We start from the raw sequence: 72,089 nt of genomic DNA, 5'->3' as shown, positions 1-72,089 counted from the left end.
TTGTTCCAAGAACATTGCTCCCGAAGGTTTCATTCCGTTTGGACTCCGTTTGATATTCCTTTCCTTCAATATACTGAAATGGGCAAAAAATAGGAATTTGGGCTGGGCCTCCGGTTAGTAGGTTAGTCCCAAAAAATGATAAAAAAAGTGTAAAGTAAAGCCTATAAACATCCAAAACAGGTAATATAATAGCATGGAACAATCAAAAATTATAGATACGTTGGAGACGTATGAAGGGTTGAGCACAGACTCCAGGAAATTTATTCTATGTAACCAGCACCTCGATATTTGTGTGTGGTTGTTTCTAGAATAAAAAAAGGAGGTACCCCTACTTATGTTACTCTCACTACGCCTAGCCTAAGGTTAGTAGGTGACCTTGCACTTGGCTCTTCGCCTCTTCCGGAAGTCGATGGTTCTACAGTAGTACTTCTGGCAATCTGACACCAAATGAACGGTTGCACGTCCACTGCTTGAAGCAAAAGTTTCTCCTCGTGCTGCGAGCCACCGCGCGTGCGTTGGCAAGGGAGAAGGCGTAATCAAGATTCTCGTCGTTCTGTGAGTTGACGGGGCACATCAAAGTTATTTAGTATGTACTCTGTCCAAAAAAGGGCTCACCATGTCATGGCTACCATCCCGTGCTCCGTTGTTGACTACGTGCACTATTCACGTGCCATCGTGGAGAAAAAAATATTGCATAGTAGGTGCCATCGAAGTGCACGACTCACTTACGCACTGCTTATCTTGTTATCTCCATTTTCTTGCATGACACGTGCACCTTGATGCTAGATGTCTCGCTGTTGGCAAAAGGATGAACAAAGCTCTCGTAAAAGGAAAGAATTGAAGAACATAGATTCCCGACAACCGAGAAGGAGCAAGGAACCTCGCGGTGGAGCGTCTGCAAGGAACCTTCCGCGTATTCCCCTGTTTTTTGCCGCCTGCCCACCTATAAACAAATAAAAGAACATGAAGTCTTCGCTAACCACTAGAAACGATACATCAGGATGCTAAGTTGAAGATGTTTTATAGTTTATATTGATAACCACACAACAAGCCACGCATGTATAGGACACATGCAGCCATGTATGTACACACGCCAACGCACTAACTCCATCCGATCCAACTCATGCACATACGCGCACAGCATGGAGCACACAACGCGTGTAGGAGTACACATCACATGCATGCACACACACTTGGCCATAGAATGCACGTGAATAACACATGCATGCGCACACACTTCGCTGCATGGAGGCGTGCGCCATCTGCGGCGACATCCAGTTCGTCGTTCTACAGCAAAGCTTGCACACAACGACGCTTACGCATCTCTTGCAGCACCTCTTTGTTGTCGTTGCTCAACGACTAGTCGGAGACGAAGACGACCGCAGCCTCGGCCTTAGAGCTAGCACCGATGGAAAAACACGCACATGAGCACATACGGAGTGCCCATGACGTGGTGCGTCCCCAGTCGCCTCTACTCCTTCTTAGCCCAACATCTCTATAAACCGGAAAGGAGGGAGTAGTAACATAGACTAGTGTCATATGCAGAGTATGGGAGTACATGATATTTCCCCGTCCGGACTGATCCCAAGTTGGCTTCTCGCCTTCTTGGCCCAACAAAAACCCCTCCCCCCTCCCGCGCGCGCTTCCCGCCCGGCGCCAGCTGAGCCCGCCGCTCCACATTGATGGCAAGTCAGGGCCACGCGACCTCTCACTGCTTCCGCCATTGAAGCGGCGCGCCGACCGAGGGCACCTCCTGCTGCATGCCCGGCATTTCAGACTACATGGTGGAGAGTAACTTTAGAGAAAGTACTACAATTAGATGACATAAGGAGGCTATAAGGATTTAAATATAGTATTTGTGCTTAGTTGTCAAAACCGGCGGATCTCGGATAGGGGGTCCCGAACTGTGCGTCTAAGGCTAATGGTAACAGGAGGCGGGGGACACAATGTTTACCCAGGTTCAGGCCCTCTCTATGGAGCTAATACCCTACTTCCTGCTTGATTGATCTTGATGATATGAGTATTACAAGAGTTGATCTACCACGAGATCGTAGAGGCTAAACCCTAGAAGCTAGCCTATGAGTATGATTGTTGTTGTCCTACAGACTAAACCCTCCGGTTTATATAGACATCGGAGGGGGCTAGAGTTACACAGAGTCGGTTACGGAGAAGGAAATCTACATATCCGAATCGCCAATCTTGCCTTCCACGCAAAGGAGTCCCACCCGGACACGGGACGAAGTCTTCAATCTTGTATCTTCATAGTCCAACAGTCTGGCATAAGCATATAGTCCGGCTGTCCGAGGACCCCCTAATCCAGGACTCCCTCAGTAGCCCCTGACCCAGGCTTCAATGACAATGAGTCTGGCGTGCAGATTGTCTTTGGCATTGCAAGCCGGGTTCCTTCTCCGAATACTCCAAGGTAGATTTTGAACACATGAATCATGTCCGGCTCTGCAAAACAAATTCCACATACCCCTGTAGAGAGCACAATTTTCACAAATCTAATCTACTGACAATTTTTCATAGCGTGACATCACACCATGGCCCGGTCATTATGCAAACCGTTTTTCTCAACCTGCTACTACACATATTATGAGGCATTTCTATTGGCACGTCTTGTCGAAGCAGAGATCGTGTCCCCTTATCACGGGATTCTCATCAATACGGGCGTGGATAACCCAACCGCACCATCAACATGGCGCTTGGGAAATAAGCGAGTTTATAGGGCAAGTGGGGAGGCGCATAGTTTCTACCGCCTTTATAAGGAGATAAGGATTCCCCTTTTTCACCCACACCTTCTTCTTCCTCTGCTCATCCATTCTCTTGCTCGAGCTCTAGTGCCCAAGTTCTCACCCTTTCCGCAAACTCATTCAAGCATGTCCGGAGTGGGAGGCAAGTGGATGGCCTCCTCCGTCATAGTGGAGGACATAACAAAGCTTCGAGGGGCCGGATACCTGTCCGCAAACATCGCGCACCGGCTTCCAGCCGAAGGGCGGATCGTCCCCACCCTGAAACCTCGGGAGAGGGTAGTTTTCCTCTCTCACTTCATCCGCGGACTGGGATTTCCCCTCCACCCATTCATCTGTGGACTCATGTTTTACTATGAGCTGGATTTTCATGATCTGGCCCCCAACTTCGTCCTCAACATCTTGGCGTTCATCGTCGTGTGTGAGGCCTTCGTTCGCATCATGCCCCACTTCGGCCTATGGCTGAAGACCTTCAACATGAAGCCAAAGGTGGTGGGTGTCCAGCAAGCGGAGTGCGGGGGCGCCATGGTGGGCAAGATGCCCAATGTCACCTGGCTCGAGGGCTCTTTTGTGGAGACCGTAAAGGGGTGGCAGTCGGGGTGGTTCTACATCACCGAGCCGCGCAACACAAACTAGGCGGCGGCCCCCGAATTTCGATCTAGAGTCCCCATGCGGCTTACCTCCTGGAAAGAGAAGGGCTTAGCCTGGGGCTCCGCGGTAGAGCTGAGCGGACTTCAAACCTACGTACGGAATATGATAAGCAAGAAAATCAAGCTCGTTAACATAGTACAGGTTATGATCCTCCGTCTGATCCTTCCATGCCAGAGATGGGTTTGTAATCTGTGGGAGTTCGACCCAGCCGAACACCAGACGCTGCGAGAGCTCTTCAGCACAATGCACGAAGACGTCTGGAAGGTGCTGTTCAAGGCCACCGAGGTGCCGCCGCCCATAACCGAAGATCGTGGGCTCAGCGCAAAGCGCCCAGCCAATCTGGTAAGCTTTTATGTTTCACAAGACGCGCTTTTTATCGGCACATCCGCGGGAGGATCCTAAGCCTCCATGCTGTTTTTGCAGGACTAGGTAGCGAGAGCGGAGCGGATCGAGTGCCAAGCTCTGTTACCGGAAAATCCAGAATCGGAGCTTCTAACGAGGATGTTGTTTCTGGCGCCCTACGAGGTGCCGGAGAAGAAGGCCAAGAAAATGCCGCGGGGACTAGAAAAGGTCTCTGGCGCAAGGTTGTATCAGACTCATCGTCTTAAGACACCGAGGCACACTCCTCCCACGAAGACGAGGAGGAGGAAGAGGAAATTCCCCCCCCCCCCAACCGGGGGGAGAAGAAGAGAAAGGCCGCCCCACAGGGGGAGGCCGGACCATCTAAGAAGGAAAAGACCTTCCTTCAGGACCACTCCACCACGGCCACCTACAGTGACGAGGAGTGGTTGCCCAGGGACAAGCCCTTGGCTAGGTCATAAGTATCCTGGACACTATAATACTTCCAGTGTGTTTTGCTTTATTGCTTTTTTACAATGCCGAACATGCATATGCAGTCCAGCCAAACCCCACATCGAGGTATCCTCTTCGAAGGAGTCCCTGGACCTGTCAGCGATGAACAGCGAGTCACGCCCAACGGCTTCCTCCCCCAGGCCTGCGGACGACATTGAAGTGTTGTCCCAGAGGATGCAGGACCAGGGGGAGACTGTTCTAGAGATGCCCCCAGGCAAGATCCCAACCGTTGGGCACACGGGGGAGACCCCCATGGACTTTGATGACGGGGGCCGCAGCAAGTTTGGCCCCCAGCCGAATATGGCTCCGGAACCCCAGGTGGTCCCGAACTCAGGCAGGCCGCCCCTCGCTAAGGAGGGCCAGCTGCCTGTACCGATGACCTCTATCCATCCAGAGGCATCAGATAACTTGCTGGAAGCGCTTCGCGGTGCTTCCATTGATGATGAACACTATACTCTTATGAGTGCGGTGATTGAGAAGGTGCGGTCCGTGAGAAGCGGTTTGACCGAAGCCTGCGCCAGCCTCCTAACAGGCTTTGAGGTAAGTAACAAAATTATAAGAAAATATCACAGTATAGACAGTAGCCCCTGATGCTCTGTTTGGTGTTCGTAAAGAAAGGCCGAACAGACCGATGACCGCCTGCTGCACCAGAAGAAGAAGATACTCTCCGATATTCTCTCGAGACCTTGTGCCTGTCGCGTTTGCAATTCCCTACCACCGAAACATCCTTATGGATAACTACTTACACTTGCCATTCATACGATCATCCCCCATTGATCTGGTTAGTACAAGATACCCCGAAGTTTTCTCTATTATTCCGAGAATACTTTGTGCCTACTGCCTAGCAGTTCCTTGCCACCGAAATACCCCTATGATTAATTTCTCGCCCTTATTGAGTATCCGTTCAACCCCACTTGTTCATGTGTTTCACATTGGTCTTTGAGATACTATCAAATCCTCCGAAAATCCTTGCAGCCTTATTGCTCTACAAATACTTGTCTGCTTGCATTATGGATGCTTTCCATATGTCTGGCAAAATTCGTTAGTATCCTTAGGCGCCGTCATTTTGATCCCTTTGATTCAACATGAGTGCGAATGCACGCAATCATCAGTTGATCCTTTTAAATTATCTTTCCGGCTCAGACGTCATTTTAAACATGAGCTGGTTCTCAACAAATCCAAATGCCATCGCTTGTACCCCTAAGGCTATTCTACTTATCCATCCCTAATCAGAACATTGCTTCTGATCCCTTGATTTGAAAATCATAAATTCCTTTGCATTTGAGCTCTGGGTTAGTTAGTTGTTTCCATAATCCAATGCCTCCGCATTGTTACTTCCTCTGGTTGTGTGCCGATGCTCACATCAGCTCTGTTATGGACCGGCAGATCCTTTGTTGGATTTTATCTGATAGCGTCCTTCATATTCAATTCCTTTGGAAGTTCTTTCTCCATTGGTAAATCCTATCCTCTGATTGACCAACCATGCTCTGATTTCGAGCTTGTGGTATTTACTATTGAAGCTTGTGGTATATGTTTCCACGATACCCTGACGGGTTGAACCTATGCCTTCCTTAATATGTGTGAACTCGAAAGTTTTCACAAGTCATACTCTTCTGTTGTTTTGCCAGGTAAAATTTCTACACTATAGCTTCATCAAAAACGAGAAGTAAAATGAAAGGTTATGCATTGAATAAGTGGGAGTCGACTTTGAACTTTGTGTTCATGCCCATGGACACGATGTAGATCTTGTCATGTAAGCTTCTCGTAAACAATAATTATCCCCTTGATATAATTTCATCTTATATCTGGGATTTGGTCTTTTGCAATCGTGGTTTCCGACCATATTGTTCTTCCTTGATCCAATTTCTCGGACAAGTTCAAGCACTTGTCTTCTGTAGAGCAATACCCCAGTCCAACCTCTACTTTGATCTGACGTCGAGTATTACCCCCTGGTATCTCGAGATTATAATGGAACTGCATAACTTCTTATGAGTTCTTCATCAAGTGCTACATTCTCACTGATTCCAATTTTTCACGGGCTCTGAGTTATTAAACACTCAAAGACACCGATAACTGAACCGAGTCCGCACTACGGTTCAACAACTTTTAGTAATCTTCTTTACTTACGAGTTTGTACCAGATCACGCCATTCCTAGCCTGATCGGCTATATCATTACCGTGCTAAATTTTAACTGTGCTACCTGGTCCTAATTCCCGGAGCACAACTTCCGACGATAGCTAAGCTTACGACGATCGTCCTCGGCATATCATTTCGCCTTGAACAACAATCTTTGATTTCAAGTTTGTATTGTACTAGTGGTTTCAATAACCTTTCGCTTCATCATTCCTTTGACTTGTTGTCATCGCCGATCTATTACACCTTCATGAAATCTCTCGACAATTGTGTCGGATCACCTTCAACACTTTGACTTCTTCCGAGATGTTAACTGTGTTGATGATGAGAAGTACCCTCCTTGCCCTCGATGATTTTTATTATCATCGACAACACCCTTGACTTCCTTTCATCGCGAGCTTGTCCACATTATGAATACAACCTGCTCTCCAGCTAATGTTGTGTTCTGCCTTGAAGTATTACTGTCCTTTCTATCAAGAATGTTGTGAGGATTGCTCCACCTCTTAAGAATTCTTGAAATAGTGATACTTCTCTCCATCACCTTCTTTCTTGGTCCCCGTGTTATTTCTAACCGGAATACCGACAATTGAACTATGATGTGCATATTCAAAATTCCTAGCAACCCTATTGCTTTGAAGTGAATGGTCAATAACTCCATTCTAAGTCTTTTGGTTATTGAATCGCCATTCTAACATTGATCATGCTACCTAAGCCCATATTTCGGGTGCCCCTTTCAACCAATGTTTAATTGTGTATGTTTCCCTCGAGCATACATCATTATATCATCAGATCTGACAAATGTTATCTCCTTGTCCGCATAATTGTGGGAACCCATCTTTATGGAAATCTCAATGAATTTTTGCTGAGTCCATCAGCCACCTCCTCTTCCTCTCCTTGGTTTAATGATGAACTCTTGTTTTGGAACTCTCTTCCATAGTTCGTTCCCCGAGAATCTTACGATGTCACCTCATTACTTTGTGTCGCACCTTTTCTTCTCAGGCATCCTGAGCCTGAGGTATCCAAACACCAATCAGATCTGACTCTCGGTCAGATATGCTGGTTGGGACACCTTTCCAAGAGTTATGATGTTGATCCTTTGATGACCCGCTAACATGATGTCATGCCTAGCACCCCCCCCCGGCTGGAGGACCTATCAATATAGATTCCTTTTCAGCAAGGTTATCCATTCATCCATGAGGAAATTGTAAGACTTATTCTACAAGTTATTCCAAATGGATCCTTCGTGATTCCAAGTCTGATCTTCACCTGAAGGCCATGTCAATGCTATCTCGAAGCATGTCTGCGATACTCTGATTTTCAACAAGAACATCCGAAGCCCAATGCTAAATGTTTCTTGCTCAATTATCCGAACACCGTTGTATGGATAATGTCATGAAAATTTCTCTCCCCTCACCTAGAGGCTTTTCTACTTAATATCATGTCATGGTTATCATGTTCTGCTTGTCCTTGGGAAGGATATACCCCTGAAATAGGTGTATAAACATTTTCCATTCCATTGTTCTATTTGATCTGATGATCACCTTTTCCTTTCCATTGTTTTGTTTAACCTTTCTTGTGATCTATATGATCTAAGCAGTAATGTTCTCCTGCTTATGTAAACCCCTCGGTGTACAACTCTGTCAGTAAGACCCTATTACTATTGTTGATGACATTCCGGTAACCACCGATGGACGAGAACCTTGCCTATTGGTCCGCCTCGTTCAACGAGCAGGAAAACGGTTCTCTTCGTCCCTCGCCCTTGGTATCGATGTTGTTGCTGACATATCTGACAGGCTACCCTTTGACACACCTTACTATCATGACCGTGCAAAATGTCGGCCCCCTTCCTACTTTCAACCACATGGTGGGCCCATAACCCACAGTTCCACAGGATCGAAACCTGACTCTCCTGCACCCCTATTACTAAAGTTAATCCTCACGCTTGGTTTCGTATGAAAGATCACGAGCCACCTTCCTAGTGATCTATTCTGGTATCAGACGCAATGCGTATCCCCGTTGCTCTGAACCCCCATTCACACTCTGTTTCAGGCAATGAACGACTGCCTATTCGCTTGAAACTTCTTATTGCACCGTCTTACTTTGCTCTCGATGTGTTTCATTTGTTCAACTCGAGAGATACTCATATGTTCATACTTGGGAAACCCCCAGAAGATTTTCCCTTGTAACATCCTATCGTCGTAGAGCTGCCCCTTACCTATTCGTAAGTACGATGGAGATCCCGAAGAAAGGATGACAAATTGATCATGGTGACTTGAAGCAGTGAAATGAAGACATCAACGAAAGGGATCAACCTCTTCGAAAGATCAACCAAAGATGAGAAGATCTGTTAGACTTCATAACCAGAACTTCCCCCCCCCCTTACACCCCTCTTAAATCTCGGGACGAGATTTCTTGTAGTGGAGGAGAATTGTGACGCCCGGATAGTTACGCTACAGTAATCCTCCACTAATGATGCCACGTCACCTCGATTACTATGGTTAATCTCGCATTAGTTCGAAACCGATTTGATTTCAATTTAAAATCAGGCAGACAACAAAAGTTTTCAAAAATTAAAACTAAAATGTTTGGGTTGTATCAAATAAATCGTAAGTAATTATGGTGGAGAAACCAAACTTTGATAAAATGTTTAAAGGCTCTAAAACAATTAAAACAGTAGTGAAAACAATTAAAAAAATGCCTATTGAAATTATAAAATGCTAAAACTATTTTATTATGGGTTAATAATTAATCTCACAGTAGTTTGTTGATAAATACAAATTTAGGCACTAGTGGTAATTTTTATAAAACTAAAGATCAATGAAACTACAAATAAAAATAAAAGGAAAGAAAATATAAAAACAGAAAACAAAACTAACAAAGAACAAAAAAGGAAAAAGAGAGAAACCCCCCGGGCTTCGGCCCAGCTGACCACAGGCCCAACTGGGCCACCACCAGGCCCCGGCCGGCCCACCCCACACCCCACTCCCTTAAACCCCCACTCCCCCTCGGTCCAACCCACCGCCACCGACACTCCCCCCCCCCCCGAAAATATCTCACCCCTCCCCTCTCTCCCCCGATTGGATCGGGATCGAGAGGAGGAGGCCACCGACGCCATCGCCCACCGCCGCCAGGAGCACGCGCCGCCTCGCCGGACTTCCCCACCGGCCTGCCTCCTCGACGCCGTCGTCTCCGCCCTCCTCCTCAACCCCCCACTACCTAGACCCTATGCGCCCCTCCCAGTGAGCACCTCTCCTCCTCCTCCCCTGCTCACAACGGTCCCACGCCCGATGCCGCCTCTGCCGGCGCGCGCAACCGTCTGCCAGCGCCGCGCCTGGCCTCGGCCTCGCACAGGCGTGCCCCTGCCGTGGCTCTGCATCGCCCCGTCGCCGACCCCGCGCTGCACCGCCATGGCCTAGTGCGCCTCGGCCTTCCTCCCTCGTCACGACGCACGCGCCCGCACTGCCTCGCGGTCGCGCTCACCGCGTCTGGCCTCCGTGCTCGCTGCGACCAGGACGCGCTCCCGCATCCCCCGTCCGCCCCTGCTCACCCCCGCCGCTTGCCTCTGCTCCGGCCGGCCGCGTCCCCTTGGCCGCGCGCGCCGGCGCTGCGCGTGCCCGCCCCTCGCCGTGCTGCTCCGGCGAGCCCCGCCGTGGCCACGGCCCCATCCCGCGTCCTGGCGGGCAGCGCCCCGCCCGCGCCCGTCGGGTTCGTCCGGCCGCACCTGAGCGTGTGCCCGCTCGGGCCGCGCCCTTCGCCCGCTAGCGCCCGATCCACTAGGCCCCCTGGGGTCAATGACAGGAGGGCCCCGCCTCCAGAACGTTTTAATAAAAAAAAGGAAAACAAAATAAAAATAAATTATTAATTAATTAATTAATTAATTAGTGGATTAATTAAGTTAATTAATCTTGTTTAATTAATCTAATTAACTAGTTAGTTTAATTAAACAGTAATTAGATTAGTTAAAACCTAATTAGACTAAACAGTCAATGACGAACGGGACCCACACGTCAGCTTGACCAGTCAACACCTCTGTTGACTGATGATGTCATGCTGACGTCATGCTGATGCAATAATACTATTTTCGAATTTAATTAATAATTAATAAGTTAGAAAATGATTTAAAAACTTTAAAAATTAATATAAAATAAACCGTAGCTCGGATGGAAAAACTTTGTACATGAAAGATGCTCAGAACGACGAGACGAATCCGGATACGCGGTCCGTTCGTCCGCCACACCCCCCTAACCTATCGAACTCGCAACTTTCCCCCTCCGGCTCCTCTGCCCGAAAACACAAAACACCGGGACTACTTTCCCGGATGTTTTCCCCCCTTCTCCGGTATCACCTACTACCGCGTTAGGGCACACCGAACACCGCGTATTGCCTTGTTATAATTTGTGATGCTTTGTTTGCTCTGTATTCATTATTTCTTCCCCCTCTTCTCTCCGGTAGACTACGAGACCGACGCTGCTGCTGACCAGTTCGACTACGGAGTTGACGACCCCTCTCTCTTGCCAGAGCAACCAGGCAAGCCCCCCCCTTTGATCACCAGATATCGCCTATTCTCCTCTATACTGCTTGCATTAGAGTAGTGTAGCATGTTACTGCTTTCGTTAATCCTATTCTGATGCATAGCCTGACATTGTCGCTACATCTGTTGATACCTTACCTGCAATCCTAAATGCTTAGTATAGGATGCTAGTTTAACATCATTGGCCCTACATTCTTGTCAGTCTGCCTTGCTATACTATTGGGCCGTGATCACTCGGGAGGTGATCACGGGTATATACTATACTTACATACATACTATACAGATGGTGACTAAAGTCGGGTCAGCTCATTGAGTACCCGCAAGTGATTCTGACGAGGGGGCTGAAAGGACAGGTGGCTCCATCCCGGTAGAGGTGGGCCTGGGTTCCCGACGGCCCTCGACTGTTACTTTGTGGCGGAGCGACAGGGCAGGTTGAGACCACCTAGGAGATAGGTGGGCCTGGCCCTGTTCGGCATTCGCGGATACTTAACACGCTTAACGAGATCTTGGTATTTGATCTGAGTCTGGCTACGAGCCTATACGCACTAACCATCTACGTGGGAGTAGTTATGGGTATCCCGACGTCGTGGTATCAGCCGAAGCACTTCAGACGTCAGCGACTGAGCGGCGCGCGCCGGGTTGGACTGCGTTAACGCAACTTCCTTTGTAATGGAGGTTGCTAGGTCTGCTCACCGGCCGCGTACGCAACGTGCAGGTGTGCTCAGGGCGATGGGCCCAGACCCCTGCGCGCTTAGGTTTAGACCGGCGTGCTGGCCTCTCTGTTGAGCCTAGGTGGGGCTGCGACGTGTTGATCTTCCGAGGCCGGGCATGACCCAGGAAAGTGTGTCCGGCCAAATGGGATCGAGCGTGTTGGGTTATGTGGTGCACCCCTGCAGGGAAGTTAATCTATTCGAATAGCCGTGATCTTCGGTAACAGGACGACTTGGAGTTGTACCTTGACCTTATGACAACTAGAACCGGATACTTAATAAAACACACCCTTCCAAGTTCCACAGACAACCCGGTGATCGCTTTTCCGCAGGGCGACGAGGAGAGGATCGCCGGGTAGGAATATGCTATGCGATGCTACTGGAGATGCTACCTGGATATGCTACTTGGAGATGCTACTTGGAGGACTACAATCTACTCTCTTCTATATGCTGCAAGACGGAGGCTACCAGAAGCGTAGTCTTCGACAGGATTAGCTATCCCCCTCTTCTTCTGGCATTCTGCAGTTCAGTCCACCGATATGGCCTCCTTACACATATACCCATGCATATGTAGTGTAGCTCCTTGCTTGCGAGTACTTTGGATGAGTACTCACGGTTGCTTTTCTCCCTCTTTTCCCTTTTCCCTTCTACCTGGTTGTCGCAACCAGATGCTGGAGTCCAGGAGCCAGACGCCACCGTCGACGACGACCCCTACTACACCGGAGGTGCCTACTACTACGTGCAGCCCGCTTTCGATGTCCAGGAGTAGTTAGGAGGATCCCAGGCAGGAGGCCTGCGCCTCTTTCGATCTGTATCCCAGTTTGTGCTAGCCTTCTTAAGGCAAACTTGTTTAACTTATGTCTGTACTCAGATATTGTTGCTTCCGCTGACTCGTCTATGATCGAGCACTTGTATTCGAGCCCTCGAGGCCCCTGGCTTGTATTATGATGCTTGTATGACTTATTTTATTTGTAGAGTTGTGTTGTGATATCTTCCCGTGAGTCCCTGATCTTGATCGTACACATTTGCGTGCATGATTAGTGTACGATTGAATCGGGGGCGTCACATGCCTGTACCGATGACCTCTATCCATCCAGAGGCATCAGATAACTTGCTGGAAGCGCTTCGCGGTGCTTCCATTGATGATGAACACTATACTCTTATGAGTGCGGTGATTGAGAAGGTGCGGTCCGTGAGAAGCGGTTTGACCGAAGCCTGCGCCAGCCTCCTAACAGGCTTTGAGGTAAGTAACAAAATTATAAGAAAATATCACAGTATAGACAGTAGCCCCTGATGCTCTGTTTGGTGTTCGTAAAGAAAGGCCGAACAGAGGATCAAATAATATCCGCAGGAGTCTAACAAAAAATGCCTATGTGAATAAGCAGGCCTCGTTGCTGGCCGCTGCCGCTCATACTGCGGAGGTCCAGACTGAAGCGGGACCTGGAGCGAGCCGAAGGAGAGCTCAGCCTCGTGAAGAGGCAGCTCGAGGAGAACAAAGGTACACAATTCCCCATCTGCATATTTAAAAAGGAAGAATGATTTTTGCTAATGAAAGTGTCATGAATTTTACTAGGGGCTACGACTGAAGTGGCGGCCCTTAAGACGGTGCTGGCCGAGGCCGAGGACAAAGCGGCCAAGGAGCGCTCCGAGCGTGAGAAGCAAGAGGCTCGGGTCAGCGATGTCCAGCAAGGGCTCCGGGATTTCATCCAAAATTACGAGTCCTTGGAGCGTGACTCTAAGACGCAAGAGTTCGAGCTTGCTAAGGCCCTCTAGAGCGTGCGAGACGCCAAGGACGAAGCCCAAAAGGCCCTCCAGGAGATTCAGGCAGCCAAGAAGATTGCGGCATGTAAGGCATTCATTATGCAAAGCCAACATGTGAAGGAGACTTTCCTTTTACTTACCCGAATTTGGAGCTCTCTAGGAGCATTCGCAGATCTGTCGCACAGCATATCTGATGCCGCAGACTTCTATCAAGCCGAAGAAGGGAGATCGATGGAGAAGTTGTTCTAGTCTCAGTACATTCGGACCGAACATCCAATGCCCTTGAGCGACCAGCTGAAGCAACTGGTCGAACTGCACAAGGCGGCCGAGCTGGCCATGAAGGACCTCATAGTCCAGCTGTGGCCTACCAAGCCTCTGCCCAGCAGCTACTTCAGACTCGTAAAGCGGCTTGTGAGTGCCTGCCCACGGCTGGACGTCATAAAGCGGTCAGTTTGCATTGAAGGTGCGCGAATGGCCTTCACCCGCACAAAAGTGCACTGGGCCAAGATGGATGCCGAGAAGCTGATGATCGAACGACTGCCAAGGGCAAGGAGCATCGCCACCCCGAGAAGTATTATGATAATGTCCTGAAGGGCTCTCGCCTTGAGCCGGAGCAATGTGCGAAGGATGTAATCTTTGAGTGAATGTACTCGTTGTATCATGTAATATGACACAAGTTCTTTTGCACAATATAACGCTTGCTGATTTAAAAATTTACCTTCTATGCGGCCGCTTATAAAATCTGAGAGTTGGCTAGTCGTCAGCTTCTGCCCCCATGTAACTAGTACCGGGGTGTTCGGGATAAATCTAAACACTCTTTATCCAATTGTTTGGTCCTTCAAGGAGGTGTTTAGCGCAACGAACAAGGCAATCGGACAATACAGCTTTATCACTCTCACTTAGCCATAGAAGTTCTATAATTTTAAATTTTGGCGTAGCCCCTGGTATTCGGAAGGCCAAACTTGGGGCGCTATACACGCCTAAATCGGACAAAGACCGATTCCTCGCCTGAAGCGGAAAAATCTTTTAAGGGCTTGAGACCTCTCGAACAGCGACCAGCTCTCACCGCATCATGACAGTCAGTTTTCGGCTTTCTCTACTGAGGTGCTCGTCTGGAAGAACCGGGACACAATCGCAGTAGTTCTCCCTGTGCCACCTTAGCCGATATAGCGGAACGTAAGGCGGCAAAACATGGGAGCCGGGCAAACCCAACTATTGACCCAAGACATGATTCGGAGTTGATGCATATAATGCTATAAGTTCGGGGTGCCGCACTGTCAAAAGTGTTCGGACTTTTCTTGCCATGTTATGGGGTACACTGAAGCCCCTGGCGAACTGAGTCGTACCAACATGTACGTGTGCAATTTGTAATACATAAATAGTCAAGGAAAAAGATAAAGAAATGTAATAATAATCTGACGCTGTTGAGTAGTACGTCAAGACGTACATATACAAGTAGTGCGATAAGCAAAATAGGACTATTTAACATGTCCGAACCAAGGGTGAGCTGCGTATAGGTGTGAAAAAAGGTATAGCGATTGTTATCAGAGACCACCTGGGGATTCCCTTGTACCTCAAAGCTCCTTGCCTCCTTGGTGTCTCCGTCCCATGATGGGTCCGATAATCGGACTATCGGAAGAGCTTCCAGAAAATAGGGACCTGAAAGAAACAAAAGGGGTGAAGGTATACGGATCCTGGGGTGGTTGAGCTGCATTGTGGACCGCTTGGTCGTCGTGCCTCCGCCTGTGCCCATGGTATTTTAAGTGTGTAGGTATGTACGCGCGGCACACATTTTGCCGCTTGACTGGGATCAGGACGGAGGCCGGATTGCTAGGCGAGCTCTGGTCGTGCCGAACAATCTTGTTGCAGAGTACTTCGGACTCACTTGGCGGTGTCTAGGGGCTTTATTGTCGAATTGGAGGTCTGCCTAAGAAGATTGCTCTGTGCTTCTGCTGCGAGGGCCGCAGTGTGCTCCTCCATACGGAGGGAGCACTCTGTGTTTCCATTGACTGTTATAACCCCGCGGGGTCCTGGCATCTTGAGCTTGAGGTAGGCGTAATGCGGCACCACATTGAATCTGGTGAATGTGGTTCATCCAAGCAGTGCATGATAGCCACTGCAGAAGGGGACAATATCGAAGATTAACTCCTCGCTTTGAAAGTTGTCTGGAGATCCGAAGACTATGTCCAGTGTGATTGAGCCAGTGCAACAGGCCTCTACACATGGTATTACACCTTTAAAGGTGGTTTTTGTGGGTTTGATCCTTGAGGGATCGATGCCCATTTTGCGCACTGTATCCTGATAGAGCAGGTTCAGGCTGCTGCCACCGTCCATAAGGACTCTTGTAAGGTGGAATCCGTCGATGAAGGGGTCGAGGACCAACGCGGCCGAACCGCCATGATGGATACTGGTCGGATGGTCCATGCGATCAAAGGTGATCGGGCAAGAAGACCATGGGTTGAACTTTGGGGCAACTGGCTCCATCGTGTAGACGTCCCTTAGTGCATGCTTCCGCTCCCTCTTGGGAATATGGGTTGCGTATATCATATTTACCATTTTTACTTGGGGAGGAAATTTCTTCTGTCCTCCTGTGTTCGGTAGCCGGGGTTCCTCGTCGTCATCACTATGCAGCCCCTTTTCCTTGTTTTCGGCATCCAACTTGCCGGCCTGCTTGAACACCCAGCATTCTCTGTTGGTGTGATTGGCTAGTTTATCGAGGGTGCCGTGAATTTGACATGAATGATCGAGTATACGGTCTAGACTGGACGGACCCGGATTGTTTCTTTTGAATGTCTTTTTCCGCTGGCCGGACTTGGAGCCACTGAATCTGGCATTGACGGCCGTGTCTTCGACGTTGTCGCCATTACTGCGACGCTTGTGCCTGTTGTGTCGGGGCTTGCCGTTGCTATCTCTAGCATCTGAGGTGCCAGGATTTCTTGATGTGTTGTTGCTACGAGCCAGCCAGCTGGCCTCGCCCGCACAAAAGCGGGTCATGAGTGTTGTGAGGGCTACCATGGACTTTGGCTTCTCTTGGCCAAGTTGTCGGGCAAGCCACTCGTCGCGGATGTTATACTTAAAGGCCCTAGGGCTTCGGCATCCAGACAGTCGACAATTTGGTTCTTTTTAGTTAGGAACCGAGTCCAGAATTTCCTGGCTGACTCTCCGGGCTGTTGTGTTATATGACTTAAGTCATCAGCATCCGGTGGCCGCACGTAAGTGCCCTGGAAGTTATCCAGGAATGCGTCTTCCAGGTTCTCCCAACTTCCAATAGAGTTGGCCGGCAAACTATTCATCCAATGTCGAGCCTTTAGTTTTAGCGGGAGATACTTGATGGCATGTAGATCATTGCCGTGGGCCATGTGAATGTGGAGAAGGAAATCTTCTATCCATACCGCGGGGTCTATAGTCCCATCAGGGATCGATATTAATGGGTTTAAACCCTTCTGGGAATTCATGTTCCATAACTTCGTCAGTGAAGCATAGGGGGTGTGCGGTGCCTCTATGTCGGGCTACATCACGACGCAGTTCAAATGAGTCTGGTCTGTTGTATTCGGCCCGACCGGATTTATATTGAGTATATCCCGCATGGCGATCATCGTCATGCGTTGGGGCACGCACCCTTGATCCGTAGATGGATCTTGACTATCCTGCTTTGTTTTCCAGTTCGTCTCGCAGGTCATGCGTGTAGCCCCGGCCCTTCGTGTTTTTATTTGTTTGGCAATGGGGTGCGGGCTGGTGTTTGGGCTGATGCACCACTTTGTCTCGGCCACGAGGTGGCCGATCAGCCTCATCCTGCGCTGGTAAAAACCTGCGAGACGGGTAACTTTTGGTTGGTCGATCGAGTCTGTATTCCTCGGCAGCCAGGACCTCAGTCCATCTGTCAGTTAGCAGATCTTGATCAGCTTGAAGCTGCTGTTGTTTTTTCGTTAGGCTTTTTGAAGTGGCTATAAGCCGGCGCTTGAAGCGCTCCTGCTCGACGGGATCCTCGGGCACGATAAATTCTTTGTCGTCGAGGCTCTCCTCATCTTTGGAGGGAGGCATGTAATTGTCATCCTCCGAGTCTCCATCAATTGCCTATTCTTCAGGGCTAGCTTGCCCATCCTCTTGTCCGGCTTGCTCAGTGCTTGGCTGGGCAGGATTGTTTTCGTCTTCGGCATCCTCCGGAGTGCTATCATCTCCTGTGTTGGTATCACTATTCTTGTTGTGGTGGGGCTTAGAGCGGCGCCGCTGACGCCGGCGCTTAGATTGCTTCTCAAGGGGATTATCCTCCGTTGCCTCATCGCCGTTGGTTTCTTCGGGTGTGTCCACCATATATATATATATATATATATATATATATATATATATATATATATATATATATATATATATATATATATATACATATATATATATATATACATATATACATATATATATACATATATACATATATATATATATATATATATATCATATGATGAGGTGGCTCTCCAGCGCCCTGTGGGCGGTGGTTCCTATTCTTCTCCGGCATCGTCGTCCATAACGTCGATGTCTTCGGAGTAAAAATCAAGCATGTCGGTTAACCCATCAACAGCGGCTACTAAGTGGGTGGTGGGTGGGTAACGAATTTCTTCATCGTCCGCTTCCCACTCAAGCCGGACATAGTTCGGCCAGGAGTCTCCTGATAAGGAGAGAGATTTTAATGAACTTAGCATGTCACCCAAGGGTGAGTGCTGAAAGATATCCGCGGAGGTAAACTCCATGATCGGTGCTGATAACCCACAAGTGTAGGGGATCGCAACAGGTTTCGAGGGTAAAGTATTCAACCCAAATTTATTGATTCAACACAAGGGGAGCCAAAGAATATTCTTGAGTATTAGCAGTTGAGTTGTCAATTCAACCACACCTGGATAACTTAGTATCTGCAGCAAGGTATTTAGTAAAAAATGTGATATGATAATAATGGTAACAGTAGCAAAAGTAAAGATAAATGTTTTTGGGTTTTTGTAGCAGTTGTAACAGTAGCAACGGAAAAGTAAATAAGCGAAGAACAATATATGAAAAGCTCGTAGGCAATGGATCAGTGATGGATAATTGTGCCGGATGTGATTCCTCATGTAATAGCTATAACATAGGGTGACACAGAACTAGCTCCAGTTCATCAATGTAATGTAGGCATGTATTCCGTAAATAGTCATACGTGCTTATGGAAAAGAACTTGCATGACATCTTTTGTCCTACCCTCCCGTGGCAGCGGGGTCCTAGCGGAAACTAAGGGATATTAAGGCCTCCTTTTAATAGAGGACCGGAACAAAGCATTAGCACATAGTGAATACATGAACTCCTCAAAATACGATCATCACCGAGAAGTATCCCGATTATTGTCACTTCAGGGTTGTCGGATCATAACACATAATAGGTGACTATAGACTTGCAAGATAGGATCAAGAACACACATATATTCATGAAAACATAATAGGTTCAGATCTGAAATCATGGCACTCGGGCCCTAGAGACAAGCATTAAGCATAGCAAAGTCATAGCAACATCAATCTCAGAACATAGTGGATACTAGGGATCAAACCCTAACAAAACTAACTTGATTACATGGTAAATCTCATCCAACCCATCACCGTCCAACAAGCCTACGATGGAATTACTCACGCACGGCGGTGAGCATCATGAAATTGGTGATGGACGATGGTTGATGATGACGACGGCCACGAATCCCCCTCTCCGGAGCCCCGAGCGGACTCCAGATCAGCCCTCCCGAGAGAGATTAGGGCTTGGTGGCGGCTCCGTGTCGTAAAACGCGATGAAACTTTCTCTCCGATATTTTTCTCCCCGAACATGAATATATGGAGTTGGAGTTGAGGTCGGTGGAGGTCCATGGGGCCCATGAGATAGGGGGGCACGCCCGACAGGGGGGTGCGCCCCCTTGTCTAGTGGATAGGCCCTGGGCCCCTGGTGTATTTCTTTCGCCCAAAAATTCTTATTAATTCCAAAAAGTGCCTCTATGGATTTTCAGGACATTGCGGGAACTTTTCTTTTCTACACATAAAAAAACATCATGGCAGTTCTGCTGAAAACAGCGTCAATTCGGGTTAGTTTCGTTCAAATCATGCAAGTTAGAGTCCAAAACAAGGGCAAAAGTGTTTGGAAAAGTAGATACGTTGGAGACGTATCAACTCCCCCAAGCTTAATTCAGTTGATAAACTGAAAGTAATAAAGAAAAACTTTTACAAACTCTGTTTGCTCTTGTTGTTGTAAACATGAAAAGCCATCATTCAGATTCAGCAAATACTATGAATTAACCATACTAACAATAACATCTAGGTCTCACAATTACTCATATCAATAGCATAATCAGCTAGCGAGCCATAATAATAAAACTCGGATGACAACACTTCCTCAAAATAATTATAACATGATATAACAAAATGGTATCTCGCTAGCCCTTTCTGAGACCGCAAAACATAATGCAGAGCACCTTTAAAGATCAAGGACTGACTAAACATTGTTATTCATGGTAAAAGAGATCTAGTCAAGTCATACCCAATATAAACCAATAGTAATGAATCCAAATGACAGTGTGCTCTCCAGTTGGTGCTTTTTAATAAGAAGGGTGATGACTCAACATAAAAGTAAATAGATAGGCCCTTCGCAGAGGGAAGCAGGGATTTGTAGAGGTGGCAGAGCTCGATTTTAAAATAGAGATTGAATAACATTTTGAGCGGCATACTTTCACTGTCAACGCAACAACTATTAGATGGATGTATCTTCCATACTACATGCATTATAGGCAGTTCCCAAACAGAATGGTAAAGGTTTATACTCCCCCAACCACCAACAAGCATCAATCCATGGCTTTCTCGAAACAACGAGTGCCTCCAACTAACAACAGCCCTGGGGGAGTTTTGTTTAAATATTTTGATTTGCTTTGATCTTTTTGGATCATGGGGCTGGGCATCCCGGTTACCAGACCTTTGTCCTGAATGAGGAGCGGAGTCCACTCCTCGTGAGAATAATCCACCTAGCATGGAAGATATAGGCAGCCCTAGTTGTAACATGAGCTGCTTGAGTATACAAAATAGAATTTCATTTGAAGGTTTGGAGTTTGGCACATACAAATTTACTTGGAATGGCAGGTAAATACCGCAAATAGGAAGATATAGTGGACTCATATGGAACAACTTTAGGGTTTAAGGAGTTTGGATACACAAGCAGTATTCCCGCTTAGTACAGGTGAAGGCTAGCAAAAGACTGGGAAGCGACCAACTGAGAGAGCGACAACAGTCATAAACATGCATCAAAATTCATTTACACCGAGTACAAGCATGAGTAGGATATAATCTACCATGAACATAAATATCGTGAAGGCTATGTTGATTTGATTCAACTACAGGCGTGAACATGTGCCAAGTCGAGTCACTCAATTCATTCAAAGGAGGATACCATCCCATCATACCACATCATAATCATTCTAATAGCATGTTGGCACGCAAGGTAAACCATTATAACTCATAGCTAATCAATCATGGCACAAGCAACTATAATCTCTAAATGTCATTGCAAATATGTTTACTTCATAATAAGATGAATCAGGAACGATGAACTCATCATATTTACAAAAACAAGAGAGGTCAAGTTCATACCAGCTTTTCTCATCTCAATAAGTCCATCATATATCGTCATTATTGCCTTTCACTTGCACGACCGAACGATGTGTATAATAATAATAGTGCATGTGCATTAGACTAAGCTGGAATCTGCAAGCATTCAACTCAAAAGAGAAGACAAGTAATATGGGCTCTAAATTAAATAAACAATCATGCATATGAGAGCCACTAAGCATTTTCAATATGGTCTTCTCGACCCCCAAAGGAAAGAAAAGAAAAGAAAACTATTTACATGGGAAAGCTACCAACAAGTAAGAAGAAGAACTAGAAATCTTTTTGGGTTTTCATTTTAATTCTACTACAAGCATGGAAATTAAACTAACTAACTTTTTTTGGTTTTTCTTAAGGTTTATCAAGCACCCAAGAAGAAAACTAGAAAAAGAAATTTAAACTAGCATGGATAATACAATGAAAGAGTATGAGCACCGACGACTAGTGTGTGAACATGAATGTAAAGTCGATGAGAAATACGTACTCCCCCAAGCTTAGGCTTTTGGCCTAAGTTGGTCTAGTACCAAGGACCGCCGCTACTCTCCCCGGTGTAATGAGAGGTGTAATCAGGATACCACTGGCTGGTCATCTCCGGATCCCATTGGACAGATGATGCACGATAAGGGTCCAATTCAGGTTCCGGCTCAGGTTCAGGTTCTGGAGTAAAAGCTTGGGCTCGATGGTTGTTCACCGCTTCCGGTGTGATGAGAAAATTTTCTGCAAGCAAATCAAACAACAAAGGCGCAGGCAAAATAATAATCGCAATGTGTTTCTTATTAAATCTAATTTTATACAAGAGCATCCTCTCTTCGTTGTCAACAATAAACTTGTGTGCTACCATGCTCTTGTAATCTAAAATGTGAGGAGGCAATTTTATCTCCTCCTTCTCAAGGTGCCTAATGGGTATCTGAAAATGTTTAGCAAGACGTGCAGCATAGATACCTCCAAATATGGGGCCTTGTGTACGATTCAGGGCTAGCCGTTTAGCAACAATGGCACCCATACTAAAAGTATTGTCTCCAAGCAAAGCATGTTGAAGAATGATAATATCAGGAACGCTCAAGTTTCCACTATTTCCACGACGAATCAAGTATCTACTAGCAAATATGGCAAAGTAGCGTAAAACAGGAAAGTGTATGCTAGAGACTTTTGCCTCAGAGCCCTTCTTTGGCTCTTCTACAGCAATAGTATTAACAAAGCCACCCACATCTTCACGATGAGGTTTCTCGAATTCTCCCTCATAAGGTATCCTACATACCGCGCAAAAATGACGTAAAGACATTTCTTTGAACTCATCATATAAATGAAAGGATACTACAGGCGGTGACTTCTTAGATAATAATAAAAGTTTTGCACGAACGTATTGGTGAGTAAGAGATACTGATCGATTCGGTCGTTGATGAAACCGGTGAGGCCTGTAGTCTCGATTAAAGCATAAAAGTCCTCATGAATTCCAGCTTCTTTCAAGAATCCTCGCATGGCCATTCACACGACCGTACTTCCGCTAAGCGAGGAAGATTATACTTGGCTTGTTTTTCCTGAGAGCTTTGGCTAGAAGAGCCCCTCAAAAGTTTCCTCAACATTTTCTGAAAATTTCTGAAATTTTAGTAACTTCAAAGTAAAAGTGAACAAAACTAAACAAGATTGATAGCAACTACTCCTACAAGTGCCTAGAGCCTATATCATGCATTGGAATTGCTTGGGACCTAAAAATTTTAACATGCAAGCTCAAGAACATGGTCACCTTATGCAGCAAAAAATTTCAATGCATAAAGCACTAGAACAAAAACTAATTGGACCAATGGAGGAGTCACATACCAAGCAACAATCTCCCAAAGCAGTTTTGTGAATGGAGCTTTGAGCAAGGAGATCGAAAATCGCAGCAAAACAAGCTAGAACTCGTGCTTGAGCTGGATGGGGATTTTTTTGGGGTGGAATATGAAGTGTGTGGGTGCTAGCATAAGTGGAGGGGGCCACCAGGGGCCCACGAGACAGGGGGGCGCGCCCTCCACTCTCGTGGCCTGGTGCTTGCCCCTCCTGCAGTGATTTCAGTGCCTAAAATCCTCAAATATTCCAGAAAAAATCATACTAAATTTGCAGGGCATTTGGAGCACTTTTTTCGGACTATTTTTTAATGCACGGATAATTCAGAAAACAGACGGAAAATACCATTTTTGCTTTATTTAATCTAAATAACAGAAAGTAAAAAGAGGGTACAGAAGGTTGTGCCTTCTAGTTTCATCCATCTCGTGATCGTCAAAATGAACCCACTAACAAGGTTCATCAAGTCTTGTTAACAAACTCATTCCGAATAGCACAGAACCGGAGAAGTTTCGAATAACACTAACTTACCTCAACGGGGATATGAAAATCCCCAACAATAAGAATATCATACTTTTTCTTGACAGTAGGGAGAGGAAATTCAAAACCTCCAATAATGATAGTTGGAACTTTTCCAATAGAATTGATGCTATGAACTTGAGATTGTTTCCTCAGAAAGTGTACCGTATGCTCATTACCTTTAACAGCCCCTGCAGTATTAAGAAAAGGTCTACCAAGGATAATAGACATACTATCGTCCTCGGGAATATCAAGAATAACAAAGTCCCTTAAGATAGTGACATTTGCAACCACAACAGGCACATCCTCACAAATACCGACAGGTATAGCAGTTGATTTATCATCCATTTGCAAAGATATTTCAGTAGGTGTCAACTTATTCAATTCAAGTCTACGATATAAAGAGAGAGGCATAACACTAACACTGGCTCCAAGATCACATAAAGTAGTTCTAACGTAATTTCTTTTAATAGAGCATGGTATAGTTGGTATCCTCGGATCTCCAAGTTTCTTTGGTATTCCACCCTTAAAAGTGTAATTAGCAAGCATGGTGGAAATTTCAGCTTCCGGTATCTTTCTTTTGTTTGTAATGATATCCTTCATATACTTAGCATAAGGATTTACTTTCAGCATATCAGTTAAACGCATACGTAAGAAAATAGGTCTAATCATTTCAGCAAAGCACTCAAAATCCTCATCATCCTTTGTCTTGGATGGTTTAGGAGGAAAGGGCATGGGTTTCTGAACCTATGGTTCTCTTTTTTTACCGTGCTTCCTAGCAACAAAATCTCTCTTATCATAATGTTGATTCTTTGATTGTGGGTTATCAAGATCAACACCAGGTTCAATCTCTACATCATTGTTTTTGCTAGGTTGAGCATCAACATGAACATTATCACTAGGTTCATGTTCATCACCTGATTGAGTTTCAGCATCAAAAATAGAAATATCATTGGGATTCTCAGGTGTGTCTACAGTGGGTTCACTAGAAACATGCAAAGTCCTATCGTTTTTCCTTTTCTTCTTTTTAGAAGAACTAGGTGCCTCTAAATTATTTCTCTAAGAATCTTGCTCGATTCTCTTAGGGTGGCCTTCAGGATACAAAGGTTCCCGGGTCATTCTACCAGTTCTAGTGGCCACTCTAACAGCAAAGTCATTTTTATTATTTAATTCATCAAGCAAATCATTTTGAGCTTTAAGTACTAGCTCAGCTTGAGTAGCAACCATAGAAGCATATTTGCTAACGAGGTGAAGTTCATCTTTAACTCTAGCCAGATTATCACTTACACGTCCTATCTCGAAAGCATTATTCTTTAACTCTCTACCAACATAAGAATTAAAACTTTCTTGTCTAGCCATAAAGTCATCAAATTCATCTAAGCAAGGGCTATGAAATTTAGTAGAGGGGATTTCAACTTTATCATATCTATAGAGAGAATTTACCTTTACTACCTGTGTCGGGTTATCAAGACAATATGGTTCTTCAACAGGTGGTATATTAAGACCATGTATTTCTTCAATAGGAGGTAAATTCTTAACATCTTCAGCTTTAATACCTTTTTCTTTCATTGATTTCTTTGCCTCTTGCATATCTTCAGGACTGAGAAATAAAACACCTCTCTTCTTCGGAGTGGGTTTAGGAATAGGCTCAGGAATTGGCTCAATTGGTTCAGGAATTGCTTCAGGAATTGGCTCAGGAAGAGTCCAATTATTTTCATTGGTCAACATATTATTCAATAATATTTCAGCTTCGTCGACTGTTCTTTCCCTAAAAACACAACCAACACCACTATCCAAGTAGTCCTTGGAAGCATCGGTTAGTCCATTATAAAAGATATCAAGTATTTCATTTTTCTTAAGAGGATGATCAGGCAAAGCATTAAGTAACCAGAGAAGCCTCCCCCAAGCTTGTGGGAGACTCTCTTCTTTGATTTGCACAAAATTATATATTTCCCGCAAGGCAGCTTGTTTCTTATGAGCAGGGAAATATTTAGCAGAGAAGTAATAAATCATATCCTGGGGACTACGCACACAACCAGGAGCAAGAGAATTATACCAAGTCTTAGCATCACCGTTTAATGAGAACAGAAATATCTTAAGGATATAAAAATAGCGAGACTTCTCATCATTAGTAAACAGGGTAGCTATATCATTCAACTTGGTAAGATGTGCCACAACAGTTTCAGATTCAAGGCCATAAAAAGGATCAGATTCAACTAAAGTAATAATTTCAGGATCAACAGAGAATTCATAATCCTTATCAGTAACACAGATAGGTGAAGTACCAAAAGCAGGGTCGGGTTTCATTCTAGCATTAAGAGACTGCTGCTTCCATTTAGCTAATAATTTCTTAAGATCATATCTATCATTGCAAGCAAAGATTTCCCTAGCAGCTTCTTCATTCATAACATAACCCTTAGGAACAACAGGAAATACATAATCATTGGGAGAACCTTCATCATCACTATCATCAATAATAGCATCTTCAATATTTCATTCCCCCTAACTCTAGCAACTTGTTCATCAAGAAATTCACCTAATGGCAAAGTAGTATCACGCACAGAAGTAGTTTCATCATGCATAGCAGAAGTGGCATCATCAATAACATGCGACATATCAGAATTCATAGCAGTAGCAGGTTTAGGTGTTGCAAGCCTACTAATAACGGAAGGAGAATCTAGTGCAGAGCTAGATGGCAGTTCCTTACCTCCCCTCGTAGTTGAGGGCAAAATCTTGGTTTTAGCGTCTTTCAAGTTCTTCATAGTGATCAACAAATATAAATCCCAAGTGACTCAGAGAATAGAGCTATGCTCCCCGGCAATGGCGCCAGAAATTAGTCTTGATAACCCACAAGTGTAGGGGATCGCAACAGCTTTCGAGGGTAAAGTATTCAACCCAAATTTATTGATTCGACACAAGGGAGCCAAAGAATATTCTTGAGTATTAGCAGTTGAGTTGTCAATTCAACCACACCTGGATAACTTAGTATCTGCAGCAAGGTATTCAGTAGCAAAGGTGATATGATAATAATGGTAACAGCAGCAAAAGTAAAGATAAATGTTTTTGAGTTTTTGTAGTAGTTGTAACAGTAGCAACGGAAAAGTAAATAAGCGAAGAACAATATATGAAAAGCTCGTAGGCAATGGTTCAGTGATGGATAATTATGCCGGATGCGATTCCTCATGTAATAGCTATAACATAGGGTGACACAGAACTAGCTCCAGTTCATCAATGTAATGTAGGCATGTATTCCGTAAATAGTCATACGTGCTTATGGAAAAGAACTTGCATGACATCTTTTGTCCTACCCTCCCGTGGCAGCGGGGTCCTAGCAGAAACTAAGGGATATTAAGGCCTCCTTTTAATAGAGAACTGGAACAAAGCATTAGCAACATAGTGAATACATGAACTCCTCAAACTACGGTCATCACCGAGAAGTATCCCGATTATTGTCACTTCGGGGTTGTCGGATCATAACACATAATAGGTGACTATAGACTTGCAAGATAGGATCAAGAACGCACATATATTCATGAAAACATAATAGGTTCAGATCTGAAATCATGGCACTCGGGCCCTAGAGACAAGCATTAAGCATAGCAAAGTCATAGCAACATCAATCTCAGAACATAGTGGATACTAGGGATCAAACCCTAACAAAACTAACTTGATTACATGGTAAATCTCATCCAACCCATCACCGTCCAGCAAGCCTACGATGGAATTACTCACGCACGGCGGTGAGCATTTTGAAATTGGTGATGGAGGATGGTTGATGATGACGACGGCGACGAATCCCCCTCTTCGGAATCCCGAACGGACTCCAGATCAGCCCTCTCGAGAGAGATTAGGGCTTGGCGGCGGCTCCGTGTCGTAAAACGCGATGAAACTTTCTCTCTGATTTTTTTTCTCCCCGAACGTGAATATGTGGAGTTGGAGTTGAGGTCGGTGGAGGTCCAGGGGGCCCACGAGATAGGGGCGTGCCCCCCCTGTCTCGTGGACAGGCCCTGGGCCCCCTGGTGTATTTCTTTCACCCAGAAATTCTTATTAATTCCAAAACGTGCCTCTGTGGATTTTCAGGACATTCCGAGAACTTTTCTTTTCTACACATAAAACAACATCATGGCAGTTCTGCTGAAAATAGCGTCAGTCTGGGTTAGTTTCATTCAAATCATGCAAGTTAGAGTCCAAAACAAGGGCAAAAGTGTTTGGAAAAGTAGATACGTTGGAGACGTATCAGGTGCCCAGTCAGATTCGATGGGCACGGATGCACGTGGTTCGGAGCCTGTAGCCGGAGACGAGTCTGAGGGTCCGATGACACAGACCTCACTGGAGACAAAGTCTGTGTTCGGCTCTATCGCCGATGAGTATGCGGCCTCCGTGGCGGGGTCTATACACCCGTCCCCGGATGGCACGATCTGTTCCGGATTTAGAGCCAGAGCAGCTGCAGGTGCGATCTCCTGGACACAGTCTGATGGCAAATCTAGGTCATGCTCACCGTGACTGTACGACGTACCTGTCATGGGCTCGAATCCGTCGAAGATCAAGTCTCCGCGGATGTCGGCAGTGTAGTTCAAGCTTCCAAACTTGACCTGATGGCCAGGGGCGTAGCTATTGATCTGCTCCAGATGGCCAAGTGAATTGGCCCGCAGTGCGAAGCCGCCGAATACAAAGATCTGTCTGGGGAGGAAAACCTCACCCTGGATTGCATCGTTGTAGATGATTGAAGAAACCATCGAGCATTACCGTGACGACACAGTGGAACTCTCAATGAAAGCACCAATGTCGGTGTCAAAACCGGCGGATCTCGGGTAGGGGGTCCCAAATTGTGCATCTAAGGCTAATGATAACAGGAGGCGGGGGACACAATATTTACCCAGGTTTGAGCCCTCTCTATGGAGGTAATACCCTACTTCCTGCTTGATTGATCTTGATGGTATGAGTATTACAAGAGTTGATCTACCACGAGATCGTAGAGGCTAAACCCTAGAAGCTAGCCTATGATTACGATTGTTGTTGTCCTACAGACTAAATCCTCCGGTTTATATAGACACGGAGGAGGGTTACACAGAGTCGGTTACATAGAAGGAAATATACATATCCGAATCGCCGATCTTGCCTTCCACGCAAAGGAGAGTCCCACCCAGACACGGGACGAAGTCTTCAATCTTGTATCTTCATAGTCCAACAGTCTGGCATAAGCATATAGTCCGGCTGTCCGAGGACCCCCTAATCTAGGACTCCCTCAAAAAAAGAAGCGGATTGTAAACTTGTAGCTGGTTGTAGCAGGAGCCCCAACATACTTTGTGAGACAAAACGTGGGGCCACTATTAATGATATAGTATTTATAATAAAGGGACTAACGGACGCCTTAATTACTCCATTTTGTTTGAGACAAACCTTGGTGGGGCCATTATTAACTTGGACGTGGGGTCTGGGGGGCCAAAGGCCTACTATTATACTTGGTCTTACTCGCATGACCGACATGATGTGCTCTACCCTAGCCACCGATGTATCATATGGTTTCGCATCGTTCTAGATCTTAGTGCCGCCACGCAATTCTGTTCCAGCCCTCCTTCCGGTAGGCACCACGAGAAGGGACAGCAGTCCTCCGAACCCCACCTTTCATTATCCTATACGGGAGAGGGGCGATCAGGTTTTGGGAGAGCACACTCCTGTGACTGCTGCTAGCGACGGAGTCCTCAACGACAACCTTCTTCCCCGACCTCAGTAACCTCTTCATCAACGACATGAGTGACAACATCAACCACAGCGGTTCTGCTCCCGCTGTATAGTATGTGATTCTGTCCTCCTGGTTTAGTCCGCATCATAACTTTGATGTTTGCAATTGTCGTCATGATCTATTTACTGCTGATTCGGATTAAATCTCATAGTAAATTGCTTGTATATTCAACAATCCAATCCAAAACCTGATTATAGGAAATTTACTCCGAGTGGTTTTGCTGCGCCTTTGAAGCCGCCTACTTTTAAGGGGGTGCAATATAAAAGGTGGCACACAAGAGCAGTATATTGGTTTCAGATCATGTACTGCTATGACGCCACTAAGGGTAATCCTGAGGGCGATCTTAATCCTACACAGCAGGAAGCTTTTGAGAACATGGATACCCTCTTCAAAGCCGCCCTGCTGAGTGTTCTTGACGATTCCATTGTGGATTCATATATGTCATTTGACAGCAGCAAAGACAAGTGGGCTGCGCTCGAGGCCACGTTTGGGCCCTCGGGCGCTGGCAACGAGTTGTACGTCATGGAGCAATTCTGTGAGTACAAGATGACTGATGAGCGCTCTGTTGTTCAGCAGACTCATGAGATACAATCACTCTTTAAGGAACTTGAGTACTTTAAGTGTGTGTTGCCGGACAAATTTGTTGCTGGGACCATCATTGCCAAGCTTCTACCTTCGTGGAACGATTATGCTACTTCTCTGAAAAACAAGGGACATGATTTTTCTGTTTTGGATCTCATTAGCACTCTTGATTTTGAGGAGAAGGCAAGAGAAAAAGACACACATGCTCGGGTCGCTGAGGGAGCTTCTAGTGCCCACATGGTACACGAGAAGAACTTCCAGCCCAACCAGCCCCAAAACAACAAGAACAAATCTCAGGGGAAAGGCAAGTTTGATGCAAAGAACAAGCCGTCACATTCTACCAACTTCAAGAAGAATTCTCATAACGGGAAGGGATACACACCTCAATTTTGGTAGCACCGCCCAAATTTATATGGCTGCATCTACCTGATGTCAGCTAACCTCATGGTGCTCCAAGTATTCCTACATCCGTAACTAGGTACAATGACGACCGCAAGATGAAATTAGCTTATTCATACATTGACTTGTTGAATGCAGTGCGGAACAATCCTGTCATGTGTGGAGGAGCAAACAAGCAGTGCAGCCGAAGGTGGAAATCAACCAAGGACTTATGAAATTATATATAATCTTCCTCCCCTTCGTCCAGATGATCGTGTTTTGTCATGCCGAGCTATTGATATGTGCTACTATTTTGCAACACCGTTTAAGTATCGCTATTGTTTTCCTATCTTTTCAGATTCAGGACAATGAAGATAATTTCAGGGGAACTGCACAATATGGACTCATGTTGAGTCATTTTATTGCCTCATATTGCTGCAAATGTGTCAGCATCAATTGCAACGCAAAAGAAGAGAGCAGTTCTTGGGAAAAAGTGAGTAGTTAGTGCAGCGGGCCTTATAAACACGAACAGCTCGCTCTCCCGCTTTCGTTCCCCCCAATTCCCCCTGCTCCCCAATCTTCCTCACTCGTCCAAAAAAACCCGCTCACCATCTTCCTCACTCATACAGAAAACGCCTACTCCTCTTCTTCCACTCCTATAGAAATCCCTAGCCCTCCTTCTTCCCCACTCTCACTGCCACTAGGCTCATCTCTGGCTACTCTGCTCAAACCCGTGAGCTTGGCGCGACGCCCACAAGGAAAATGGAGTCGGCTGGCCCCAACGCTAAGAAGATGAGGCTCCCGCCAGCGACGATGCTGGTTGTAGATCCCGCACCCGGTAGCGCGGGGAGAAGCGGCGAGTCCCCCCCACCTGAATCTGAGGAACCGGTAGAATCTCCGATGGACTGCATCAGCGATCTCCCGGACGTCATCCTTGAGGAGATCATCTCGCTTCTCCCCACCAAGGATTGCTGCTGCACACAAGTCCTCTCAACTCAATGGCGCCCTCTATGGCACACCACGCCCCTCAATCTCGACTGTCGTCAGATATCTACCCTTCCTGACTTTGATCTCCTCAGTGCCATCGTCTCTTCTCACCAGTAGGGCCTCGTTCAACCTCTGCATCCCGACACGCTACCTGCTGTTCATACCTGGCATGGTGGACGCTTGGCTGACATCCCCTGAATTCGGAAAACTCGAGCAGTTTGAGTTGTACCATTACCACAAAAGTTTCATACCACAAACACACCAAGAATTTGTGCCCAAACCACCATTGTCCATCTCGCGGTTTTCCTCCTCTTTCCACACCGCCACCTTCACCCGGTGCCATCTACTAGACGATCTGGTACAAATGCTTCGACTCCCACTGCTAAAAAAACTTTCGCTTGTGGTGGTTTATCTGTCGGAGGCCTCACTGCACAGCATCATCCACTCCAGTTGCCCTGCCCTGGAGCGCTTGCTGATTGTTTTTGGAATAGAAATCCGTATCAGTTGTCTCCAAATAAAGTTGCCTCACCTTAAAAGCATTGGAATTTGTTTTGAAGGACAACAGCTCATCATCGAAGATGCCCCTTCACTTCAAATGTTGCTCCTTGATAATTGTTATAGACCTTCACAAATAACTGTCGTCTCTATGCCCAAACTAAAGACCTTGGGTGTAATTCGTGACCCGTTTAATGATCACAAGGAGTTGGTGTTTGGCTCCTCACTTTTTCAGGTACTGTATATTATCATCTACACATTTGTAATCATAAGTTGCATTTTTTATTTGTGCACATAAGTTTTATATCATCTTGGAGTACACTTTGGGTACTAATATTATGTTATATGCTCAATGAAGAGTTCCTCCATTGATAGCCTATCAATGCTGCTGGATTCTATCAAGATCATATATGTCAGAATGTTTAGTTTTGATCTGAACATAATTATTGGCTTGCTGTGATGCTTTCGATCTCTGGAGAATTTATATATAGAGGTGATGATTTCATGCACATTGAAAGCCCGTATATATTGTACAAGAATTAACTATTCAGTTGTCGTTCTTTCGACATACTCTTTTTTAGACCTTAACTGTTTTCAATCTTCATATCTACTTAGGTACAAACACATGGAGCAAAACATATAACCAATCAGTGGCGTAAAAAGCCCCAGGATTTTCTCAGTTCTCATGACATTTGTTTGAGGACAATAACGATGGAAGGATATGCATCCAACCAGGCAAACAGAAGCTTTGTCACATTCTTCCTATTGAATGTGAGGTTACTATTGTCCATGAGGCTTAATTTTTACCGCAAGAGATTTCTCACGAATGGACATGTTGAACAGCAAAAAAAAGAAGTTTCAGGTGGACAAATGGGCTTCTAAACGTGCTCGGCTTCTATTTACGACAAGTTGTAGTCATCCTAAAATAAAAAAAATTGCACAAGATATTGATTTTATGGATCAGACCGATCCATTTGTTTGTGACTGCAAAAAAAGAGTGGTTGGGTTAGATGTTAGTGGGTTAGATGTTAGTGCCATGTTCAATCTGGGTTTTGTCTAAAAATTTGATGAACAATTAATCATTGGGCTTTTTGTACCATTTGTATGCTTTAGTTGCATGTTGTTGCCCTCGTACTCCCCTCCACCCGCCACTACACTGCTGCATCTTCCACGGCTGCTGTTCCTTACTGTCTGGGGCCTCGCCATCGTTCTCCACCTTGGTTTGCTCGTTGTGCCTGCCGTCGTCTGCGTTGTCAACATGGTCAACAACCAAGAGGAATCAGGAGATGACTATACGTGGAGAGACTGATGGTAGGGACCCACCAGGGTCATTGCATTTTGCAAGCAGGTGCCTCATTATTACAAGCCAAAAAATACTTCCTCCTAATTGTTTGACAACTAAGTCCTACACCATTGTCAATGTAGTCAATAACGAGAAAATTACACAACGAGTGAATAACATCAGGGACCCAGCAGCTCACCCAGTTATTTTTTAGTTTTAGAGATGGAGCTCAACTGTGCGCTGTGCGGGGGCTGTGGCCCGTCTAGCCCACGCTTACGCTTTTATTAAGCACATGACGAGCCCGGTTGATATATTTTTTCTTTCTGAAAATGGCTAGCCCAGTTCTTGTTTTTTGGAGAATACCAAAATCGAGGCCTACTTGCTTTTCTCAGCCCTGCTGGGCAGCAAATCTTTCAAGACGAGGAGGGATGTAAGTAGTAAGAAATGGGCTTCCCTAGAAAATGGGCGATAAGTTGTAAGAAATGGGTTGTAAATTGCAATATCATCTTTTTAGGATTTCTCTACTCTCTACTCTTATAAAAACCAAAGCTAACTACCAATTACATTAAAATATCATCTTTTCTCCCACAAGATAAACTACTTGTACAAATGCATCTTCATGTTCCGTGCAACGAACGGGCATCTTGCTAGTTAAGATTCTAAATTTCATTCATTTTTTTGCGGAGAATTGTTTTTTGAATTTTATTTTGATGTAATTTTTTAAAAAATATTTTTAACGTGACTTGAAATTTCATGATTAAAAGAGTTCGGACCCCATCGAAATATGCAAATTTTTCATTGAATTTTTTAGCAGTGCCTATATGGGATGTAATGCTAATAAAAAGAATATGGGCTTCAAATATCCTTAAGAATTAGCAAATGGGCTGTAAATTATTGAAAATAATGGCTAATGGGCTGTATGCTGTTTTCCACAGATTTGGAGACTGGCTTTTGGGCCTACTAGGATGACGATGACGTTGTCCTAAAAAATTTTTACGCATACGCAAGGCTTTGTCAACTTAGTCAACACACAGCAGTGACTATTGGATGTCCATCCAATGGCCGCCGTGCTTCTTCAATCTCTGATCTTCTTGCTCCAGCCGCCCAAACCAGTGCCGGCAGGACTGCGTGCTCCCTCCTCCCGTGGATGGTTGTGCTACCGCCAGGCCATCCCTGTAACTACCCACACATCCTGTTATTTTCTGGCCACGTCAGCCTCACCCCACAGCCGACCAGTCAGTGCGCATACTCCCCTCAGCATGGGCATCCGCTGCGGTGGCTTCGCCGGCTCTCGGTGGTTCCCTTCCCGAGCCTCGCCCTCGTCCACTGCGTTTGTGCTCTCGGCGCGGCGAGGTCAACATGGTCAACAAACAACAGCCATCAGAAGAGGCTGACAATAGGGGGACACACAGGGAAATGCCTCTTTATTACACGCAAAATAATGGATCCTCCACCTGATAGCTGGGGCCCACCGGAAGGGCCTCTGTATTTTGCGAAAAAAACATTCCCCCCGCTATCAGCTTGGACCCACCAGAAGTGCCTCCTTATTACGCACAAAAAAATGAAAACTCCCCCTGCTAGCTGTGACCCACCTTGGTGGGAGGCTGACTTGTGGGCCTATTAAGTTGATGGGGATGGAGGGCTTTGTCAACTTAGTCAATATAAATGATTCTAGCTCCAGTGACCGTACGATGTCCATCCAACGGTCGTAGTGCTTCTTCAACCTCTGGTCTTCATGCTCCAGCCGCCCAAAGCAGCGCCGGTCGTGTCGCATGCTCCTGCCTCCCATGGCCGGCTGTGCTGCCGCGGAGGCCTCACCGCCCCCTACTATTCCCACCGCTGGCCAGGCCCTGCAGCGACGGCAGCCTCACGCTGCAGCCGAACCAGTGAACCCTCGTACTCCTCTCCGCGTGGGCTTCCACTGTCGCGTCTTCCCCGGCTCCGCGTCGTACCCTTCCTAGGCCTCGCCATCATCCACCGCCCTGGTGCTCTCGGCGTCAAGGAACGACTTCCATCAAAAGAGTACTGTACGTGGAGAGGCTGACAGCTGGGTCCACGGCGGCCGCAAGGAAGTGCCTCCTTATTACGTGCAAAATAATTATTCCTCCACCTGACAGCGGGGACCCACCGAACGGGACACCATATTTCACGAAAAAAGAATTTCCCCCTGACTACTGGGACCCACCAGCTACATCTTTGCATGCAAGGAAGTGCGTCTAGGCAAAAAAGAGATTTGCCTCCCTGACTGCTAGGACCCACCAGCTACATCTTCGCATGCAAGGAAGTGCGTCCGAGCAAAAAAAAGATTCGCCTCCCTGACTGCTAGGACCCACCAGCTACATCTTCGCACACAAGGAAGTGTCTGACAGTCGGGACCCACCTGGTCGAAGCATACGTAGCGTTGTCATTCTGGTCGCGAACGTGTACGTACATACTGGTCGATGTAGAGGCGCGCACATGTCGTAGTAGAGGCGCGCACATAGCATGTACACGTATGTACAGCGGCCAGTGTGCAAGAAAGAAAACACGGCCACGTACGTACATATGGGCGGGGTCTCGAATGCCTACTCGCGCATATGTACGGCCAGGGCTCGTGTACATGGCTGGGTCGGAACGGAGAAACTGTGTCGTCGTCATGTTCATGGGGAGGCAACAGAATCGTCGTGTTCATGGGAAGGCAACGGAACATGTGGGAGCCAACTGGCTTGGACGGAATAGCCGATGGAAACGAGGCCTGGCATACTACAGAATGGAGGAAGCGACCTTGTGTTCGGCCAGCCACGTTCGAAACGAGATCCTATTCATCGGGAGGGGTCTGGCGATCCGCAAAACGGAGGAAACGGACTTGTGTTGGACCTCCTACGGTCGAAACGGGGTCCTGTTGATCGGAGGGGTGTGGCGTACCGCAAAACGGAGGAAACAGACTTGTGTTGGAGCGCTACGGTCGAAATGGGGGTCATGTTCATCGGGAGGGGTGTGGTGTGCCACAAAACGAGACTCCACGAGATACTGTTCATCTCCACCGTCCACCTCCTCTAGCCTCCACGGGCTACTGTTCATCCACCGTCGACCTCCTCCAGCCTCCACCTGCGACTGTTCATCCATGGGCTCCTGTTCATCCAGCCTCCAGCGTGCGCTACTCCACCAGCTACTGTTCAACCACCCCTCTCCACAGGCTCCTATTCAACCACTCCTCTATGGGCTACTGTTCTTCCAGCCCTCCACCGTCTACTGTTCATCCAGCCCTCCACGGGGTCCTGTTCATCCAGCCCCAATCGGCTCGATCGATCAGGGTCCTGTTCATCCAGAGGCAACACCACGGGGTCCTGTTCATCCACCCCCACTAGGAATTGTTCATCCAAATCCCCCCAGCAACGCTCACTGTTCATCCAGAGGGAGCATCGATCGGCTTTAGTTAGCAGCAGTAGTGAAGGAATCGCTCAATCGGGTTCAGTTAACAACCATCGATCGATCGCTCGGGTTCAGTAACGCGTAGCCTACAGTGCAATCGCTCGGGTTTAGTAGGCAAGTGCCTCACTCGGATTTAGTTAGAGCCCAATGCCTCGCACCCATGCACGTGTGTGTATGAGAGAACTGCGCAAACCTCCGTGCATCGCTCGGCCCTGACCACCCACCGTAACCGGGAACACCCCGATATTTTCCTCGCCCTCGCTTCTACCACGGTTTTTTCTGTCATGGACGGCCCAAAGAATGTCATGCAGCTGCGTCTCTGGCCCACCCAGGACGAAAAGCCCATTTTCTGTCATGATTTTTTGTCATAGAAGTAGGAGCCCACCACACTATGATGATATCGGGTTTCGTCACAATTATCGTCATAGAAGTGTCATAAGTATGGCAGAAGAAAATTCGTTCGGCCCAAAATGTCAAGGATGTGTCTTTTTTTGTAGTGAGGTGCACTAGTTCGGCGAAGAGATGGTGATAAAAGTGTAATATGGATGGTAGAAATGTATTTTTATAATCTCAATAAATAAAAACAGCAAGGTAGCAAATAGTAAACGGGCACAAAAATGGTGTTGCAATGCTTAAAAATGAGACCTAGGGTCCGTACTTTCGCTAGTGCAACCTCTCAACAATGCTAACATAGTTGGATCATATTATTATCCCTCAAAGTGCAATAAAGAATCACTCCCGAGTTCCTATTAGCGGAGAACAAAAGATAGGAATTGTTTGTAGGTCACGAAACCACCTCAAAGCTATTCTTTCTGTTCGATCTATTTAAGAGTTCATACTAAAATAACACAAAGCTATTTTTTCCGTTTGATCTATCCTAGAGTTTGTACTAGAATAACACCAAAGCAAATTCATATTCATAATACTCAGTCCACACAAAGAACTATAAAGAGACCCCAAAGTTTCCGTCGGAGAAAAACATGCATCAACCCCTATGCATAGATTACCCCAATATCAACGTGGGAATCCGTGAGTTGAATGCCATAACACATATCAAGTTAATCAATAAGATACCTCATTGTCACCTCAAGTATTCATATTGCAAGACATATATCATGTGTTCTCATCTCTAAATACTTCAATCCTACAAGACAAAACTTTGAAGGGTAATGATTCAATTCACCATAACAAGAGTATAGAGGGGAGAAACATCATATGATCCGACTATATTAACAAAGCCCATGATATAGATCACGAGAGAGAGAGAGAGAGATCAAACACATAGCTACTGGTACAAACCCTCAGACCCGAGGGTGGACTACTCCCTCCTCATCGTGGTCGCCGCCGGGATGATGAAGATGACCACCGGTGATGATTCCCCCCTCCAGCAGGGTGCCGAAACGGGGTCTAGATTGGATCTCATGGATACAGAGGCCTTGCGGTGGTGGAATTTCTGATCTAGGGCTACCCTGAAGGGTTTCGGAATATTTGGGAATTTATAGTGCAAAGAAGGGGTATGGGAGGCCATCGAGGTGGGCACAACCCACCTGGGCGTGCCCTGGTGGGTTGTGCCCCCCTTGAGGCACCCCCAGGTGCAGCTCAGGCCCATTAGGTTCCTTCTGGTCTAGAAAAAATATCTAAAAAGTTATGCAGTGTTTGGACTCCATTTGATATTGATTTCCTGCGATGTAAAAAACAAGGAAAAAACAGCAAGTGGCACTCGGCACTGGGTCAATAGGTTAGTCCCAAAAAATGATATAAAGTTGCTATGAAACAATTGTAAAACATCCAAGAATGATAATATAATGGCATGAATACTTCATAAATTATAGATACGTTGGAGACATATCAGGCATCCCTCTTTCATCTTTGTCTATTTGGTAACTTTACTTGAGGCTATTTTTTTATTCACTACATGATATGTGTTTTGCTTGGAGCATCTTGTATGATTTGAGTCTTTGCATTTTAGTTTGCCATAATCATCTTTGATGTACACGCCTTTGATACGTCCATTTTGCATCATGCTTTTATATTGATATTTATTGCATTATGGGTTGTTATTCCACGTTATATCATAATACTTATGCCTTTTCTCTCTTATTTTATAAGGTTTACATGCAGAGGGAGAATGCCGGCAGCTGGAATTTTGGACTGGAAAACGAGCAAATAAAGAGACCTATTCTACACAACTCCAAAAGTCCTGAAACTTCACGGAGAATATTTTTGGAAAATAAAAATATATTGGGCGAAGAAAGCACTAGAGGGGGGCCACCTGCCATCCAAAAGGATGGAGGGCGCGCCCTACCCCCTCCGACGCCCATCTTCTGCTATATGGTGTGTTTTGACCTGGAAAAAATGAGAAGAAAGCTATCGGGACGAAGCGCCGCCGTCTCGAGGCGGAACCTGGACAGAACCAATCTAAGGCTTTGACGGAGCTGTTCTGCCGGGGAAACATCCCTCCGGGAGGGGGAAATCATCGCCATCGTCATCACCATGATCCTCTCATTAAGAGGGGGTCAATCTCCATCAACATCTTCACCAGCACCATCTCCTCTCAAACCCTAGTTCATCTCTTGTATCCGATCTTTGTCTCAAAACCTCAGATTGGTACCTGTGGGTTGCTAGTAGTGTTGATTACTCCTTGTACTTGATGCTAGTTGGTTTATTCGGTGGAAGATCATATGGTCATATCCTTAATGATAATTAATACTCCTCTGATTATGAACATGAATATGCTTTGTGAGTAGTTACAGTTGTTCCTGAGGACATGGGAGAATTCTTGTTATAAGTAATCATGTGAATTTGGTATTCGTTCGATATTTTGATGAGATGTATGTTGTATTTCCTCTAGTGGTGTTATGTGAACGTCAGCTACATGACACTTCACCATGATTTGGGCCTAGGGGAAGGCATTGGGAAGTAATAAGTAGATGATGCGTTGCTAGAGTGACAGAAGCTTAAACCCTAGTTTATGCGTTCCTTCGTAAGGGGTTAATTTGGATCCATATGTTTCATGCTATGGTTACGTTCACCTTAATTCTTCTTTCGTAGTTGCGGATGCTTGCGAGGGGGGTTAATCATAAGTGGGAGGCTTGTACAAGGAAGGGCAGAACCCAAGCACCGGTCCACCCACATATCAAAATTATCAAAGTAACGAACGTGAATCCTATGAGCATGATGAAAACCTACTTGGTAATAATTCCCATGTGTCCTCGAGAGCACTTTGCTTTATATAATAGTTCGTCTAGGCTTGTCCTTTGCTACAAAAAGGATTGGGACACCTTGCTTCACCTTGTTTACTTTTTTTACTTGTTACCCATTATGAATTATCTTATCACACAACTATCTGTTACCGATAATTTCAATGCTTGCAAAGAATACCTTACTGAAAACCGCTTGTCATTTCCTTCTGCTCGTCGTTGGGTTCGACACTCTTACTTATCGAAAGGACTATGATAGATCCCCTATACTTGTGGGTCATCAAGACTCTTTTCTGGCGCCAATGCCAGGGATTGAAGCGCCTTTCGTAAGTGGAATTTGGTAAGGAAACATTTATATAGTGTGCTGAAATTTACTGTCACTTGTTACTATGGAAAATAATCCTTTGAGGGGCTTGTTCGGGGTATCTTCACGTCGACCGAAAGAGCAAAGAGTTGCTCCTCAACCTACTGCACCTACTGAAAATATTTATTATGAAATTCCTTCGAGTATGATAGAGAAACTGCTAGCTAATCCTTATGCAGGATATGGAACATTACATCCTGATATGCACCTAATCTATGTGGATGAAGTTTGTGGATTATTTAAGCTTGTGGGTATACCCGAGGATGTTTTCAAGAAGAAGTTCTTCCCTTTATCTTCAAAGGGAAAGGCATTGACATGGTTTATGCTATGTCATGATATTGGATCATGGAACTACAACCGATTGAAATTGGAATTTCATCAGAAGTTTTATCCTATGCATCTGGTTCATCGTGATCGTAATTACATATATAATTTTTGGCCTCGCGAAGGAGAAAACATCGCTCAAGCTTGGGGGAGGCTTAAGTCAATGTTATATTCATGCCCCAATCATGAGATTCCAAGAGAAATTATTATTCAAAAAAATTATGCTTGGCTTTCTCATAATGATCGATCCATGCTCGATATTTCTTGTACTGGTTCTTTTATGAAGAAGGATATTGAATTCAAATGGAATTTATTGGAAAGAATTAAACGCAACTCTGAAGACTGGGAACTCGACGAAGGTAAGGAGTCAGGTATAAACCTTAAGTTTGATTGTGTTAAATCTTTTATGGATACTGATGCCTTTCGTGATTTTAGCACTAAATATGGACTTGACTCTGAGATAATAGCTTCTTTCTGTGAATCAGTTGCTACTCATGGTGATCTCCCTAAGGAGAAGTGGTTTAAATATCATCCTCCCATTGAAGTTAAAGTAGTAGAACCTATTAAAGTTGAAGAAGAAACTATTACTTATAATGTTGATCCTATTGTTCCTACTGCTTATATTGAGAAACCACCTTTACCTGTTAGAATAAAGGATCATGTTAAAGCTTCAACAGTGGTTCATAAGAGTTATACTAGAACACTTACACCCCCTGAACAAATTAAAGTTAAACCTAGTATTGTTATGGTTAAAGATCTCTTGGTTGATAATATTGATGGCCATGTTATTTATTTCTGTGATGAAGCTGCTAGGATTGTTAAACCCGATAATAATGATAAACATAGACCCGTTCTTGGCATGCCTGTTGTTTCCATTAAAATTGGAGATCATTGTTATCATGGCTTATGTGATGTGGGTGCTAGTGTGAGTGCAATACCTTATACCTTATATCAAGAAATTATGAATGATACTGCACCTGCTGAGATAGAAGATATTGACGTTACTATTAAGCTTGCCAATAGAGATACTGTATCATCAATTGGGATTGTTAGAGATCTTGAAGTCTTGTGTGGAAAAATAAAATACCCTACTGATTTTCTTGTTTTTGCTTCTCCACAAGATGATTTTTGTCCCATTATATTTGGTAGACCTTTCTTGAATATTGTTAATGCTAAGATAGGCTGCCAGAAAGATATTGTTCTATCGGTTTAAGGGATATGACTCATGATTTTAATTTCTCCAAATTTCGTAGACAACCCCATGAAAAAGAATTGCCTAGTAAGGATGAAATTATTAGTCTTACTTCTATTGTCGTGCCTCCTACTGATCCTTTAGAACAATATTTGCTACACCATGAAAATGATATATTTATGAATTAAAGAAGGGAAATAGATGAAATATTCTTTAACCAAGGGCCTATTTTGAAACACAATTTTCCTGTAGAAATCCTTGGGGATCCACCTCCACCCAAGGGTGATCCTGTGTTTGAGCTTAAACAATTACCTGACACTTTGAAATATGCATATCTTGATGAAAAGAAGATGTATCATGTTATTATTAGTGCTAACTTTTCAGAGCATGAAGAAAAGAAATTATTGAAAACTCTGAAGAAGCATAGTGTCGCTATTGGATATACTCTTCATGATCTTAAGGGCATTATTCCAACTCTAGTCAGCACAAAATTAATTTGGAGCCTGATGCTAAACCAGTTGTTGATCACCAACGATGGTCAAATCCTAAGATGAAAGAAGTGGTGAGAAACGAAATACTAAAGCTTCTGGAGGCAGGTATAATTTATCCTATGCTTATAGTAAGTGGGTAAGTCCTATTCCTTGTGTCCCTAAGAAGGGAGCTATTACTGTTGTTCCTAATGATAAGAATGAATTGATTCCACAAAGAATTGTTACAGGTTATAGAATGGTAATTGATTTTTGCAAATTAAACAAAGCTACTAGAAAAGATCATTCACTCTACCTTTTATTGATCAAATGCTAGAAATACTATCCAAATACACACATTTCTGCTTTCTAGACGGTTATTCTGGTTTTTCTCAAATACCTGTGTTAAAAGATCATCAGGAATAGACCACTTTTACTTGCCCTCTCGGTAACTTTGCTTATAGGCGTATGCCTTTTGGTTTATGCAATGCACCTGCTACCTTTCAAAGATGTATGACTGCTATATTCTCTGACTTTTGTGAAAAGATTGTTGAGGTTTTCCTGGATGATTTCTCCATTTACGGAACATCTTTTGATGATTGCTTAAGCAACCTTGATCGACTTTTGCTGAGATGTGAAGAAACTAATCTCGTCTTCAATTGGGTGAAGTGCCACTTTATGGTTAATGAAGGTATTGTCTTAGGGCATAAAAATTTTGAAAGAGGTATTGAAGTTGATAAAGCTAAAGTAGATGTTACTGAAAAGATGTGGTGTCATAAAGATATCAAAGGTATAAGAAGTTTTCTTGATCATGCTGGTTTCTATAGGAGGTTTATTAAAGACTTCTCTAAAATTTCCAGGCCTCTCACTAATCTCTTGCAAAAATATGTTCCTTTTGTTTTTTTATGATGATTGTGTAGAAGCATTTGAAATACTTAAGAAAGCCTTGATTTATGCACCTATTGTTCAGCCGCCTGATTGGAATTTACCCTTTGAAATTATGTGCGATGCTAGTGATTATGTTGTTGGTGTTGTTCTAGGATAAAGAGTTGATAAGAAATTGAATGTTATTCATTACGCTAGTAAAAATCTAGACAGTCCCCAGAGAAATAATCATACTACTGAAAAAGAATTTTTAGCAGTTGTTTTTGCTTGTGATAAGTTCAGATCTTATATTGTTGATTCCAAAATAACTGTTCACACTGATCATGTTGCTATTAAATATCTTATGTAAAAGAAAGATGCTATACCTAGACTTATTAGATGGGTTCTCTTACTGCAAGAATTTGATTTGCATATTATTGATAGAAAGGGAGCCGAGAACCCCGTTGCCTATTGATGATAGTTTTCCTGATGAAAAATTAGCTGTCATAAATGCTTCTGTTGTTGCTAAATTTATACTGCCTAGTTTCACATACCAGCAAAATAAAAAGTTTTTCTATGATTTAAGACATTACTTTTGGGATGACCCACACCTTTATAAAGGAGTAGATGGTGTTATTAGACGTTGTGTACCTGAGCATGGACAAGAACAGATGCTACGCAAGTTTCACTCTGAGGCTTACGGAGGACACCACGCTGGAGATAGAACTACACATAAGGTATTGCAATCCGGTTATTATTGGCCCACTCTCTTCAAGGATGCCCGTAAGTTTGTCTTGTCTTGTGATGAATACCGAAGAATTGGTAATATTAGTCGACGTCAGGAAATGCCTATGAATTAATCACTTATTATTTAACCATTTGATGTTTGGGGCTTTGATTATATGAGACATTTTCCTTCCTCTAATGGGTATACACATATTTTATTTGTTGTTGATTATGTTACTAAGTGGGTAGAAGCTATTCCAACTAGTAGTGTTGATCATAACACTTCTATTAAGATGCTTAAAGAAGTTATTTTTCCGAGGTTTGGAGTCCCTAGATATTTAATGACTGATGGTGGTTCGCATTTTATTCATGGTGTTTTTCATAAAATGCTTGCTAAGTATGATGTTAACCATAGAATTGCATCTCCATATCATCCTCAGTCTAGTGGTCAAGTAGAATTGAGTAATAGAGAGATTAAATTGATTTTGCGAAAGACTGTTAATAGATCTAGAAAAAATTGGTCCAAGAAACATGATGACGCATTATGGGCTTATAGAACTGCTTATAAAAATTCTATGGGTACGTCTCCATATAAAATGGTTTATGGAAAGGCTTGTCACTTGCCTCTCGAACTAGAACATAAGGCATATTGGGCTATTAAAGAGATCAATTATGATTTCAAACTTGCCGGTGAGAAGAGGTTATTTGACATTAGCTCGCTTGATGAATGGAGAACCCAAGCCTATGAGAATGCCAAGTTGTTTAAAGAAAAGGTTAAAAGATGGCATGACAAGAGGATACAAAAGTGTGAGTTTAATGTAGGTGATCATGTTTTGCTATACAACTCTCGTTTAAGATTTTTTTTGCAGGAAAACTTCTCTGTAAATGGGAAGGTCCTTACATTATCGAGGAGGTCTACCGTTCCGGTGCCATAAAAATCAACAACGTCGAAGGAACAAATCCGAAGGTGGTAAATGGTCAAAGAATCAAACATTATATCTCAGGTAATCCTATAAATGTTTAGACCAATATAATTGACACTATAACATCGGAGGAGTACATAAGGGATGCTTTCCAGAATGTTTCAAACTCCGAAAAGGAATAGGTATGTGGTACGGTAAGTAAACCGACTCCAAAACTGTTACAATAGCACTTTTTCTCTGTTTTGGAATATTTAAAAATTAGGAAAATTAAAAGTAGTCTGAAAGAGACACAAGGAGGCCACAAGGGTGGAGGGCGCACCCTACCCTCTTGGGCGCGCCCCTTGCCTTGTGGCCACCTCGTGTGCCCTCCGAACTTTGTTTTCTTGCACAATACTTCTTTTGGTCAGTAAAAATTCGTTATATAATATCCCGAAGGTTTTGACCACCGTACCATGACAAAATCATCTATTTTTGTTTCGAGCTGTTTATCTAACAAATCTAGAACACCATGATGTCTCCAAGCGCCCCCAAGGACAAGTTTTTTGAGAAGGTCATCAACCCTTACCTTGCGGAGGTGCTGCAACACTCTCAAACCATTGAGATGCGTGAGGGGGTGCTGCATATCCGCGATGTTGAGGAGCCAAAGAAGATCAGAAGCATGGAGACAAGACTCGAAGCAATGGAGCAGCAAGTTTTCAAGTGCCAAGGGATGGTGGAACGTGGACTCAACGCCAATCACATGATGATCGCGGAGTTCACCAACAATCACAAGCTAGATGCCAAGAACATCGGGGAGGCCATCTTCAAGCTTCATGAGAAAATCGAGCATCTCCAAGCCCAGATCTATGACCTGCAAAACCAAAACTATGAGTATGAATACAGATTTAAGAGGATGAGTTTGGCTGCAGAATTGAGGATCCCAGAGAATCGTCCATCCTTCTATGATGGTGAGCCTATGCCCTGGAAGATGGACGACAAGCCTACTACATCAACAACTCCATCATCACCACCTCCGAAGAAAGAGACATAAATACATGGGTATGGCACTCCCCTTGGCAACTGCCAAGCTTGGGGGAGGTGCCCCGATATCGTATCACCATCACACCTCTATCTTTATCGTTTTCTTAGTTCAATCCTTTTGGTTATCTCTTGATCTAGTAGAATAAAGTTTTAGTATGATGTAGCTTTGAGTTTTGTTTTGATCTCTATCTATGTAAACGAGTCCGTGAGTTATATATAATAAAGAGTAGTTTTAAGTTAAGGGCTTTGCTTTCTTGCTATGGTCTTGAGGGAATAATATAAGAGAAAGAACAAAAATAAATAGAAAGATCATTTAATGATCTTATGGAGAGTAATGACTTCACATATAAAGAGTGTGATGAATAAAATTTGTTGAGAGTTGACAAACATAGTTTTGGTCATTGTTGCAATTAATAGGAAGTAATAAAGAAAGAGAGGTTTCACATATAAATATACTATCTTGGACATCTTTTGTGATTGTGAGCACTCATTAAAATATGACATGCTAAAAAGTTGATGTTGGACAAGAAAGACAACATAATGGGTTATGTTTTCTTATATCCAAATAGAATTATATTGTCATGGATCCTCCAACATGTTGAGCTTGCTTTTACCTCTCATGCTAGCCAAATTATTGCACCAAGTAGAGATACTACTTGTCCTCCAAACATTCCTAAACCCAGTTTTGCCATGAGGGTCCACCATACCTACCTATGGATTGAGTAAGATCCTTCAAGTAAGTTGTCATCGATGCAAGAAATAAAAATTTCTCTCTAAATATGTATGATCTATTAGTGTGAAGAAAATAAGCTTTATACGAACTTGTGATATGGAAGAAATAAAATTGATGGACTGCATATTAAAGTTCTTTATCACAAGCGGCAATATAGAGTGACATTCTTTTGGATTAAGATTTTGTCCATCCAACCATAAAAGCGCATGACAACCTCTGCTTCCCTCTGGGAAGGGCCTATCTTTTATTATTTACCTTCTACCCTTATACAAGAGTCATGGTGATCTTCACCTTTCCATTTTACACTTTTTCCTTTGGCAAGCACTATGTGTTGGAGAGATCCGGATATATATATCCACTCGGATGTAGGTTTTCATAAAGTATTATTGTTGACGTTACCCTTGAGGTAAAAGGTTGGGAGGCGAAACTATAAGCCCCTATCTTTCTCTATGTCTGATTGAAACTTTGTACCCATAAGTATCGCGTGAGTGTTAGCAATTGTGAAAGACTAAATGATAATTGAGTATGTGGACTTGCTGAAAAGCTCTTATATTGACTCTTTCCAATGTTATGATAAATTGCAATTGCTTCAATGACTGAGATCATAGTTTGTTAGTTTTCAATGAAGTTTCTGATTCATACTTTACCTTGTGAATGAATTGTTACTTTAGCATAAGAAATTATATGACAATATATGTTGTTATTCTAAAGATGATCATGATGCCCTCATGTCCGTATTCTATTTTATCGACACCTCTATCTCTAAACACGTGGACATATTTTTTGATATCGGCATTCGCTTGAGGACAAGCGAGGTCTAAGCTTGGGGGAGTTGATACGTCCATTCTGCATCATCCTTTTATATTGATATTTATTGCATTATGGGGCTTATTACACATTATATCACAATACTTATGCCTTTTCTCTCTTATTTTATAAGGTTTACATGAAGAGGGAGAATGCCAACAGCTGGAATTCTGGACTAGAAAAGAAGCAAATATTAGAGACCTATTCTGCACAACTCCAAAAGTCTTGAAACTTCACGGAGAATATTTTTGGAAAATATAAAAAATATTGGGCGAAGAAATCACCAGAGGGGAGCCACCTGTCCTTGTGGGCCCCTGGTAGGTCCCTGATGCCCATCTTCTGCTATATGATGTGTTTTAACCTGGAAAAATAAGAAGGATTTCGGGATGAAGCTCCGCCGTCTCGAGGCGAAACCTATGCAGAACCAATCTAGGGCTCTGACGTGTGGGAAACATCCCTCCGGGAGGGGGAAATCATCGCCATCGATCCTCTCATCGAGAGGGGGTCAATATCTATCAACATCTTCACCAGCACCATCTCCCTCAAACCCTAGTTCATCTCTTGTTTCCGATCTTTGTCTCAAAACCTCAGATTGGTACCTGTGGGTTGCTAGTAGTGTTGATTACTCCTTGTAGTTGATGCTAGTTGGTTTATTCGGTGGAAGATCATATGTTCAGATCCTTAATGATAATTAATACTCCTCTGATTATGAACATTAATATGCATTGTGAGTAGTCGCGTTTGTTCCTGAGGACATGGGAGAAGTCTTGTTATAAGTAATCATGTGAATTTGGTATTCGTTCGATATTTTGATGAGATGCATGTTGTCTTTCCTCTAGTGGTGTTATGTGAATGTCGGCTACATGACACTTCACCATGATTTGATCCTAGGGGAAGGCAATGGGAAGTAATAAGTAGATGATGGGTTGCTAGAGTGACACAACCTTAAACCTAGTTTATGCTTTGCTTCATAAGGGGCTCATTTGGATCCACATGTTTCATGCTATGGTTAGGTTTACCTTAATTCTTCTTTCATAGTTGCGGATGCTTGCGAGGGGGTTAATCATAAGTGGGAGGCTTGTCCAAGGAAGGGCGGCACTCAAGCACCGGTCCCCTACATATCAAATTATCAAAGTAACGAACGCGAATCATGTGAGCATGATGAAAACTAACTTGACAATAATTCCCATGTGTCCTCGGGAGCGCTTTGCTTTATATAAGAGTTCGTCCAGGCTTGTCCTTTGCTACAAAAAGGATTGGGACACCTTGCTGCACCTTGTTACTTTTGTTACTTGTTACCCGTTACGAATTAACTTATCACACAACTATCTGTTATCGATAATTTCAGTGCTTGCAGAGAATACCTTGCTGAAAACCGCTTGTCATTTCCTTCTGCTCCTCGTTGGGTTTGACACTCTTACTTATCAAAAGCACTACGATAGATCCCCTATACTTGCGGGTCATGAACCTTTTGAGAGGTACACGCATGAATCATGATTTATTAGAATACTCTATGTGCTTCACTTATATCTTTTGAGCTAGGCCATATTGCTCTAGTGCTTCTCTTATATCTTTTTAGAGCACTGTGGTGGCTTTATTTTATAGAAATTATTGAACTCTCATGCTTCACATATATTAATTTGAGAGTCTCTAAACAGCATGGTAATTTGCTTTGGTTATAAATTTAGTCATAATATCATAGACATCCAAGAGAGGTATAATAAAATCTTTCATATAAAGTGCAGTGAATACTATGAGAAGTTTGATTCCTTATGATTGTTTTGAGATATAAAGATGGTGATATTAGAGTAATTGTGGATTGTGGAAATACGTGTCTTAAAGTTTGTGATTCATGTAGCATGCACGTATGGTGAACCGTTATGTGATGAAGTCGGAGAATGATTTATTTATTTATTTATTCTTCCTTATGAGTGGCAGTCGGGGACGGGCGATGGTCTTTTCCTACCAATCTATCCCCCTAGGAGCATGCGTGTAGTGCTTCGTTTTGATAACTAATAGATTTTTGCAATAAGTATGTGAGTTCTTTATGACTAATGTTGAGTCCATGGATTATACGCACTCTCACCCTTCCATCATTGCTAGCCTCTCTAGTACCGCAACTTTCGTCGGTACCATACACCCAACATTTACCTTCCTTAAAACAGCCACCATACCTATCTATTATGGCATTTCCATAGCCATTCCGAAATATATTGCCATGCAACTTTCCACCGTTCCGTTTATTATGACATGCTTCATCATTGTCATATTGCTTTGCATGATCATGTAGTTAACATCGTATTTGTGGCAAAGCCACCTTTCATAATTTTTTCATACATGTCACTCTTGATTCATTGCACATCTCGGTACACCGCCGGAGGCATTCATATAGAGTCATCTTTTGTTCTAAGTATCGAGTTGTAATTCTTGAGTTGTAAGTAAATAAAAGTGTGATGATCTTCATTATTAGAGCATTGTCCCATGTGAGGAAAGGATGATGGAGACTATGATTCTCCCACAAGTTGGGATGAGACTTCGGATGAAAAAAAAGAGGCAAAAAAAGAGAAGTCCCAAAATAAAAAAATGAGAGAAAAGAGAGAAGGGGCAATGTTACTTGTGCTTCAAAGTAGCAGCATGACCTTCATGACAGAGAGTCTCCTATGTTGTCACTTTCATATACTAGTGGGAATTTTTCATTATAGAACTTGGCTTGTATATTCCAATGACGGGCTCCCTCAAATTTCCCTAGGTCTTCGTGAGAAAGCAAGTTTGATGCACACCCACTTAGTTTCTTTTTGAGCTTTCATAAACTTACAGCTCTAGTGCATCCGTTGCATGGCAATCCCTACTCACTCACACTGATATCTATTGATGGGCATATCCATAGACCGTTGATACACCTAGTTGATGTGAGACTATCTCCTTCTCTTTGTATTCTCCACAACCACCATATTCTATTCCACCTATAGTGCTATGTCCATGGCTCACGCTCATGTATTGCGTGAAAGTTGAAAAAGTTTGAGAACATCAAAAGTATGAAATAATTGCTTGGCTTGTCATCGGGGTTGTGCATGATTTGAATATCTTGTGTGATGAAGATGGAGCATATCAAGACTATATGATTTTGTAGAGATAAGCTTTCTTTGGCCATGTTATTTTGAGAAGACATAATTGCCTTGTTAGTATGCTTGTAGTATTATTGTTTTTATGACAATATTAAACTTTTGTTTTGAATCTTATTGATCTGAAAATTCATGCCACAGTAAAGAAGAATTACATGGATAAATATGTTAGCTAGCATTCCACATTCAAAATTCTGTTTTTATCATTTACCTACTCGAGGACGAGCAGGAATTAAGATTGGTGATGCTTGATACGTCTCCAACGTATCTATAATTTTTGATTGTTCCATGCTATTATATTATCTATTTTGGATATTTTATATGCATTAATATGCTATTTTGTATTATTTTTGGGACTAACCTATTAACCTAGAGCCCGGTATCGGTTTCTGTTTATCCTTGTTTTTTAGTTTCGCAGAAAAGGAATATCAAACGGAGTCCAAATGGAATAAAACCTTCGCGATGATTTTTCTTGGACCAGAAGACACCCAGGAGACTTGGAGATCAAGTCGGAAGAGCCATGAAGCAGCCACAAGGGTGGAGGGCGTGCCTAGGGGGTAGGGCGCGCCCCCTACCTTGTGGGCCCCACGTGACTCCACCAACCTACTTCTTCATCCTATATATTCACATATATCCCCAAACCACCAAAAGCATCCACATAAACACTTTTCCACTGCCACAACCTTCTGTTCCCTTGAGATCCCAGGGGCCTTTTCCGGCATCCTGTCGGAGGGGGATTCAATCACGGAGGGCTCCCCACATCAACTCTATTGCCCTTCCGATGAAGCGTGAGTAGTTTAGTTCAGACCTACGGGCCCATAGCTAGTAGCTAGATGGCTTCTTCTCTCTCTTTGATTCTCAATACCATGTTCTCCTCGATATTCTTGGAGATCTATCTGATGTAATCTTCTTTTGCGGTGTGTTTGTCGAGATCCGATGAATTGTGGATTTATGATTAGCATATCTATGAATATTATTTGAATCTTCGAATTATCGGTTTGGTTTGGCCAACTAGATTGGTTTTACTTGCAATGGGAGAAGTGCTTAGCTTTGGGTTCAATCTTGCAGTGTCCTTTCCCAGTGACAGTAGGGCAGCAAGGCACGTATTGTATTGTTGCCATCGAGGATAAAAAGATGGGGTCTACATCATATTGCTTGAGTTTATTCCTCTACATCATGTCATCTTACTTAATGTGTTACTCTGTTCTTCATGAACTTTATACTCTAGATGCAGGCAGGAGCCGGTCGATGTGTGAAGTAATAGTTGTTGGGGAACGTAGCAATAATTCAAAATTTTCCTACGTGTCACCAAAATAAATCTAGGAGATGCTAGCAACGAGAGAGCGGGAGTGCATCTTCATACCTCTTGAAGATCGCGAAGCGGAAGCATTACAAGAACGCGGTTGATGGAGTCGTACTCGCGGTGATTCAAATCGTGGAAGTTCCGATCTAGCGCCGAATGGACGGTGCCTCCGCGTTCAACACACATACAGCCCGGGGACGTCTCCTCCTTCTTGATCCAGCAAGGGGAGAGGAGAAGTTGAGGGAGAATTCTGATAGCACGACGGCGTGGTGGTGGTGGAGCTCGTGGTTCTCCAGTAGGGCTTCGCCAAGCACTACGGAGGAGGAGGAGATATATGAGGAGGGAGGGGCTGCGCCAGGGGAAGGGTGTGGCTGCCCTCCCACCCCCTCACTATATTTAGGGGGAAGAGGAGAGGGGGCCGGCCTCTCTAGATGGATCTAGAGGAGGGGCGGCGGCCAGGGGAAACCCTAGATGGGTTTGGGCGCCCCCACCACCTAGGAACATTGCCCCCCAAGCCGGGAGGGGCGGCTGCCCTAGGGGGGCGCCCCCACCTCTCCAGGTTACATGAGATGGGGTGGGAGGGGCGCTCAGCCCCTTGCTGGGCTGATGTGCCCCCTCCCCTTGGCCCATAAGGCCCCCCAACGCTTGTCGGGGCCTCCAAAACCCCTTTCGGACACACTGGTCATCACCTGGTACCCCCGGAACAATTCCGGACTCCAATACCCTTCGTCCAATATACCGATCTTCACCTCCAGACCATTCCGGAGTTCCTCCTCATGTCTGGGATCTCATCCGGGACTCCGAACAACCTTCGGTAACCACATACAATTTCCCATAACAACTCTAGCCTCACCAAACCTTAAGTGTGTAGACCCTACGGGTTCGGGAACCATGCAGACATGTCCAAGACATTCTCCGGCCAATAACCAACAATGGGATCTGGATACCCATGTTGGATCCCACATGTTCCACTATGATCTCATCATATGAACCACGATGTCGGGGATTCAATCAATCCTGTATACAATTCCCTTTGTCCATCGGTATGTTACTTGCCCGAGATTCGATCGTCGGTATCCCTATACCTTGTTCAATCTCGTTACTGGCAAGTCTCTTTACTCATTCCATAATGCATGATCCCGTGGCTAACTCATTAGTCACATTGAGCTCATTATGATGATGCATTACCGAGTGGGCCCAGAGATACCTCTCCGCCATACAGAGTGACAAATCCCAGTCTCGATTCATGCCAACCCAACAGACACTTTCGGCGATACATGTAGTGTACCTTTATAGCCGCCCAGTTACGTTGTGACGTTTGGTACACCCAAAGAATTCCTACGGTATCCGGGAGTTGCACAATCTCATGGTCTAAGGAAATGATACTTGACATTAGAAAAGCTCTAGCAAACAAACTCCACGAACTTGTGTTATGCTTAGGATTGGGTCTTGTCCATCACATCATTCTCCTAATGATATGATCCTGTCATCAATGACATCCCGTGTCCATGGTCAGGAAACGATAAACATCTATTGATCAACGAGCTAGTCAACTGGAGGCTCACTAGGGACATGTTGTGGTCTATGTATTCACACATGCATTACAGTTTCCGGTCAATACAATTATAGAATGAACAATAGACAATTATCATGAACAAGGAAATATAATAATAACCATTTTATTATTGCCTCTAGGGCTTATTTCCAACAGTCTCCCACTTGCACTAGAATCAATAATCTAGTTCACATCACTATGTGATTGTAATGAATCCAACACCCATTGGGTTTGATCATACCTCGCTTGTGAGAGAGGTTATTAGTCAACAGGTCTAAATCTTTCAGATCCGTGTGTGCTTTACAAATCTCTATGTCATCTTCTAGATGCAGCTACCACACGCTATTTGGAACTATTCCAAATAACTGCTCTACTATACGAATCCGGTCTACTACTCAGAGTCATCCAGATTAGTGTCAAAGTTTGCATCGGCGTAACCCTTTACAACGAACTCTTTTACCACCTCCATAATCAAGAAAATTCCTTAGTCCACTAGTTACTAAGGATAACCATGTCCGCTGTCCTGTGATCCATTCCCGGATCACACTTGTTCCCCTTGACTGACTCATGGCAAGGCACACTTCAGGTGCGGTACATAACATAGCATAATGTGGAGCCTACGTCTAAAGCATAGGGGACGACCTCCGTCCTTTCTCTCTCTTCTGCCGTGGTTAGGTCTTGAGTCTTACTCAATACTCACACCTTATAACACAGCCAAGAACTCCTTCTTTGCCGATCTATTTTCAACTCCTTCAAAATCTTGTCACAGTATGTGTTCATTTGAAAGTACTATTAAGCATTTTTGATCTATCCTTATAGATCTTGATGCTCAATGTTCAAGTAGCTTAATCCAGGTTTTTCATTGAAAAACACCTTTCAAACAACCCTATATGCTTTCCAGAAATTCTACATCATTTCCGATCAACAATAGGTCAACAAATATGCTCATCAAAAATTCTATAGTGCTCCCACTCACTTCTTTGGAAATACAAGTTTCTCATAAACTTTGTATAGACCCAAAATCTTTGATCATCTCATCAAAGCATATATTCCAACTCCGAGATGCTTACTCCAGTCCTTAGAAGGATTGCTAGAGCTTTGCATACTTGTTAGCATCTTTCAGGATTGACAAAACCTTCTGGTTGTATCACATACAACCTTTCGTCGAGGAAACAATGTTTTGACATCCTATCTACAAGATTTCATAAATAATGCAGTAATTGCTAATATAATTCTAATATACTCTCAGCATTGCTACGAGTGAGAAAGTCTCATCGTAGTCAACTCCTTGAACTTGTCGGAAAATATCTTAACGACAAGTCGAGCTTTCTTAATGGTTATACTTACCATCATTGTCTATCTTCCTTTTAAAATCCATCTGTACCCAATACCCTTACGACCATCAAGTGGTTCTTCCAAAGTCTATACTTTGTTTTCATACATGGATCCTCTCGTATTTTATGGCCTTGAGCCATTCGTCGGAATCCGGGGCCCCCATCGCTTCTCCATAGCTCGTAGGTTCATTGTTGTCTAGCAACATGACCTCCAAGACAGGAGTACATACCACTCTGAAGTAGTGCGCATCCTTGTTGACCTACGAGGTTTGGTAGTGACTTGATCCGAAGTTTCATGATCACTATCATAAGCTTCCACTTCAATTGGTGTAGGCACCACAGGAACAACTTCATGTGCCCTGCTACACTTGTTGAAGTGACGGTTCAATAACCTCATCAAGTCTCCACCAACCTCCCACTCAATTCTTTTGAGACAAACTTTTCCTCGAGAAAGGATCCGTTTCTAGAAACAATCGCTTTTGCTTTCAGATCTGAAATAGGAGGCATACCCAACTGTTTTGGGTGTCCTATGAAGATGCATTTATCCGCTTTGGGTTTGAGCTTATCAGGCAAAACTTTTCACATAAGCATCGCAGCCCCAAACTTTCAAGAAATGACAACTTAGGTTTCTCTAAACCATAGTTCATACGGTGTCATCTCAATGGAATTATGTGGTGCCCTATTAAAGTGAATGCGGTTGTCTCTAATGCCTAACCCATAAACGATAGTGGTAATTGATAAAAGACATCATGGTATGCACCATATCCAATAGGGTGCAGTTATGATGTTCGGACACACCATCACACTATGGTGTTCCAGGCGGTATTAGTTGTGAAACAATTTCCACAATGTCTTAATTGTGTGCCAAACTCATAACTCAGATATTCATCTCTATGATCATATCATAGACATTTTATCCTCTTGTCACGACGATCTTCATCTTCACTCTGAAATTACTTGAACCTTTCAATAATTCAGACTTGTGTTTCATCAAGTAAATATACTTAGCATCTACTCAAATCATCTGTGAAGTAATAACATAACGATATCCACTGCGTGCCTCAGCACTCATTGGACTGCACACATCAAAATGTATTACTTCCAACAAGTTGCTTTCTTGTTCCATCTTACTGAAAATGAGGCTTTTCAGTCATCTTGCCCATGTGGTATGATTTGCATGTCTCAAGTGATTCAAAATGAAGTGAGTCCAAACGATCCATCTGCATGGAGTTTCTTCATGTGTATACCAATAGACATGGTTCTCATGTCTCAAACTTTTCAAAAAACGAGTGAGTCCAAAGATCCATCAACATGGAGCTTCTTCATGCGTTTTATACCAATATGACTCAAATGGTAGTGCCACAAGTAGGTGGTACTATCATTACTATCTTATATCTTTTCGCATGAACATGTGTATCACTACGATCGAGATTCAATAAACCATTCGTTTTAGGTGCAAGACCATTGAAGGTATTGTTCAAATAAATAGAGTAACCATTATTCTCCTTAAATGAACAACCGTATTGTGATAAACATAATCCAATCATGTCTATGCTCAACGCAAACACCAAATAACAATTATTTTGGTTTAACACCAATCTTGATGGTAGAGGGAGCGTGCGATGTTTGATAACATCAACCTTGGAAATACTTCCAACACATATCGTCACCTCGCCTTTAGCTAGTCTCGTTTATTCCGTAGCCTTTTGTTTCGAGTTACTAACACTTAGCAACCCAACCGGTATTTATTGCCCTAGTGCTACTAGGAGTACTAGTAAAGTACACATTAATATGATGTATATCCAATATACTTCTGTCGACTTTGCCAGCCTTCTCAGCTACCAAGTATCTAGGGTAGTTCTGCTTCAGTGACCGTTCCCCTCATTACAGAAGCACTTAGTCTCGGGTTTGGGTTCAACCTTGGGTTTCTTTGTTAGAGCAGCAACTGATTTGTCGTTTCATGATGTATCCCTTCTTGCCCTTGCCCTTCTTGAAACTAGTGGTTTCACTAACCATCAACAATTGATGCTCCTTCTTGATTTCTACTTTCGCGGTGTCAAACATCGCGAATAGCTCAAGGATCATCATATCTATCCCTGATATGTTATAGTTCATCACGAAGCTCTAGTAGCTTGGTGGCAGTGACTTTGGAGAAACATCACTATCTCATCTGGAAGATTAACTCCCACTCGATTCAAGTGATTGTAGTACTCAGACAATCTGAGCACATGCTCAACGATTGAGATTTTCTCCCTTAGTTTGTAGGCTAAGAAACTCGTCGGAGGTCTCGTACCTCTTGACGTGGGCACGAGCCTGAAATCCCAATTTCAGCCCTTAGAACATCTCATATGTTCCACGACGTTTCAAAAATTGTCTTCGACGCCTCAATTCTAAACCGTTTAACATTACTGAACTATCACGTAGTCATCAAAATGTGTATGTCAGACGTTCACAACATCCACAGACGATGTTCGAGGTTCAGCACACCGAGCAGTGCATTAAGGACATAATCCTTCTACGCAGCAATGAGGACAATCCTCAGTTTATGGACCCAGTCCACATAATTGCTACTATCAACTTTCAACTAAATTTTCTCTAGGAACATGTCTAAAATAGTAGAACTAAAGAGCAAGCAACGACATAATTTGTAAAGACCTTTTGACTATGTTCATGATAATTGAGTTCATCTAATCAAATTATTTAATGAATTCCCACTTAGATAGACATCCCTCTAGTCATCTAAGTGATACATGATCCGAGTAAACTAGGTCGTGTCCGATCATCACGTGAGACGGACTAGTCATCATCGGTGAACATCTTGAATTTGATTATATATACTATACGACTCATGTTCGACCTTTCGGTCTCTTGTGTTCTGAGGCCATGTCTGTACATGCTAGGCTCTTCAAGTCAACCTAAGTGTTTGGGACAATTGCATTTTTACCCCTAGTTGGTTCCAACCCACAGGTTTTGCTCTAACTTTTCGAGCTTGCTCAGTTTTGCCCTTAATTTTTCCGCCGTGGTCTCTCGAATGCCCTTAGACCGTTTGACCAAAACTTTGAAAATTCATAACTAATTCATATGAACTCAGGAAAATGAAAATAAGATACCAAAATGTTTAGATAAACATTACCTTTATGTGCATATCATTTGCATTCAGGACAAAAGGACCCTTTAAACTACGCAAGGTAATTAATGTTATTAACATTATTAAAAATAAAAAGGTATAAACAATATTTTTTTTCATGAATAAAATTACATGCAAATGTAGGTGATGTTTTCTGAACACCCAGATATCTTATTTGCATTTTTTCTGAGTTCGTATCATCTTATTAAGAATGTTCTAACGACTTTGACCATTATTTGGAAACTTCATAACAAGTTGATACGAACTCAGAAAAATGCAAATAAGATATCAGGATGTTCAGAAAACATCACCTACATTTGCCTTTAATTTTTACTCTTGAAAAAAATTATTGTTTATACCTTTTTATTTTTAATAATGTTAATAAAATTAATTACCTCGGGTAGTTTAAAGCGTGCTTTTGTCCTGAATGCAAATGATATGCACATAAAGGTAATGTTTATCTGAACATTTTGATATCTTATTTGCATTTTTCTGAGTTCATATGAATTAGTTATGAATTCTCAAAGTTTTTGTCAAACGGTCAAAGGGCATTCGAGGGCCCTCGACGGAAAAAGTAAGGGCAAAACTGAGCAAGCTCGAAAAGTAAGGGCAAAACCCGTGGGTAGGAACCAACTAGGGGTAAAAATGCAATTGTCCCAAAGAGTTTTGCATCTGTAAATCTGGCTTACACCCGTTTTATGCGAACGTTAGAATCTATCACACCCGTGGGTATACTTTCTTGAAATTTTAATGAGGGATCTGTTGGAAATATGCCATAGAGGCAATAATAAAATGGTTATTATTATATTTCCTTGTTCATGATAATTGTCTATTGTTCATGCTATAATTGTATTAATTGGAAACCGTAATACATGTGTGAATACATAGACCACAACATGTCCCTAGTGAGCCTCTAGTTGACTACCTCGTTGATCAATAGATGGTTATGGTTTCCTGACCATGGACATTGGATGTCATTGATAATGGGATCACATCATGAGGAGAATGATGTGATGGACAAGACCCAATCCTAAGCATAGCACAAGATCGTGTAGTTCGTTTGCTAAAGCTTTTCTAATGACAAGTATCATTTCCTTAGACCATGAGATTGTGCAACTCCCGGATACCGTAGGAATGCTTTGGGTGTACCAAACGTCACAACGTAACTGGGTGGCTATGAAGGTGCACTATAGGTATCTCCGATAGTGTCTGTTGGGTTGGCACGAATCGAGACTGGGATTTGTCACTCTGTTTGACGGAGAGGTATCTCTGGGCCCACTCGGTAATGCATCATCATAATGAGCTCAATGTGACTAAGTAGTTAGTCACGGGATCATGCATTACAGAACGAGTAAAGTGACTTGCCGGTAATGAGACTGAACAAGGTATTGGGATACCAACAATCGAATCTCGGGCAAGTAACATACCGATTGACAAAGGGAATTGTATACGGGATTGATTGAATCCCCGACATCGTGGTTCATCCGATGAGATCATCGTGGAACATGTGGGAGCCAATATGGGTATCCAGATCCCGCTATTGGTTATTGGCCAGAGAGGTGTCTCGGTCATATCTGCATGGTTCCCGAACCCGTAGGGTCTACACACTTAAGGTTCGGTGACGCTAGAGTTGTTATGGGAAATAGTATGTGGTTACCGAAGGTTGTTCGGAGTCGCGGATGAGATCCCGGACATGACGAGGAGCTCCGGAATGGTCCGGAGGTGAAGATCGGTATATTGGACGAAGGGTATTGGAGTCCGGAATTGTTTCGGGGGTACCAGGTGATGACCAGTGTGTCCGAAAGGGGTTTCGGAGGCCCCGGCAAGCGTTGGGTGGCCTTATGGGCCAAGGGGAGGGGGCACATCAGCCCACTAAGGGGCTGAGCGCCCCTCCCACCCCATCTCACGTAACCTGGAGAGGTGGGGGCGCCACCCCTAGGGCAGCCGCCCCTCCCGGCTTGGGGGCAAGTTTCCTAGGGGGTGGGGCGCCCAACCCCATCTAGGGTTTCCCCTGGCCGCCGCCCCCTCCTCTAGATCCTTCTAGAGGGGCCGGCCCCCTCTCCCCTTCCCCCTATATATAGTGAGGGGGTGGGAGGGCAGCCACAAACCCTTCCCTGTCGCAGCCCCTCCCTCCTCCAACACCTCCTCCTCCTCCGTAGTGTTTGGCGAAGCCCTGCCGGAGAACCACGAGCTCCATCGCCACCACGCCATCGTGCTGCTAGATTTTTCCCTTAACTTCTCCTCTCCCCTTCCTGGATCAAGAAGGAGGAGACGTCCCCGGGCTGTACGTGTGTTGAACGCGGAGGCGCCGTCCGTTAGGCGCTTAGATCGGAATCGACCGCAATCTGAATCGCTGCGTGTACGACTCCACCAACCGCGTTCTTGTAATGCTTCCGCATAGAGATCTTCAAAGGTATGAAGATGCTCATGCTCTCCCTCTCTTGTTGCTAGAATCTCCATAGATTGATCTTGGTGATGCATAGAAAATTTTGAATTTCTGCTACGTTCCCCAACAGTGGCATCATGAGCTAGGTCTATGCGTAGTTTCTATGCACGGGTAGAACACAAGTTGTTATGGGCGTCGATTTTGTCAATTTACTTGCCACTACTAGTCTTATCTTGATTCGACTGCATCGTGGGATGAAGCGGCCCGGACCGACCTTACATGTATGCTTACGTGAGACAGGTTCCACCGACTGACATGCACTAGTTGCATAAGGTGGCTAGCGGGTGTCTGTATCTCCCACTTTAGTCGGATTGGATTCGATGAAAAGGGTCCTTATGAAGGGTAAATAGCAATTGGCATATCACGTTGTGGTTTTGGCGTAGGTAAGAAACGTTCTTGCTAGAAACCTATAGCAGCCACGTAAAAACTTGCAACAACAATTAGAGGACGTCTAACTTGTTTTTGCAGCATATGCCATGTGATGTGATATGGCCAAAAGGATGTGATGAATGATATATATGTGATGTATGAGATTGATCATGTTCTTGTAATAGGAATCACGACTTTCATGTCGACGAGTATGACAACCGGCAGGAGCCATAGGAGTTGTCTTAATTTATTGTATGACATGCGTGTCATTGAATAACGCCATGTAATTATTTACTTTATTGCTAAACCGTTAGCCATAGTAGTAGAAGTAATAGTTGGCGAGACAACTTCATGAGGACACGATGATGGAGATCATGGTGTCATGCCGGTGAAGATGATGATCATGGCGCCCCGAAGATGGAGATCAAAAGGAGCAAAATGATATTGGCCATATCATGTCACTATTTGATTGCATGAGATGTTTATCAAGTTTTTGCATCTTATTTGCTTAGAAGGACGGCAGCATAAATAAGATGATCCCTCATAAAATTTCAAGAAAGTGTTCCCCCTAACTGTGCACCGTTGCGAAGGTTCGTTGTTTTGAAGCACCACGTGATGATCGGGTGTGATATATTCTAACATTCGCATACAACGGGTGTAAGCCAGATTTACACATGCAAAACACTTAGGTTGACTTGACGAGCCTAGCATGTACAGACATGGCCTCAGAACACAAGAGACTGAAAGGTCAAACATGAGTCGTATAGAAGATGCGATCAACATGAAGATGTTCACCGATGATGACTAGTCCGTCTCACGTGATGATCAGATACGGCCTAGTTGACTCGGATCATGTATTACTTAGATGACTAGAGGGACGTCTATTTAAGTGGGAGTTCATTAAATAATTAGATGAACTTAATTATCATGAACATAGTCAAAAGGTCTTTGCAAATTATGTCGTAGCCTACGCTTTAGTTCTACTGTTTTAAGATATCTTCCTAGAGAAAATTTAGTTGAAAGTTGACAGTAGCAATTATGCGGACTGGGTCCGTTTATTGAGGATTGTGCTCATTGCTGCACAGACGGCTAATGTCCTTAATGCATCGCTCGGTGTGCTAAACCTCGAGCGTTGTTTGTGGATGTTGCGAACATCTGACATACATGTTTTGATGACTACATGATAGTTTAGTGCTAATGTTAAACGGTTTAGACATGAGGCACCGAAGACATTTTTGAAACGTCGCAGAACATATGAGATGTTCCAAGAGCTGAAATTAGGATTTCAGGCTCGTGCCCACATCAAGAGGTATGAGACCTCTGACAAGTTTCTTAACCTGCAAACTAAGGGAGAAAAGCTCAATCATTGAGCATGTGCTCAGATTGTCTGAGTACTACAATCACTTGAATCGAGTGGGAGTTAATCTTCCAGATGAGATAGTGATGGTTCTCCATAGTCACTGCCACCAAGCTATTAGAGCTTCGTGATGAACTATAACATATCAAGGATAGATGATGACCCACAAGTGTAGGGAATCTATCATACTCCTTTCGATAAGTAAGAGTGTCGAACCCAACGAGGAGCAGAAGGAAATGATAAGCAGTTTTCAGTAAGGTTTTCTCTGCAAGCACTGAAATAGTAGGTAATAGATAGTTTTGTGATAAGATAAATAGTAATGAGCAAAAAGTAAATGAAGTAAATAAAGTGCAGCAAGGTGGCCCAATCCTTTATGTAGCAAAGGATAAGCCTGGACAAATTCCAATAATGAGGAAGAAGCTCCCGAGGACACATTGGGAATTATCGTCAAGCTAGTTTTCATCACGTTCATATGATTCGCGTTTGGTACTTTGATAATTTGATATGTGGGTGGACCGGCACTTGGGTACTGCCCTAACATGGACAAGCATCCCACTTATGATTAACCCCTATTGCAAGCATCTGCAACTACAAATAGGAGTATTGAGGTAAACCTAACCACAACATTAAACATATGGGTCCATATCAACCCCTAACAAAGCAACGCATAAACTAGGGTTTAAGCTTCTGTCACTCTAGCAACCCATCATCTACTTATTACTTCCCTATGCCTTCCTCTAGGCCCAAATAATGGTGAAGTGTCATGTAGTCGACGTTCACATAACACCACTAGAGGAGAGACGACATACATCTCATCAAAATATCGAACGAATACCAAATTCACATGACTACTAATAGCAAGACTTCACCCATGTCCTCAGGAACAAACGTAACTACTCACAAAGCATATTCATGTTCATAATCAGAGGTGTAATAATATGCATGAAGGATCTGAACATATGATCTTCCACCAAGTAAACCAATTAGTATCAACTACAAGGAGTAATCAACACTACTAGCAACCCACAGGTACCAATTTGTGGTTTTGATACAAGATTGGATACAAGAGATGAATTAGGGTTTTGAGATGAGATGGTGCTGGTGAAGATGTTGATGGAGATTGACCCCCTCCCGATGAGAGGATCATTGGTGATGACGTTGGTGATGATTTCCCCCTCCCGGAGGGAAGTGTCCCCGGCAGAACAGCTCCGCCAGAGCCCTAGATTGATTCCGCCAAGGTTCCGCCTCGTGGCGGCGGAGTTTCGTCCCGTAAGCTTGCCCACGAATTTTTCCAGGACAAAACCCTTCATATAGCAGAAGATGGCCGCCGAAAGCCCACTAGGGGGCCCAGGAGATAGGGGGCGCGCCCCCCTATCTCCTGGACAAGGTGTGGGCCCCTTGGACTATTTCTTTTGCTCATAATTCCTTAACAAATCCAAAAAATGTTTCGTGAAGCCTCAGGTCTTTTGGAGTTGTGCAGAATAAGTTTCCAACGTTCGCTCCTTTTCCAGCCAGAATTCCAGCTACCGGCATTCCCCCTCTTCATGGTAAACCTTGTAAAATAAGAGAGAATAGCCATACGTATTGAGATATAATGTGTAATAACAGCCCATAATGCAATAAATATTGATATAAAAGCATGATGCAAAATGGACGTATCAATAGACATGATGATCCTTGAGCAATTCGTGATGTTTGACACCGCGAAAGTAGAAATCGAGTAGAAGCATCAATTGTTGATGGTTAGTAAAACCACTAGTTTCAAGAAAGGCAAGGGCAAGAAGGGATACTTCATGAAACGGAAAATCAGTTGTTGCTCTAGTGAAGAAACCTAGGGTTGAACCCAAACCCGAGACTAAGTGCTTCTGTAATGAGGGAACGGTCACTGAAGCAGAACTACCCTAGATACTTGGTAGATGAGAAGGCTGGCAAGGTTGACAGAAGTATATTGGATATAAATTGTATTAAATGTGTACTTTACTAAAACTCCTACTAGCACCAGGGTATTAAGATACCAGTTCGGTTGATAAGTGTTAGTAACTCGAAATAAAATAGCTACGGAATAAACGGAGACTAGCTGAAGGCGAGGTGACGATATGTGTTGGAAGTATTTCCAAGGTTGATATTATCAAACACCGCACGCTTCCTCTACCGTCGGGATTGGTGTTAAACCTAAATAATTGTTATTTTGTGTTTGCGTTGAGCATAGACATGATTGGATTATGTTTATCGCAATACGGTTGTTCATTTAAGGAGAATAATGGTTACTCTATTTATTTGAATAATACCTTCAATGGTCTTGCACCTAAAATGAATGGTTTATTGAATATCGATCGTAGTGATACACATGTTCATGCCAAAAGATATAAGATAGTAATGATAGTACCACCTACTTGTGGCATTGCCATTTTAGTCATATTGGTATAAAATGCATGAAGAAGCTCCATGTTGATGGATCTTTTGGACTCACTCGTTTTTTGAAAAGTTTGAGACATGTGAACCATGTCTATTAGTATGTACGCATGAAGAAACTCCATGCAGATGGATCATTTGGACTCACTTGATTTTGAATCACTTGATACATGCAAATCATACCACATGGGCAAGATGACTGAAAAGCCTCGTTTTCAGTAAGATGGAACAAGAAAGAAACTTGTTGGAAGTAATACATTTTGATGTATGCAGTCGAATGAATGCTGAGGCACGCAGTGGGTATCCTTATGTTCTTACTTCACAGATGATTTGAGTAGATGCTGAGTATATTTACTTGATGAAACACAAGTCTGAATTATTGAAAGGTTCAAGTAATTTCAGACTGAAGTTGAAGATCGGCGTGACAAGAGGATAAAATGTCTATGATATGATCATAGAGATGAGTATCTAAGTTATGAGTTTGGTATACAATTAAGACATTGTGGAAATTGTTTCACAACTAATACCACCTGGAACACCATAGTGTGATGGTGTGTCCGAACATCATAGTTGCACCCTATTGGATATGGTCCATACCATGATGTCTCTTATCGAATTACCACTATTGTTTATGGGTTAGGCATTAGAGACAACCGCATTCACTTCAAATAGGGCAGCACGTAATTTCGTTGAGATGATAGTGTATGAACTATAGATTAGAGAACCTAAGCTGTCATTTCTTAAAAGTTTGGGACTGCGAAGCTTATGTGGAAAAGTTTTAGCCTGATAAGCTCAAACCCAAAGCGGATAAATGCATCTTCATAGGACACCGAAAATAGTTGGGTATACCTCCTATTTCAGACCGGGAAGCAAAAGTGATTGTTTCTAGAAACGGGTCCTTTCTCGAGGAAAAGTTTCTCTTGAAAGAATTGAGTGGGAGGATGGTGGAGACTTGATGAGGTTATTGAACCGTCACATCAACTAGTGTGTAGCAGGGCACAGGAAGTTGTTCCTATGGCGCCTACACCAATTGGAGTGGAAGCTGATGATATTGATCATGAAACTTCGGATCAAGTCACTATCAAAACTCGTAGGTTGACAAGGATACGTACTACTTCAGAGTGGTACGTAATCCTATCTTGGAAGTCATGTTGCTAGACAACAATGAACCTACGAGCTATGGAGAAGTGATGGTGGGCCCGGATTCTGATGAATGGCTCGAGGCCATAAAATCCGAGAGGATCCATGTATGAAAACAAAGTATAGACTTTGGAAGAACTACTTGATGGTCGTAAGCCTGTTGGGTGCAGATGGATTTTAAAAGGAAGACGGACAATGATGGTAAGTATCACCATTAAGAAAGCTCGACTTGTCGTTAAGATATTTTCTAACAAGTTCAAGGAGTTGACTACGATGAGACTTTCTCACTCGTAGCGATGCTAAAAGTCTGTTGGGATTATATTAGCAATTACTGCATTATTTATGAAATCTTGCAGATAGGATGTCAAAACATTGTTTCCTCGACGATTTTCTTGAGGAAAGGTTGTATGTGACACAACCATAAGGTTTTGACAATCCTGAAAGATGGTAACAAGTATGCAAAGCTCCAGAAATCCTTCTAAGGACTGGAGTAAGCATCTCGGAGTTGGAATATACACTTTGATGAGATGATCAAAGATTTTGGGTTTATACAAAGTTTATGAGAAACTTATATTTCCAAAGAAGTGAGTGGGAGCAATATAGAATTTCTGATGAGTATATGTTGTTGACATATTGTTGATTAGAAATGATGTAGAATTTTTGGAAAGCCTATAGGGTTATTTGAAAAGTGTTTTCCAATGGAAAATCTAGATTAGGCTTCTTGAACATTAAGCATCAAGATCTATAAGGATAGATCAAGATCGCTTGATAGTACTTTCAAACGAATACACACCATGACAAGATTTTGAAGGAGTTCAAAATAGATCGGCAAAGAAGGAGTTCTTGGCTGTGTTATGAGGTGTGAGTATTGAGTAAGACTCAAGACCTGACCACGGCAGAAGAGAGAGAAAGGACGAAGGTCGTACCCTATGCTTTAGACGTAGGCTCTACATTATGCTATGTTGTCTACCGCACCTGAAGTGTGCCTTGCCATGAGTCAATCAAGGGGTACAAGAGTGATCCAGGAATGGATCACATGACAGCGGTCAAACTTATCCTTAGTAACTAGTTGACTAAGGAATTTTCTCAATTATGGAGGTGGTAAAAGAGTTTGTCGTAAAGGGTTACGCCGATGCAAACTTTGACACTAATCTGGATGACTCTGTGTAGTAAACCGGATTAGTATAGTACAGAAGTTATTTGGAATAGTTCCAAATAGCGTGTGGTAACTGCATCTAGAAGATGACATAGAGATTTGTAAAGCACACACGGATCTGAAAGGTTCAGACCCATTGACTAATAACCTCTCTCACAAGCAAGATATCATCAAACCCCATGGGTGTTGGATTCATTATAATCACATAGTGATGTGAACTAGATTATTGACTCTAGTGCAAGTGGGAGACTGTTGGAAATATGCCCTAGAGGCAATAATAAAAGGGTTATTATTATATTCCATGTTTATGATAATTGTCTATTGTTCATGCTATAATTGTATTAATTGGAAATCGTAATACATGTGTGAATACATAGACCACAACATGTCCCTAGTGAGCCTCTAGTTGACTAGCTCGTTGATCAATAGATGGTTATGGTTTCTTGACCATGGACATTGGATCTCATTGATAACGGGATCACATCATGAGGAGAATGATGTGATGGACAAGACCCAATCCTAAGCATAGCACAAGATCGTGTAGTTCGTTTGCTAAAGCTTTTCTGATGTCAAGTATCATTTCCTTAGACCAAGAGATTGTGCAACTCCCGGATATCGTAGGAATGCTTTGGGTGTACCAAACGTCACAATGTAACTGGGTGGCTATAAAGGTGCACTACAGGTATCTCCGAAAGTGACTGTTGGGTTGGCACGAATCGAGACTAGGATTTGTCACTCCATATGAAGGAGAGGTATCTCTGGGCCCACTTGGTAATGCATCATCATAATGAGCTCAATGTGACTAAATAGTTAGTCACGGGGTCATGCATTACAGAACGAGTAAAGTGACTTGCTGGTAACGAGATTGAACAAGGTATTGGGATACCAACGATCGAATCTCGGGCAAGTAACATACCGATTGACAAAGGGAATTGTATACGGGATTGATTGAATCCCCGACATCGTGGTTCATCCGATGAGATCATCGTGGAACATGTGGGAGCCCATACGGGTATCCAGATCCCGCTATTTGGTTATTGGCCGGAGAGGTGTCTCGGTCATGTCTGCATGGTTCCCGAACCCGTAGGGTCTACACACTTAAGGTTCAGTGACGCTAGAGTTGTTATGGGAAATAGTATGTGGTTACCGAAGGTTGTTCAGAGTCCCGGATGAGATCCCGGACATGACAAGGAGCTCCGGAATGGTTCGGAGTCGAAGATTGGTATACTGGACAAAGGGTATTGGAGTCCGGAATTGTTTCAGGGGTACCAGGTGATGACCAGCGTGTCCGAAAGGGGTTTCGGAGGCCCCGGCAAGCGTTGGGTGGCCTTATGGGCCAAGGGGAGGGGGCACATCTGCCCTCTAAGGGGCTGAGCGCCCCTCCCACCCCATCTCACGTAACCTGGAGAGGTGGGGGCGCCACCCCTAGGGCAGCCACCCCTCCCGGCTTGGGGGGCAAGTTTCCTAGGGGTGGGGCGCCCAAACCCATATAGGGTTTCCCCTGGCCGTCGCCCGCTCCTCTAGATCAATATAGAGGGGCCGGCCCCCTCTCCCCTTTCCCCTATATATAGTGAGGGGGTGGGAGGGCAGCCACAAACCCTTCCCTGGCGCAGCCCCTCCCTCCTCCAACACCTCCTCCTCCTCCGTAGTGCTTGGTGAAGCCCTGCCGGAGAACCACGAGCTCCATCGCCACCACGCTGTCGTGCTGCTGGAGTTTTCCCTCAACTTCTCCTCTCCCCTTGCTGGATCAAGAAGGAGGAGATGTCCCCGGGCTGTACTCGTGTTAAACGCGAAGGCGCCATCCGTTCGGTGCTTAGATCGGAATCGACCGCAATCTGAATCGCTGCGTGTACGACTCCACCAACCGCGTTCTTGTAACACTTCCGCATAGTGATCTTCAAAGGTATGCAGATGCTCATCCTCTCCCTCTCTTGTTGCTAGAATCTCCATAGATTTATCTTGGTGATGTGTTGAAAATTTTGAATTTCTGCTACGTTCCCCAACAGGATCATCTTATTTATGCTACCGTCGTTCTAAGCAAATAAGATGTAAACATGACAAACATCACATGCAAATCATAAAGTGACATGATATGGCCAATATCATCTTGCGCCTCTGATCTCCATCTTTGAGGCGCTGCATGATCACCTTCGTCACCGGCATGACACCATGATCTCCATCATCGTGTCTTCATGAGGTTGTCTCGCCAACTATTACTTCTACTACTATGGCTAACGGTTAGCAATAAAGTAATGTAATTACATGGCGTTTATATTGACTCATAGGTCATACAATAAATTAAGACAACTCCTATGGCTCCTACCGGTTGTCATACTCATCGACATGCAAGTCGTGATACCTATTACAAGAACATGATCAATCTCATACATCACATATATAATTCATCACATCCTTTTGGCCATATCACATCACATAGCATACCCTGCAAAAACAAGTTAGACGTCCTCTAATTGTTGTTGCATGTTTTACATGGCTGCTATGGGTTTCTAGCAAGAATGTTTCTTACCTACGCAAAAGCCACAATGGTGATATGCCAATTGCTATTTACCCTTCATAAGGACCCTCTTCATCGAATCCGATCCTACTAAAGTGAGAGAGACAGACACCCGCTAGCCACCTTAGGCAACAAGTGCATGTCAGTCGATGGAACCTGTCTCACGTAAGCGTACGTGTAAGGTCGGTCCGGGCCGCTTCATCCCACAATGCCGCCGAATCAAGATAAGACTAGTAATGGTAAGCAAATTGAACAAATCATCGCCCACAACTACTTTGTGTTCTACTCGTGCATAGAATCTACGCATAGACCTAGCTCATGATGCCACTGTTGGGGAACGTAGAAATAATTTAAAATTTTCCTACGTGTCACCAAGATCAATCTAGGAGATACTAGCAATGAAAGAGTGGGAGTGCGTCTTCATACCTCTTGAAGACCACGAAGCGGAAGCGTTACAAGAACGCGGTTGATGGAGTCGTACTCACGGCGATTCAAATCACATAAGATCCGATGTAGTGCCGAACGGACGGCGCCTCCGCGTTCAACACACATATAGCCCGGGATGTCTCATCCTTCTTGATCCAACAAGGGGAAAGGATAAGTTGAGGGAGAACTCCGACAGCACAACGGCGTGGTGGTGGTGGAGCTTGTGGTTCTCTAACAGGGCTTCACCAAGCACTACGGAGGAGGAGGAGATGTATGAGGAGGGAGGGGCTGCGCCAGGGGAAGGGTGTGGATGCCCTCCCACCCCCTCACTATATATAGGGGGAAGGGGAGAGGGGGCGGTCCCTCTAGATGGATCTAGAGGAGGGGCGGCGGCCAGGGGACACCCTAGATGGGTTTGGGCGCCCCCACCACCTAGGAAACTTGCCCCCCAAGCTGGGAGGGGCGGCTGCCCTAGGGGTGGTGCCCCCTGGGGTGGGAGGGGCGCTCATCCCCTTAGTGGGCTGATGTGCCCCCTCCACTTGGCCCATAAGGCCCCCCAACGCTTGTCGGGGCCTCCGAAACACCTTTCGGACACACTGGTCATCACTTGGTACCCCCGGAACAATTCCGGACTCCAATACCCTTCGTCCAATATATCGATCTTCACCTTCGGACCATTCCGGAGTTCCTCGTCACATCCGGGATCTCATCCGGGACTCCGAACAACCTTCGGTAACCACATACAATTTCCCATAACAACTCTAGCCTCACCAAACCTTAAGTCTGTAGACCCTACAGGTTCGGGAACCATGCAGACATGTCCGAGACGTTCTCCGGCCAATAACCAATAGCGGGATCTGGATACCCATGTTGGCTCCCACATGTTCCACTATGATCTCATCGGATGAACCACGATGTCGGGGATTCAATCAATCCCGTATACAATTCCCTTTTTCCATCTGTATGTTACTTGCCCGAGATTCGATCGTCGGTATCCCTATACATTGTTCAATCTCGTTACCGGCAAGTCTCTTTACTCGTTCCGTGATGCATGATCCCGTGGCTAACTCATTAGTCACATTGAGCTCATTATGATGATGCAGTACCAAGTGGGCCCAGTCTCGAATCATGCCAACCCAACAGACACTTTCGAAGATACATGTAGTGTACCTTTATAGGCACCCAGTTACGTTGTGATGTTTGGTACACCCAAAGCATTCCTACGGTATCCGGGAGTTGCACAATCTCATGGTCTAAGGAAATGATACTTGACATTAGAAAAGCTCTAGCAAATGAACTCCACGATCTTGTGCTATGCTTAGGATTGGGTCTTGTCCATCACATCATTCTCCTAATAATGTGATCCCGTTATCAATGACATCCAATGTCCATGGTCAGGAAACCATAATCATCTATTGATCAACGAGCTAGTCAACTAGAGGCTCACTAGGGACATGTTGTGGTCTATGTATTCACACATGTATTACGGTTTCCGGTTAATACAATTATAGCATGAACAATAGAAAATTATCATGAACAAAGAAATATAATAATAATCATTTTATTATTGCCTCTAGGTCATGTTTCCAACAATAGTAGTAGATGCAAAATCGTTCCGGTCTACTTGACACGGACGTGATGCCTATATTTCATAATCATTGCCATAGATATCGTCATAACTTTGCACTTTTCTATTAATTGCTCGATAGTAATTTGTTTACCCACTGTATTATTTGCTATCTTGAGAGAATCCACTAGTGAAACCTATGGCCCCTGGGTCTATTTTCCATCATATTAGTTTCTGATATGCTATTTTGCAATCTTTTACTTTTCGATCTATAAACCAAAAATACCAAAATATTTACTTTATCTTTTGTTTAATTCCAGCTATCTTTATTATATCTCACTCTTGCAAGTGACCGTGAAGGGATTGACAACCCCTTTATCGCATTGGGTGCAAGTTGTTTGATTGTTTGTGCAGGTATTGGTGATTGGTGCGTTGTCTCCTCCTGTATTGATACATTGGTTCTCAAACTAAGGGAAATACTTATCTCTACTTTGCTGCATCACCCTTTCCTCTTCAAGGGAAAAACCAACGCAAGCTCAAGAAGTAGCAATGATGGATCTGTCCTGAGACGAACCAGCTACATCCACCACAACGCAGTTGTGGTGCCCTGATTGGTGCACCATAAGGGGCGCCGAAGAATGCGACTCCGCCTTGCCAACATCCACCACTGCAAGGGCTATTGCCGCCTCCCATGCCCGCTGCCTCACATGGCAGGCACGTCGAGTTGTGTTTGCATTGGCCGACGGTCATGGTGCGTCCTTCGCGTCAGCGCGCCAACAGAGGGGTTACGCATTTGCCACCATGCTCGGACGCCAGATGGACTACACCACTTCCGATGAGGCAGCGATAACACACCTAACTTGAATAAGGATGGAAATTTTACCCATGGGTATGGGTACCCACGGATACCATACCCGCATGGATTGGGTATGGGCACAACTTTATACCCGCGGATGCTACCCATACCCTACCCGCTAAGCCATGGGCAGGGCACGGGTATAGCCTTTTACCCATGGATATACCCATACCCTACCCGTTTATACTGACATATGAACTTTACCCATAATTCACAAGGCACATATGTTAAAGTTGTGAGCTTGTGAACCTGTGTTAAAGTTCTCGCCAATTGTAAATTTGAATTGAGATAATGATCATGCACTCATCTATACGTTATTGAGTTGAGATCAATGTTCTTTTGTCAAATGTGCTATAGATGAATGTATTGTGAATAACTTGTGTACAGTTTGATATACCATTAGGTATCCAATCGGTAGGGTACCCGTCGGGTATCGGTATGGGTAAAGTTTCATACCCGTGGGTACGGGTATGGGTAGAATTTTGTATCCTTCAACTACATGGGATGGGTATGGTATTACTCTAC

This window comes from Triticum aestivum, chromosome 4B, assembly GCF_018294505.1.
Source record: "Triticum aestivum cultivar Chinese Spring chromosome 4B, IWGSC CS RefSeq v2.1, whole genome shotgun sequence".
Taxonomy (NCBI): domain Eukaryota; kingdom Viridiplantae; phylum Streptophyta; class Magnoliopsida; order Poales; family Poaceae; genus Triticum; species Triticum aestivum.
This window is presented reverse-complemented; position numbering follows the sequence as displayed.